We start from the raw sequence: 72,089 nt of genomic DNA, 5'->3' as shown, positions 1-72,089 counted from the left end.
CGACTTGCATCTAGGGTTTGTCACTTGTCTGTTCTTGGCTACTCCAGTGTGATTTCGAGATAAATCATGCTGTATTTGTTAGGATCTTTGGGATCATAGACAGGTTCTTTCATCTCTATATGAGTTTCTTCTGATACCCTAATTTCTGCCTATATCTCCTAGATCTCTACAGATTTAGAACGATTTGAGTTTGTTTCTTTAGTGTTTTACACTGTCCTTAGAGCTCTTTTACAAGAATCGTTGATTCCAAGTGCTTTTCACCTTCTTCTAAAATTAAGGTTTCAGAACTTCTTTTAAAACTTTGTTTAAATTGATTCTTTATGTTTAAACTTCTATTTCTTGCATATTTTGACTGATTCTGTGATTTCACTACCTCTTCAACTTACCTATGTTGAAAGCCCTAATTTTCTAGATTTCTTCGTTTGGTTCTGTGTATTAGCATGACTGATCGTCTCATGTTTGAGTTTCTGTGACTATCTAGCCTCGAATATGTTCCTACTGAGTTTTTAGCCTAACTTATATCAACTCTATGTGCTTGTGTTCATCTTGGCTGGTCAAGACTTGCGTCTTTTCTTGCTATGTTTGGTTACTCCTATCTCACTCTATTTATATGCTGAACACTTACTCGTGACTCTCTCTTTTGATTGATTCTGTATTCTCTATTTCATGGCTTGATTGGAAGATCTTCCTTTAAACCTTCGATTTTCACCCTTCTATTCAATTAATTGATTCACCTACCTTTTCTGTTGTGGTACTTTATTCTTACTGACTATCTCCTTAATTAGAATTTTCTAAACTTAGCCCTAATTGTTTACCCTATACTCACTAAATTTGAAATCTTTCCTTATTGCTTGTACATTGATTTTCTTTCCTTATTTGTTACTTGTTCTTACGGTTTAAACTGATTCCCTTAACTTTAGGGAGTACTTGTCCTGATTTTGCTCTACTTAGTTCTGAGTTCCATATTTACTATATTATTGTGATTCTTGCCTTATTTTACCTAGTTTCGAACTACTATATATACATACTCTCTCATTAACACAAATACACGAACATTTCTGGTTCAAAAGGCTCTATCACACTCAAAAAACTTTCTGCTATCTCTTTGGTTACTTGCTATTATTCTGCGTTAGCCGGCTGCAAGCCAAGGCTAACTATTGTGCTTTCCTATTCCTCATTTTGTGTTTACTATCCCCTTACTGGTATGTCCTGATTTTAATTCAAGTCCCAAAACAATATGCTTCTTCTATTACTTCAATTTGTCATGTTTTAATATGCTTCTATTTATGGTTTTGTTGTTCAACCTGCAATTGACATGTCTAATTCACTATCTTCTTTGCTGCATGCTATATACCACCTTAGGATCCCCTTATAGTATGTCCCAATGTGGCTATGTTTCTCTGATCCCAGGCATGCACCTTCCTGTATGAAGTAATTGGCTATCCTAAGCCTGTTGATTCTGTATTAACCTTAAGGTTCATGCTATACTTTAAAAGCCTTAACCCCTTTTAAGGCTCTTCTAATTCTGTACCTATGTGCATCTGTGCTTACTATATGCCCTATGCTTACCCCAAATCCCCATTATCCCTAAGTGGATGTGTGCACATGTTTGACTCCATGTATTGTTGCTAATGAATTTCTTCTGGTTCTGTGTTTGGTTTGATTAATTATTATTCACCTTACTTTTTTTAATTTGTCTTATAACTCCTTATGTGTCTTGCAAAACCATTTCAAGCAAATGTCTTTTTAATACTGTTTTCCTACTGACACCTTTCAAACTGAGTCAAACACTCACTCTACTCGTAAGTCACTAGGTTCTGCCCCCTCCAGTGTGTATACTGCTTTGGGATCCTCTTAAGAACCCTATGAACTTTGGCACACTGAGGCTGGCCCTTCCATACTGCACTTACTCAATTTGGTTACCAAGTGTAGGTGTGAGCACTACCAGGGATCCCGGAGATCCTTAGGGAACTCTGACGCACCTAGACAATGATATTGTCTATGAAATTGGCATTTGAGGCTATTAGAATTTTTGGAAAATCACTTGGGCCTGCTTCAGGATCCCTATAGTGTAACTTCTTCTTTTCCTTTTTATCTATTTATGTAGTTCATTCAGATGGTCTGTAACATTTTGTAAACGAATATTGTGGTAACTAGTGAAAAAGGTGGGTAGTTACATATCTGCGGGATAATACGGGTAGAAACCATGCCTATAGGACTTTATATTTTTTGCTATGTTTGCATTATCATGTTATAAATCATTCTTATAGGTCTCAACTAGTTCTAATAATAGAAATCATGTTTGTAGATCTTAAAATAAACTTCACAAGCAGATATCATGCCTATATGACATGATCTAATCCAACTTCTGTTATAACAAATATTTATATGTGCTTTCATTTGTTATCATGCCTACCAGTTTCTAACATCAGTTTTTTAAGGACAATTAGATATCATGCCCATAGGGAACAACACCAGAAATTCTGCCCAAATCAGTTTAGTTTAAATAAATCAATCCAATTCACGATTAGTTCACTTCGAAACTAGTTTAATTAGTGGTTTGTTTTCCCTGAAATGAATTCTTTCAAAAACTGCCTTAATCTATCATTAGACATCATGCCTATAGGGATTCAGGAGTCTATTTTAAAATCTACCATGTTTTACTATATAAACGTAGTTATCACTATTCCGCGTGTAGGCAAGTCTATAGGGCATTTTCAAAATCCTGCAACTCTGAAACTGATTCGGTTACTTATTGTTCTGATTTAACAGGATTAAAATCAGTAGGCAAACTGATAGGGCCATTACTTCTGAGTTTATAGAATAAACTACGTATCTTCTGTGTCTTGATATTGCCTTAGATATCATGCCTTAGGATAGTGTTTAACAAAAGGCCCTTATTTGTGCTTGAGTCGTGCTGCTTATGTGCATTTTTTGTGGAGGTAAACTTGAGCCTCTAATTTCTTCTTTCATGTGTTATGTGCTAAGGTCTTATTTGTTCTTGCCTGCCGCCTTAGTATTTTCTCCTTTTAAACCTTAGGGGTCTAGAACTACCTATAGGTAGAGGTCCTAAATTCCTCCAGGACCATTAAGAAGAGACGAGTAACAGCACACAATAGAGATCGCTAACCAACACTCACTTTAATGACCACTAAGGGGGTGGGAAGGGTAGATATGGTGACTACGCGCTAATGTCACGTGTAGCCCCTCATTGAGGAGTGTTTACCGGACATTGTATGGGGTGATCCTATAGGCTAACCAACCTAGGACTCCTCCTTTTATAAAATTCCTTTGTTTAAAATTTTGTTTTATATGAATACAACTTGTTCAAAATCTTTGTCTTATTATTTGAGTTATACAACGTGTTTTACTTACAAACTATTTGATTCAACTATTTATTTGTTAATGGACTAATTCATAAATATAAGTTCGGCCGGGACCTACAATTGTGGACCACGAGGGATTCTTAACACCTTCCCCTCGAAGTCATTTCGAGCCCTTACGCTAATCTCTGGTAATGCAAACCAATCCAAGAGTTAATCGCTCTGGGTGCCCTAACGCACCATAACCCGTTAGGTGGCGACTCTTCAAATACCCCATTCCCAAAAGGAAAGGAGTTATTACCCTCATGAATGTCGAAACCCAGACTTTCTCCGCAGAGGGAAAAGGGGGCGCGATAGCATGGCGACTCTGCTAGGGATACCTTTAGGCTCTTACCATAACGAACTTATCTTTTACGAATTAGTCTAGGAATGCTTCATCTCGTACCATTCTCCCTTATTTGAATTTAACCGCCATTTTCTTTTAAGCATTTATGGTTCTTTATTCCTGAAACTGACTTGTCTCTTTGTTTTCTTTTCCTGTAACTGTCTTTTAATTATTTAAATATTGTATTTATTCCTTATGTGCAAATACTTGACTACATGTTATTAATTACTGCATAAATCATGCTCAGCATCATATTCCACTAGTGCGTATCAAATCATATAGCAATGCTTTAATAGGTGGTTGCGCTCTTCCTATTTACTACCCTTAAATTCGGAAAGGCTTAGTTGCGGTAAAACCAATTAATCAGCGGTGTAGTCGACATTTCCATGCCTTCCCCCTCGAGTTGTCCACTTGACAGTACCAGTCTAAAAGCCCCAAGAAACCTTACTCTGGTTAAAATTGTGCATGCATCATGATCAAACCTAGTCGGATCAGTTATGTTGTCCACATAATGATCCTTTAAGAGAAGCCTTATCCAAAGTCCATTGGGTTTTCCATAATCCCAGCGGACACAACCATGTTCTGTGCATTAATTTGGAGAACTAAATGCCGATATGTTGATCATAAATGTATAAACAATCGAGTCTGGTGGGGGTAAGGTCTAACCCTTTTGTTTTGCAAAACATAAGGCACAAGGTCCCCAGATTCGGTATGGTTAGAAATATCCCACCATTGCTGCTAGATTGGTGGAAGTAACTTTCCTCAAGAGACAAGAAACATGTGAGAAAGTACCTGGGTAACCTTCCTTCCTTGCTAGACATTGAGCCAAACAACAAACTGATCAAGGCTGCTACTTTATTCTGGGATAGTGAAAGGTTTGTGTTTTGTTTCGGCAACATAGAAATGACACCACTTCTAGAGGAAATTGGAGGGCTTGCAGCATTGACTTGGGATAGTCCCAATCTGTTGGTACCAGAAAACCGTACGGGCAGGGGATTTTTTAAGATGATGGGGATGAAGAAGAATGTCGAACTAGTGTGCTTGAAGGAATCCTACATACCTTTCGAATACTTGTACGAGAGGTATGGCCATAAAAAGTCTTTCTGTACTTACCACGGTGAGATCTCCCTCACTTCTATGGGTCACATCCACTGTAGAGTGTTTGTATTCATTGTGTGCTTCCTAAGCCTGATAGTGTTCGCAATGAAAAAGGGAAGAATCCATACTAGGTTGGCCATGGTTGCCAAAACTTTGATGTAAGGGATTAATGGACAAACATACACCATAGTCCCCATGATCATAGCCGACATCTATAGGGATCTGGAGGTCTGTCAAAGAGGGGTCAAGCATTTCGAGGGTGTTAACTTGTTGCTGCAGTTATGGTTGTTAGAGCATTACCAAAAGGGTCGCTATCGCCACGAATTTCCGCGAAGGGCTTGGAACGACCATATTGACTTCCATAACCCCAAGCAGATGACTTACATTACGGATAGATTTGCTCAGCCGGACAGTGCCAAAGAATGGGTAAAGTTTTTCGACAATCTGATCGAGGAACATGTGCAATGGATGGTTGAATGGTTCCTAACGGATGAATTTATTCTCAGATCCAGGGATGCTCCGTACTTGGTGTTGATCAGGTTGAGAGGGATATATCCATATGTCCCTGTGCGAGTTATGAGGCAAGCAGACAGAAAATAGGTTGTACCAAGGGTTTTCAAAATGAGTCATTTTAGGGCAGACTTTCAAGACAACGACGTCCCTCACAAGTGACAAGCTCAACACATGTGGCACTGCAAAATCATTGTGGAGAAGAACACCGTCGAACCAAACAGGTATCATACAGGATGCGGGCCTCTCTACCTAGCATGGTTGGAGGACAATCTGAAAGGAATTGTGACACCAGGGGTCCGTCGAGGGAACAGAATCATAGATGAGGAAGCTGAATCTAAAGTCAAATACAATAGGCTGCGCAAGAGGATCCACGACTCTGAGAATGAGTACCAGGAAATACATGAGAGGAATGTGAGGTTGATCGAGGAATGGAAAGAAATGGCAGTCACTTTCAATAGGAAACTGGAATATTTGGAGCGAGGAATAGTGGACCTGGAAGGCAAAGTCATAAAAAGGATTGAAAATTGCCAGAACACTGAAGGAGGACATCTGTCCAGAGCCTACTTGCTGTTGGGGCTGTGCAAGCTGGGGGACCTATATGATGGAGTTCAGAAGATCGAATCTTGGGAAGGTCCTTCTGGGACTAAATAGGCTAGATTTATTTGCTTTTTCCTAAAATGTAATAAGGCCAAGTGCTAGTAGCGACTTATTTTATTATTATCTTAGTGTTGATTTGGGATTTGTCTATTTTTATATTATGAAATGAAGCATTTATTGGCATTAAATGTTCTCCAAGTTTATTTGTCGCTAGGCCTACCTCGGGCATAACGAGGTTCCCAAATTAGGATTCGAATTTATATTTCCGAAATATGTGTTTAAATACCGCAAACATTGCAGGATCCTCACTGACTTGTTACCTTTTTGTTTTTGATTATTTTTATTGTTATTCCCATCCCCTTAGGTTGGTTCACTCATACTGGCCTCATCAGTGTATCACACCAGATCTAGAGGCCCTCCACCTCCTCCTCCTCCAAGCAACACAAAAGGTAGAGGAAAAGCAAAAATGGACGACTTGAGTGGGATCCAAAAGGAGAATATTGAGAACACAGAGAGTTCAGATGAACGTAGTACTCCAGCCCCAAATGATCTGGTTTTGAGACTAGAAAAAAAAGATACTGGAACTACAAGGAGAACTTGACCAGGTTCGTAACTTGGCAAACCTGTCACTTACCCTGAATGTCCCTGACATCAACCAACAGAACACTAAGAACCCAGCACCTCCTCAAAGAACACAAAACCAACACCTACAAAATCCTCCCGCAACAAATCAATACGCAACTCCACCCTAGAATCCCAACCCATTACCAGCTCCACCGCAACAATACCATCAACCAATTCATTACCCTCCAACCACCACTTACCACACTCCCCAAAACACGCCACCACTCATTCCCTATCCCCAAAACTCCACCAATGACCATCACTATACCCAAGTTCCTAGCACCCATCTATGCAACCCTATATGTGTGGAAACTATACCTCATTCTACCCAACCAATCTCCTGTGCACTGAAATCCTCCGAGAAGGACTTGCTCATTAAAAACATGGCTGAAGAACTCAAGAAGTTAACAAGCCGAGTTCAAGGTGTTGAAGGCGACATAGGAATGGAAGGATTAAACTATGAAAACCTGTTCATACAGCCAGATGTGGAATTGCCAAAGGGGTTCAAACCTCCCAAGTTCGAAATGTTCGATGGCACAGGTGATCCCAAGGTTCATCTAAGGACCTATTGTGACAAGCTTTTTGGGGTCGGGAAAGATGAAAATATCCAAATGAAGCTCTTTATGAGGAGCCTTATTGAGGACGCTTTTTCTTGGTATATTAGCCAAAATCCCAAGAAATGGTCCAATTCGGTAAGCATGGTGTGGATCTCATGGACCTGTTCAGGTTCAACATAGAGAATGCACCGGATGTCTTCTACATTCAGAATCTTAAGAAGAAACCTACTGAGACTTTCCGTGAGTGTGCTACTCGTTGGAGGTCGGAAGCAGCCAAGGTCAGGCCATCTTTGGATGAAGAACAATTGAACAAGTTCTTCGTCAGAGCACAGGATCCTCAATACTATGAAAGGTTGATGGTTATTGAAAATCACAAATTCTCTAACATCATCAAACTTGGAGAAAGAATTGAAGAAGGAATCAAAGGTGGGATGGTAACGAATTTCGAGGCACTGCAAGATACAAATAAAACATTACAATTAGGCGGCATATCAAAGGAGAAAGAGGTTGGAACAGTAATGGTGGCTCAGGCCCCAAAATCTCCATTTATCTATCAAACACCTGCACACATATATCAAACACCTCCATATCAAAAACCTCCACCCACATATCAAACACCTCCACCCACATATCAAACACCTCCACCCACATACCAAGCATCATCACCTACATATCAACCTTCATCTCCTAGAATTTCCCAACCAGCCTCGGTCCATCACACCTACAACTCCCAACCGTCTCACTTCCAATCACTGCCAGCTCGCCAAAACTATCCAAGACCATGACCCAACTTCGACCGCAAGCCACCCAAACAATACACCGCCATTGCTGAGCCCATCGACCAACTGTATAAAAGGTTAAAAGTTGCGGGTTACGTCACTCCTGTCCCCGCTGTGGTATTAGAAAATCCATACCAATGGGTCAATCCGAACAAAACTTGTGTGTACCATTCCGACATGAAAAGGCACACCACTGCTGAGTGCCAAACATTGAAGGATAAGATCCAGACACTAATTGACAATAAGGTCATACATGCAAAGGAAGCCGCACCTAATGTCTGCAACAATCCCCTCCCTGATCACAGAGGTGATGGTGTACATGTGATAGAGACAAATGAAGAATGGGGCCCTGATGGGTCGATTGGGCTTATTCGAGAAGGCGATGACTTTAAAGTTGCAGTCACACTTACTCCTATTGTGGTATAGACTCAGTCCCCAATCGAGGTTGAGGTAACTGCATCAGCTCCATTCGAGGTAGAGGTGGCTCCGCCCGCAGCCACCCCCACTCTATTTGAGGTAGAAATTGTCACACATTTCACTGTGACAATATCAACCACACCTCTGTTCAATTCAAAAGTAATACCCTGGGATTATGTTGTCGAGGCTCGTCGAAAAGGGAAGCCCAAGGTAGAGGAATTTGACGCTGCACAAGGAATGACTAGAACCAAAATAGTCTATACACCGGAACACCTAGGAGGTTCAAGTAAGGAGGCCACTACTAGGTAGCCTATCATTGCGACCAAACCAGATGACCTGTGGAGGAAAGTACAGGCAAAGGAGTACTTTATTGTTGACCATCTGAACAAAATTCCTGCTCAGATATCTATCCTGTCACTATTGCAAAATTCAGAGGCACACAAGAACATTTTGATGAAAGTATTGAGCGAGGCTTATGTACCCAATAACATCACCAGTGGAGAAATGGCCAACATGGTCGGGCAAGTACTGGAGAGCCATAAGATTATCTTCCACGAAGATGAACTACCGCCTGAGGGTTTGAATCACAATCGAGTATTGCATATCACAGTGCAATTTGAAGACAGGTTCATTGCCAGAGTCTTGGTTGATGGAGGTTCTAGCCTAAATATTTGTCCGCTGGATACTCCGAAAAGGTTGGACAAAGGTTTCTATGAAATACGGTTAGAAAACATGAATGTGAAAGCTTTTGATGGGTCCTAGAGGGCCACGATCGGGGAAATCAACCTTTGCTTGCAGATGGGGCCAACTTGGTTCGACGTTGAGTTTCAGGTGCTTGACATACTAGCCTCATATAATCTTCTGTTGGGCCGGCCATGTATCCATGCCGCTGGAGACATGCCTTCCACATTACATCAAGCCATGAAGTTTGAATGGAATCGTGAGGAGGTGATTATTCACAGAGATGGGAGTAACCCCATTTACACTAGTCAAACTATCCCGTCCATTGGACATAGAAGAAGGCTCGGAGGGGAAACCTATCATCACATTGAACGGGTCAATGCCGTCGAGAAGGATAAGTGGTGGAGTAACAAAATAGAAAGCATACTAGTATGGTCCAGATATGAACCCGGCAAAGGGTTGGGAAAGCACCTCCAAGGTATCACTAAACCAATACAACTGAAAAATCATGGTACCACCTTTGGGCTCAGATACCAATACACATGGAAAGAGTACAATGATTGGTCGCCTCCATGGCGTGGACCGTATTAGCTTCTTGAGCAGACAGTGCCACGCTTAGAACAAGCTTTTCACCAAGCAGATACAATATGGGGGATTGCAGAAGGGGAAGCACTAGCTAGGTTGAAGAATTTGTTCTTGGAGGATGAAGACATGGACTGCAGTGCCATAATTGAGGAGGAGGAGGAGGAAGAAGGCCTCACTATTCAAACTGTGGAGAAGGGAGCTGTTCTCAGGAACTGGACCGCCACACCGTCCCGAGCCCGTCGAGTCCCTGGGTAGCTTGGCAGAATTTAATTCTATACCATTCTAGGCATTGAAGATTTCCTGTAATTTTGTTTTAAGTTTTACTTGTTTCAAAATAAATGCTCGATTCATCGAGCCATACTTTGTCTGGACAATTTTTTGTGTTTTAATCAAATGCATTTGCTCTTTATTATTCACTACTATTTTTATATTTTTCCTTTCTACATCGTTATTATTACTTTTCCTGATGAACCAGTGATTGTGACATGTAATGAGGCAACGCAACATGAGAATGGTGATTCAAAGGAAGAAGATGAGATACCCGAGGAAATTGTTAGAGAGGCTGAAAATTTTGAGAATAAACCTAAGTCCAATCTGGACGAGACCGAAACAGTAAATTTGGGAGACGCCGAGACCGTCAAGGAGACTCGCGTCAGAATTCACTTGTCACCAACAGATGAGGAAAAGTATATTAGTTTCCGAAAAGAGTATGAGGACATTTTTGCCTGGTCATATGATGACATGACCGGTTTGAGCATTTCCATAGAGGCTCACAAGTTTCCTACTAATCCCATGTGTCCGCCAGTAAAACAGAAACTTAGAAAGTTCAAACTAGACATGAGTTTGAAAATCAAAGAGGAAGTTACCAAACATATCAAAACCAAATTTCTCACGGTGGTTGAATATCCAACCTGGTTAGCTAACATTGTGCCAGTTCCGAAGAAGGATGGGAAGGTCAGTGTATGTGTTGACTATCGGGATTTAAACAGAACAAGTCTCAAGGACAACTTCCTGCCGCCAAATATACACGTCTTGATCGATAATTGCGCCAAGCATGAACTCCAATCCTTTGTAGATTGCTTCGTGGGTTATCACTAGATTTGGATGGATGAAAAAAATGCAGAGAAGACAGCTTTCATCACAGCGTGGGGTGTATACTATTACAAGATGATGCCATTCGGCCTGAAGAATGCTGGGGCCACTTACATGAGAGCCATGACAACTATCTTCCATGACATGATCCACAAAGAAATAGAGGTTTATGTGGATGAAGTCATTATCAAATCCAAGAGGGCCGCAGATCACGTAGAGGACCTGAGAAAGTTCTTTGACAGGCTTAGGAGGTACAATTTGAAACTAAATCCCGCAAAATGTGCATTCGGGGTTCCCGTAGGAAAATTACTGGGTTTCATCGTCAGTTGTCGAGGGATCGAGCTGGATTCGTCCAAAGTCAAAGCTATTCAGGAGTTACCACCACCTAAGAGCAAAAAGGATATGATTAGCTTCCTTGGACGTCTCAACTATATCAGTCGCTTTATAGCACAGTCCACATTCATATGTGAACCCATCTTCAAGATGTTGAGGAAGGATGCTGAAACAAGCTGGACATAGGATTGTCAGAAAGCTTTTGATAAGATCAAGGAATACCTGTCCACACCACCATTTCTGGTCCTGCCAGAACTAGGACGAGCTTTGCTACTCTATCTATCTATATTAGATGGAGCCTTCAGATGTGTTTTGGGACAACATGACAAGACAAGAAGAAAGGAGCAGGCCATATATTACTTGAGTAAGAAATTCACACCTTACGAAGCACGGTACTCTCTGCTTGAACGCACTTGTTGTGCTTTGACCTGGACAGCTTAGAAATTGAGGCATTACTTCTGTGCCTACACTACATACCTCACATCCAGGATGGATCCCTTGAAGTATATATTCCAGAAACCCATGCCTATTGGGAAGTTGGTTAAATGGTAGATACTATTAAGTGAGTTCGATATCGTCTATGTAACTCAAAAGGCGGTCAAGAGACAAGCATTGGCAGATCATCTTGCTGAAAATCTAGTAGGAGGAGAATACGAACTTTTGAAAACGTATTTTCTTGATGAAGAAGTATTGTTCGTAGGAGAAGACATTACCAAAGCATACGATGGGTGGAGGATGTTCTTGGATGGAGCCGCAAATTTTAAATGAGCAAGCATTGGAGCAGTTTTGATGTCAAAAATGGGTCAACATTATCCGGTATCTGCCAAACTCAGATTTCCTTACACCAACAACATGGCAGAATATGAAGCCTGCATACTAGGGCTTAACATGGCAGTCGATATGAACATTCAGGAGCTGCTGGTGATCGGTGATTTAGATTTTCTTGTGCACCAGGTACAAGGAGAATGGGCCACCAAGATTTCCAATGCACCATGTGCAAGAATTGGGAAAGAGGTTGACGAAGATAGAATTTCGACATGTGCCCAAAATTCAAAATGAGTTTGCCGATGCATTTGCCACCTTGTCATCTATAATACAAAATCCAGATAAGAATTATATTGATCCCATTCCAGTGAGGATCCATAATCAGCCGGCATATTGTGTTCATATTGAAGAAGAAACGGATGGAAAGCCTTGGTTCCATGACATCAAGGAATACTTATCAAAAGAAGAATACCCAGAGCATGCAAATCACATCCAGAAATGCACACTTCGGATATTGTCAAACCACTTCTTCCACAGCGGAGGAAACTTGTACAGAAGAACTCCTGATTTGGGTTTACTAAGGTGCGTTAACGCGAAGGAAGCTTCTAAGCTATTTGAGGATGTACATGCCGGGACCTATGGCCCACACATGAATGGTTTTGTCTTGGCTAAGAAGATACTTGGAGCCGGTTACTTTTGGATGACCATGGAGACAAATTACATACAACATGTCCGCAAATGCTTTCAATGTCAAGTGCATGCCGATATGATAAAAGTGTCGCCAAACGAGCTCAATGCAACAAGCTCACCTTGGACATTCGCCGCATGGGGAATGAATGTTATTGGTCTAATTGAGCCCACTGCTTAAAACAGACACAGGTTCATTCTGGTAGCCATTGATTGCTTTATGAAATGGGTAGAAGCTGTATCTTACAAAGCTATAACCAAGAAAGTCATCGCAGATTTTGTCAAGGATCGTATTGTTTGCCGATTCGGGGTTCCCCAGTCCATTATTACTGATAATGCCGCCAATCTCAATAGTGACCTGATGAAAGTTATGTGTGAAGCTTTCAAAATCAAGGACAATAATTCAACAACTTACAAAACATAGATGAATGGAGCCGTAGAAGCCGCCAACAAAAACATTAAGAAGATACTAAGGAAAATGGTAGAGAACCACAAAAAATGGTATGCGAAGTTACCTTTTTGCTCTATTGGGGTACTGCACTACAATTCGCACATCAACCGAGGCAACTCACTACATGTTGGTTTATGGTACAGAGGTTTCCATCCCAGCCGAGGTGGAGATTCCTTCTTTAAGAATCATACAAGAAGTTGAACTCAGCGATGCAGAGTGGATGAAGAGTCACTATGAACAATTGGCCCTTATCGATAGAAAGAGGATGAACGCAATATGTCACGGCCAACTTTACCAGAGCTGAATGACCATGGCTTTCAACAAAAGGGTAAAACCAAGACAGTTCGCACCAGGGCAGCTGGTATTGAAGAAAGTCTTCCCACATCAAGATGAAGCCAAAGGGAAATTCTGTCCCAACTGGCAAGGTTCGTACATGGTTCACAGGGTACTGACAGGAGGAGCACTTATACTTGCAGAAATGGATGGAGAAATTTAGCCAAAGCCGATCAATTCAAACGTAGTCAAGAGATACTATGCATAGATTATCTACATTTTTTCATATGATGTAATTGAACTACACTTGACCTGATTCCGTTTAAGAGGGGATACGTAGGCAGCCTTATGGGTTCGGTCATATCATAATAAATTTTCCATTTTCCCCAAGATAAAAAACTAGGGCAGAATTTTAAGGAGGACTCTCAAAATTCTGGAGCAAGTCCAGCCAACACCAACATATGTCAGGCGGTCAGAAATTGGTTAAGAAACTGGGGCAAAATTTTGAGGAGGACCCTCAAAATTCCAATATAAGAGAGCTGCAATGCCTTTGAGATGTGTTACAGTCACTAGTTCATTTAAAATTACTTGATATATCAATATGTTTCTAAAATAACTCTATTTTTATTAATGATTGCATATTTTCTGAAAACTCTATTTCAATAACAGTCAAGTGTTACCTAGGGGAACTCAAAAGGTCTTTCAGAATAGAGCAAAGCAAGGTCGGTAGACGAAGCATGAACCAACCTCCCCTCAACAAAACTTACAACTTTTCTTTGAGCGCAGGCACATTTGACAGAACGATAGCATTCGCAAACATGTATACACAAAGATATCACTATCAGTCAGGCCATCATACACCGAATATATCTCGACTAATACATATACAACTCTCATTTGCTACTTGCTCCCTGCATGAGGCTAATCCCTGCCTCCCTACTTGCATGAGTCTAATCCTTGACTCCACTTACATGAGGCTAATTCCTACCTCCCTACTTGTATGAGTCTAATCCTTGACTCCACTTGCATGAGGCTAATCCATGCCTCCTTACTTGCATGAGGCTAATCCCTGCCTCCACTTGTATGAGGCTAATCCTTGCCTCCACTTGCATGAGGCTAATCCCTACCTCCCTATTTGCATGAGTCTAATCCTTGACTCCATACTTGCATGAGGATAATCCCTGTCTCCCTATTACATGAGTCTAATCCCTGACTCCATACTTGCATGAGGCTAATCCCTGCCTCCCTATTTGCATGAGTCTAATCCCTGACTCCATACTTGCATGAGGCTAATCCCTGCCTCCCCATTTGCATGAGTCTAATCCCTGCCTCCCTAGTTGCATAAGTCTAATCCTTGACTCCACTTGCATGAGGCTAATCCCTACCTCCCTATTTGCATGAGGCTAATCTCTGCCTCCACTTGCATGAGGCTAATCCTTGCCTCCACTTGCATGAGGCTAATCCCTGCCTCCCTATTTGCATGAGTTTAATCCCTAACTCCACATTTGCATGAGGCTAATCCCTGCCTCCCTATTTGCATGAGTCTAATCCTTGACTCCATACTTGCATGAGGCTAATCCTTGCCTCCCTATTTGCATGAGTCTAATCCTTGATTCCATACCTGCACGAGGCTAATCTCTGTCTCCCTATTTGCATGAGTCTAATCCTTGACTCCATACTTGCATGAGGCTAATCCCTGCCTCCCTACTTACATGAGGGTAATCCTTTCCTCCATATTCGCATGGGACTAAGCAATATCCCTTTTTGCACAGATATTGCTCTATTTTACTATCTATTTGTCTTCCAATCGGGCTAAGCTCTTCCCTCAATTTCGCAAGACTAAACCTTGTCTTGTTAACATCATATTATTGCATATCATGGGCTGAAATATTGTCAATCTATCCGAAGGCATCATAGTCTAAAGGCATCATCCTCATAGCTGGAAGACATCATGCCATGGCCTGAGGATCTCTCAAACTTGCATATCCTTATTCAAAGGCGTCATGGTTCGGAGGCACCATCTTCATGACCCGAGAATAAAATTTTATGGCCTGTGAATCCCTCACTAAATAATTCATGGCCCAGGACATTATGGTCCAAGGACATCATCTTTAATTGTCCAAAGACAACCTTCATGGTCCAAAGGGAATTTGCATTATGTTTAAATTTTCGCAAACACATGTTTGTAGCATCTTTTATCTACAGGTAACCAGTAAGAAACCGCTATCCTAGTAGGAGCGATCTCGCTCCAGTTCCCTCCAACTGTCCCGAGCCTTAACCACTCACCGTAGTCGCTTCCACAGCGCGTGTCCGTTCTTGTAGTAATTTCATCGGCATATTCCGCAGATGAATCCAAAACTACACATGACCTGATTCCCTTAAAACCAGGGATATGTAGGCAACTCGAAGACCGGAGTGAGACCTCTATCTTTCAAAACATCCCACCCGGTCAAAATTGGTCATCATTTCTTTATCCGAAAACTCTTTCATCCTTCCCGGGTAAAGAGGGGCAGCTATTGATACCCAATTTTTCCCTATATATTTTTAATATGCATAAATACTTTCAAAATAGATATTATATATATATATATATATATATACATATATAAGCATGCACAAGGTTTTTATAATTTTTCTATAATTTTAAAGATTTTAAATTGATTTATTTCCTCCCCTTTCACTCATAAAATCCCCAATAATTATCCCTCAAATTATTGTTAGGGTGATTTAGTCGTTTAAATTCTATATTTATACCAAAATATTATTAAAATATTTTTAGTGCATTTTTATAATTGCATTTTATATTTTTAAAACTATTTTGCATATAATTGCAATATTAGCCCTATTAATGTATAATTATATTTATATGCATAAAATCGAACTTCTATATTTTTAAAATGTTGAATATCTATTTTAAATCATTTTAGTACATGAAGTTATTTTATAGAAATTATTTACATTTATTATAAATTATATAGGGATAAATTAGCTAATTAAAATATAGCCAGATTGCATTTCAATTTTAGCCTCAATTTTAACCCAACCCCAGCCCAATTCCTAATCAAATTACCTAACCCGAACCCTAAACCCACTTACCCGACCGAGAACCAATTAAATCATGGACGTTGATCTAAGAGATCAATGGCTCGTATTAACTATTGCCTTTTTAACTCCAAACGACCCCTAACCCTAACTCATTCTCTCAAACCCGCCGCCTCTGTATTCTCTCATCTCCTCTCCTCTATCAATAACTCAACCAAACCCTAGCCCTTCAGCCGCTAACCTCCCATCTTCGGTCTTCTCCGGTGATCTCTCATCGACCCCTAAGCCTCCAATGGCTTCTCTCATGCCATGCTTGCCTTCTCCAAGGTCTTCAAGGGCCTAGGGCCACACCAACTTGCATCTAGGGTTCCTTATTTGTCTACTCTTGGCTACTCCAGTGTGATTTCGAGCAAAATCACATTGTATTTGTTACGATCCTTGGGATTCTAGATAGGTTCTTTCATCTCTATATGAGTTTCTTCTGAAACCCTAAGTTCTACCTATATTTCCTAGATCTATACAGATTTAGAACGATTTGAGTTTGTTTCTTTAATGTTTTACACTATCCTTGGAACTTTTTTACAAGAATCGTTGATTCCAAGTGCTTTTCACCTTCTTCTAAAAATAGGGTTTCAGAACTTCTTTTAAAACTTTGTTTAAACTGATTCTTTATGTTTAAACTTCTATTTCTTGCATATTTTGACTGATTTTGTGATTTTACTACCTCTTCAACTCGCCTATGTTGAAAGCCCTAATTTTCTAGATTTCTTCATTTGGTTCTGTGTATTAACATGACTGATCGTCTCCTGTTTACGTTTCTGTGACTATCTTGCCTCGAATATATTCCTACTGAGTTTTTAGCCTAACCTATATCACCTCTATGTGCTTGTGTTTGTCTTTACTGGTCAAGACTTGCCTCTTTGCTTGCTATGTTTGGTTACTCCTATGTCACTCTATTTATATGCTGAAAACTTACTCGTGCCTCTCTCTTTGATTGATTCTGGATTCTCGGTTTCATGGCTTGATTGGAAGACCTTCCTTTAAACCTTCGATTTTCACCCTTTTATTCAATTAATTGATTCGCCTACCTTGTCTGTTGTGGTACTTTATTCTTACTGACTATCTCCTTAATTAGAGTTTTCTGAACTTAGCCCTAATTGTTTACCCTATACTTACTAAATTTGAAATCTTTCCTTATTGGTCATACATTGATTTTCTTTCCTTATTTGTTACTTGTTCTTACCGTTTGAACTTATTCCCTTAACTTAAGGGAGTACTTGTCCTGATTTTGCTCTAATTGGTTCTGAGTTCTATAATTACTATGCTGCTATGATTCTTGCCTTATTTTACCTAATTTTTGAACTACTATATATACATACTCTCTCATTAACACAAAGGCATGAACATTTCTGGTTCAAAAAGCTCTCTCATACTCAAAAAGCTTTCTGTTATCTTTTTGGTTACTTGTTATTATTCTAAATTAGCTGGCTGCAAGCCAAGGCTAACTATTGTGCTTTCCTATTCCTCATTTTGTTTTTACTATCCCCTTACTAGTATGTCCTAATTTTAATTCAAGTCCCAAAAACAATATGCTTCTTCTATTACTTCAATTTGTCATGTTTCTAATATGCTTCTATCTATAGTTTTGTTGTTCAACCTGCAATTGACATGTCTACTTCACTATCTTCTTTGCTTCATGCTACATACCCCCTTAGGATCCCCTTCTAGTATATTCCAATATGACTATGTTCCTTTGATCCCTAGCATGCACCTTCCTGTATGAAGTAATTGGCTATCCTAAGCCTGTTGATTTTGTATTAACCCTAAGGTTCATGCTATACTTTAAAAGCCTTGACCCCTTTTAAGGCTCTTCTGATTCTGTACCTATGTGCATCTGTGCTTACTATATGCTTACCCCAAATCCCCATTACGTCTAAGTGGATATGTGCACCTGTTTGACTCCATGTATTGTTGCTAATGAATTTCTTCGGGTTTAGTGTTTGGTTTGATTGATTGTTAGTCACCTTACTTTTTTTAATTTGTCTTATAACTCCTATGTGTCTTGCAAAACTATTTCAAGCAAATGTGTTTTTAATACTGTTTTCCTACTGAAACCTTTCAAACTGAGTCAAGCACTCTCACTCTACTCCTAAGTCACTAGGTTTTGCCCCTCCAGTGTATATACTGCTTTGGGATCCTTTTGAAAACCCTCTGAACTCTGGCACACTAAGGCTGGCCCTTTCACACTATACTTACTCAATTTGGTTACCAAGTCTAGGTGTACACTGTCGGGATCCTTGAGATCCTTAGGGAACTCTGACTCACCTAGACAATGATATTGTCTATGAAATTGGCATTTGAGGCTATTGGAGGTTTTGGAAAATCATATGGTCTCGGATTGAAGAGCATGTAATAATATTATAGATTGGTGTATTTCAGTTAAAATACCTGATGTAGCAAAGCCTTGGGTAAAAATGCCTGCTTTAGGCTCCCTATAGTGTAACTTCTTCTTTTTCTTTTTATCCATTTATGTAATTTATTCAAATGGTCTGTAATAATTTGTAAATGAATATTGGGGTAACTAGGGAAAAAGGTGAGTAGTTACATATATGTGGGGTAATACCGGTAGAAACCATGCCTATAGGACTTTATATTTTTTGCTATGTTTGCCTTACCATGTTAGAAATCATGCCTATAGGTCTCAACTGGTTCCAATAATAGAAATCATGTTTGTAGATCTTAAAATCAACTTCACAAGTAGATACCATGCCTATAGGACATGATCCAATCAAACTTCTGTTATAACGGATATTTATATGTGCTTTCATTTGTTATCATGCCTACTAGTTTCTAACATCAGTTTATTTAAGAACAATTAGAAATCATGCCATAGGGAAAAACACCATAAATTCTTCCCATAGATTTAAACCAGTTTAGTTTAAATATTACTCAATCCAGTTCACAATTAGTTCACTTCGAAACTAGTTTAATTAGTGGTTTTTTTTCCCTGAAATGAATTCTTTCAAAAACTACCTTAATCTATCATTAGGCATCATGCCTATAGGTAAAATCTGCCCTATTTTACTATATAAAACGTAGTTATCACTATTCCGCGTGTAGGCAAGCCTATATGGCGTTTTCAAAATCCTGCAACTCTAAAACTGATTCTGTTACTTAATGTTCTGATTTAACAGCATTAAAATCAGTAGGCAAACTGATAGGGCCATTACTTCTGAGTTTATAGAATAAACTGCCTATCTTCTGTGTCTTGATATTCACTTAGACATTATGCCTTAGGATATTGTTTTAAAAAAGGCCCTTATTTGTGCTTGAGTCGTGTTGCTTATGTGCATTGTTTGTGGAGGTAAACTTGAGCCTCTAAATGCTTCTTTCCTGTCTTATGTGCTAAGGTCCTATTTGTTCTTGCCTGTCGCCTTAGTATTTTCTCCTTTTAAACCTTAAGGGTCTAGAACTACCTATAGGTAGAGGTCCTAAATTCCTCCAGGACCATTATGAAGGGACGGGTAACAGCATGTATTAGAGATCGCTAACCAACACTCGATTGAATAACCACTAAGGGGGTGGGAAGGGTAGATATGGGATATGATGACTATGCGCTAATGTCACGTGTAGCCCCTTATTGAGGAGTGTTTACTGGACATTGTGAGGGGTGATCCTATAGTCTAACCAACCTAGAACTCCTCCTTTTCCAAAATTCCTTTGTTTAAAACTTTGTTTTATATGCATACAACTTGTACAAAATCTTTGTCTTATTATTTGAGTTATACAACGTGCTTTACTTACAAACTTTTTGATTCAACTATTTATTTGTTAATGGACTAATTCATAAATATAAGTTTGGTGGGGACCCACAGTTGTGGACCACGAGGGGTGCCTAACACCTTCCCCTCGAGGTCATTTCGAGTCCTTATCGTAATCTCTGGTAATGCAAACCAATCCAAGAGTTAATTACTTTGGGTGCCCTAACGCACTATAACCCTATAGGTGGAGACTCTTCAAATACCAAATTCCCAAAAGGAAAGGAGTTATTACCCCTCATGAATGTCGAAACCCAGACTTTCTCCGCAGAGGGAAAAAGAGGGCGCGACATTCGCAAAAGTGGTTTGTTAAATTGTCTGGAGAGTTTTGAATCCACAATTAGGTGTCTCTTTACTTTAACGCCCATCCTTGTCAAATTTGCATGTCTACCGCTTTTGGCCACATAGGCCGTTTTGCAGAATAGGGCTATTTTCGCAAAAGTGATTCAATTAACCCATGTCTTAGAGTCCTAGGTACACAACAAGGTGTCCTCGCTGTTCAAGGTCCATTCTTTTGAATTTGCAATGCTTAGATTACAACAAGGTGTCCCCAATTTCAAGGTCACATGATCTACAAAATCAGTTATTTCTGCAAAGTAATTTTTCCATGTCTTAGATCACCGCTGTTGAGTTTGCACTTCTAGCCGCCTTTGGCCACGTAGGCTATTTTGCACAATCATGTCTTGCATGTATCCAATAGGGAGTGTTATTGTATCACATAGTGTTCTAAATCCTTAACTCTATTTGGTTTTAGTTTGCTTATACATGTGTGGATCTACATACCGGAGTTTGAGCATGACAAATACCCCAGGACCATCTTGTCAGGACCGTTGCATCTAGGAGTTACTTAGAGTCCTAGTGGTTTATTTTGTTGTCATTTATGTTGTCCGCGTTATTTCAGGGTTGTAATATGGATATTGTCTTGTGATTCAAACCCTTCTATTCTTTTATTTTGCCTAGTTTCTCTAGTCGTAGTAACTCATTTAGTGTTGTCTAGGTTTGTTCCAGGATTGTAACCCCAGTTTATTTTGCTTGTTTTGTTGTTCAAACCCTTTCACCGTCTAACTAATGCAATTTTCTGTTTTTTATTATTTCTAGTCATTTTTTGTTTAGTTTTCTTCTCCTTTTATAGTTCTTTTCATGTTGGCTCTAGTGACATGACATGCACGCATAATTCTAGGCCTGGTCTTAAAAGTTAGTTTAATCATGAAGCAATGAAACAATTTTGAAGATGATAGGGATACTTAAGGGAAATAAGTACAGATTTGGACATTTTGAGATCATTTGAAGCCCGAACTGTGTAAAACTAGGGCAAATAATTTGAGAAGTTAATAGGATGACAAGAATTCATTAAAGAAGAATGCATCCCAGACAATTTGAAGGGAGAAACTTTGAGTTCAAGTGCATCTCAAGTAACAAGATACAGCCAAGGAAGTTTGCTTTGAACAGACGGATGGTATCCATTATGAAGAAGAAATTACCCAACGAGAGTTCTGTACTTGACAAGGCATTAAATAAAAGTAGAAGGCATATCAGTGATATCTATGCCGAAGCTGCAAAAGAAATGTTGTGCATGATCTTATTTTTCATTCTTAAGTTGCATGTGTTGTACTTGGCGTTTTCAGGGATTGGGAGACCATCTTTCAGCTACCCAAACACTTATACCATTCGAATACCCTTTTGAGCATGTACTGGTTTCTTTGACCTCCCCACTTTTGGAATCAAGTTAGAGTCATAAAAAAAAAGTTCATGTCCCCATAGGTTTATTTTAGAAAGTTCATTCCAAAAGAAAATTTCAAAAAAAAAAGAAAATAAAGATAAAGAAAAAAAAAGGAAAAGAAAAAAAAGGAAAAGAAAAAGAAGGAAAAAGAAAAAAAGAAAAAGAAAAAGGAAAATAGTAATAAAGTAGTCTTTTGAACTACGATCGACCTGATTCTTGTAACCACAAGATACGTAGGCAACCTTAAGGTTCGGTCACACAAAATAAAATATTTCATAATCCGATGAAGTCAAGAGTGGGGCAGTCTTTCTTAGAAATTCCATATCAAAAAGAAAAAAAAAATCAAATTTCCTTGTTTTAGAAATTGGGCAAAGTTTTTAGAATGGATTCCAAAAGTTATAAATAAATTAACCCTGTTGTCTTAGTTATTTTGAGCCTTTATCATTTCTTTCTAAACGTGTCCAAAAGCTACATTACAGTCCAAAAAAGACCTCCCAGATAATCTTTGAGAGTGCCGAGCTAAACATGCTAGTAGCATATGATGTTTGTACTATGGTCAATGCTTTGTCATCTACAGAATCAGAGGAAAAAAAGAGCAAAATGAGAAAGTCTTATCGGTGAAAACCTTCACAGGCACTATAAAGCAACAATAACTTGAGAGAAAAAACAAAATGAGAGAGACTTGATGGTGAAAACTCTTTGGATACTATAAGTCGAATAAGGGCCGAGAACAGATAGGATAATCGGAGCATGGAAGCCCAGTTTCACGGCTCAGAGGTACAACAAGAGTGGAATATTAGACTTGCTTGACAGATTATGCCACTTAATCCAAAAGTGCATGTCATGGTCATTAGAGATGGTATCTACATCTCATAAGTTTCTACTTTGTAATTTTCTTGTTAGATATCATCTCTTTCTGTTGCCCCCTACTCAATTCCTTTTGTTTTGTTTACTTCCTCTTCATGATTCAGTTTGGTCAGAACAAGTGAGAAATGACATCAAAATTTGCTACCATCTTTGCAATTGCACAAAACGGAATCTGTCTACCACATCAAAGTGGCATAAGTCAGGAAAGAACAGTATGTGCACTGAGTCGGTAACAATCAACGTGCTTTGGGATTCATGTAAAATGCAATGGTTCGATAAATGTCAATTCATGAGCAAAATGCAACATATAGAGGGTATTGAGTTTGAATGATTCAGAGGTATTTTCTGTGATAAGGGTGACAGAGAAAGTAGTTAGTCAATAAACAAGCAAGGTCTTTCGAGTCGAAATCAAAGTTATCATGGGAAGTGAAAGAGCAATCGCCCTCAAAGTCAAGGCCACAAACCAACTACTATGTTTAAACTCACAAGTTTTCTTTGTTTGAAAAAGGGACGGAGACTATGTCCAGATCAAAGCTTGGAAGCTTGAATTTTTCAAGTGTCGTGCCCAAATTTTGTCAGCACAAAGGCGGTTTGATAAGGGGAAAGAAACTTTGTTCGATCTGCAGGAACCCTCCATGAGGAAAGCATGGTTCAATGACAAGGAATTTTGTTCGTTCTGCAGAGATCCTCAAGGAAGAGAGCATGGCTCAGGTAAGTTCATTCTCGGCTATTCAGGACTCTCCTGGATAATGGGATTTAGTTTCAAGTTCTCCGGACCCTCCTGGATAATGAGATTTAGTTAAGTTTTAAGACCTTCATAGATAATAAGATTTAGCGTAAGTTCTACCTTTAAGAAATAGAATTTAGTTTTGAAGTTTTCACTCTTAAGATGAGATTTAATTTTAAATTTTCAGGGCCCTCTTGGATAATGGGATCTAGCTTTTAAATTCTTAGAGCTCTTTTAGATAACATGATTCGATTAACACTCACAGATGTTCCCGGTACCGAACTAGGGCAAAAACATTTGTTTTGTTTTGTCTGTTTTGTTGTAATGGCAGGCGCCCACCTGCAAAATAAGGAAATACATTTTAAGTTTTGGCAGCAGCCGACCACCTGGAGAACAAGGGAATTCAGTTCAAGTATCGGCAGCAGGCGCCCACCTTGAGAACAAGGGATTTCAGTTCAAGTATCGGCAGCAGGCACCCACTTGGAGAACAAGAGAATTCATTTCAAGTATCAGCAGCAGGCACTCACCTATAGAATAAGGGAATTTATTTCAAGTATCGGCAGTAGGCCCACTTGGAGAACAAGGGAATTCAATTCATTTATCGGCATTAAGCTCCCACCTGGAGAACAAGGGAATTCATTTCAAGTATCGGCAGCAGGTGCCCACCAGGAGAACAAAGGAATTCATTTCAAGTATCGGCAACAGGTACCCACCTGGAGAACAAGGGAATTCAGTTCAAGTATAGGCAGTAGGCACCCACCTGGAGACCAAGGGAATTCATTTCAAGTATTGGCAGCAGGCGCCCAGCCGGAGAACAAGGGAATTCAGTTCAAGTATCGGCAGTAAGCGCCCATTTGGAGAACAAGGGAATTCATTTCAAGTATTAACAGCAGGCGCCCTACTTGGAGAATAAGGGAATTTAGTTCAAGTATCGGCAGCAAGCACCCACTTGGAGAACAAGGGAATTCAGTTCAAGTATCGGCAGCAGGCGCCCACCTGGAGAACAAGAAAATTCAGTTCAAGTATCGGCAGCAGGCGCCCACCTGGAGAACAAGGGAATTCAGTTCAAGTATCGACAACTGGCGCCCACCTGGAGAACAAAGGAATTCAGTTCAAGTATCGGCAGCAGACGCCCACCTGGAGAATAAGGGAATTCAGTTCAAGTATTGGCAGCATGCGCCCACCTGGAGAACAAGGGAATTTAGTTCAAGTATTGGTAGCAGGAGCCCACCTGGAGAACAAGGGAATTCATTTCAAGTATCGGTTATAGGCGCCTACCTGGAGAACAAGGAAATTCAGTTCAAGTATCGGCAGCAGGCGCCCACCTGGAGAACAAGGGAAGTCATTTTGGAATACAATTCAAGTTAGAAGTAGCAGAAGCTCGCGATAAGAAGGCGAATCAATAGTCCGAGATGACCAATAGAAGCAATATCAATCCGGAAATAAAAGAAAGGAAAAGAAGTGAATCCAAAATGCAGAAGCAGAAAAAGATGTGAATTGCTCAAGACGTGGTCGAAGTCACGAGCGCTACATGTCCGGTATTGATCCAAAAAAGCTAAAGAAGAATGAACTAGCACCTGCAGCTAGCCAGTGTCAAGGTTCAAATCTAAAATCTGCATGAAGAATCATTCACGACTCAAGATCAAGCTTCAGAAGACTTATAGATAGGAATCTTGTAACTCATAGTTGACAGACTTAGTTAGTCTTTTTAATTTTTGATTTTGATGTAATAATAGGACCGCGGACCGTAACCTCGACGGAACGGCACCTCAATCGGCTCTCCATCTCGGTATACTCCATCACTGTTCCTACTTATGAACTACACGTGGCCTGATTCCTTTATATCCAAGGATATGTAGGCAGCTCAGATACCAGGGCTCGATCACACTCTCCTTTCTCTTAGTTTTTGGTCTCTCTAAACAAGGGTCGGGTCAAAAACCTGTCTCGTCGTTCTTTGTCTGAAAAATCTTCGCGTTTCTAGTCAAAGTAGGGCAGCTGTAGACATATAATTTTTGACCCTCCCCAAGATTTTACACATTTTAGCTTAAATATTTAGTTTAGGTTTAGTATCGCTATTCTAAATAGTTTTGACTCTTTTACTGTATTTTATCACAAAAAATGAAAATTATAAAAAAAAAATAGTTTCATTAATGTTTTGTATTCATACTATTTTACTAGAGTTTTTATTTTTATATAATCTTGAAAAATACCAAAAACAGTTTCATTTTAGGTTTATCTTTAATAGTTTATTTCAATTAATTAGGAGTGATTTTACATTTTTATAGGTGTTTTATACTATTGTACAGAAGAATTGGATTTGGGTCAATAGTTTATGAATTTTAAGTTTTAGCTCAATTTCAATCCAATAATACATAGACCCAACCCAAAATCCAAAAGTCATCTTAGCAAATTAACCTAAAAGTCCAAACCTAACAACCTTAGACCTAGACACAACCAAAAACCACTAGAAAAACTAAGGCATCACCCTTTATTTTTGGGGATTTTGGGACTAACCTAGACAAAAAACAAAAGAACCCCTCATCATCTTCTTTATCTGGTTAACCACAAGAGCAAAAACCCTAGAAAAGAATAACAGCCTTTACCCTCACAAAACCAACGAAGCTTCTTTTTCTTCCAAGGAACCTAGACCCTAACCAAGCACCCTCCTCACAAAAGCAGCCGCAAGACAAACGAGGAGTTGTTCCCTATGATTTTGAGACATGAACAACCTGAGCATCGAGGACCCTAGGCGACCCCTCCCGCCGTTCTTTTTCACCTCGCAGAACTCACCTGAGATCGACGCCAAACAACTACCCACTAGACCCCTTTCAACGCTGCTGCCATCTCCAGAAACCGCCACCCCCGCCTCACTGTCGCCGAGCTCCCTCACCACCACAAACACACCTACAAATATCGAAAATATAGAACAACAATGTATGTCATCAATGAGTTCGAGTTGAGTCCGTTTGAGTCGTCGATTCCGGTTTGGAGTGTCGTTAGCAGCAAAGTCCTTACTTGGAGCTCGTCGAAGGTTCTCGGCAAGGATTTTGTTTTGTGTCAAGTCTCTGTTTTTATTTCGGACCATCGCCTAATTTCTTGTACTCATGAGAAATATTCATTACTTAAGGTGCATCTCCTTTTTATACAGAATGGTTTAACAATATCTTAGCTTTGTTTTGGTTTCTTTAGTTGAATATTTATTGGGTTTGGATTGTTTGTTCCTATGTTCAGGAAATATGCTAGTTTGAATGAGATTCTTGATTTGAGTGTTATTTTTTATCTCTGTGATTTGGCCTCTAAGCTCGTTTAGATGTTTCTATTATGCGCTGAGGTTTTATAATTATTAATTGTTGCAAATTAGTATGCTTTCCACTTATAGTTTATTGCTGGCATTATCATTAAAATGTAGCTAATGATCATAATACTTAATATAAAAGCAAGTAAAAGCTCTATCCTCTTTTACCTAATAGAACACAAATTTGTTCGTTTAGTTCTTGATGTGGTATAAGGCTTGTGAACCTTAGTGCACTAGTTTATTCAATGTTCAAGTGCTCTTTTACCTGCAGATACAATGTAGTTGTGTAGGTCTAAGCGATAATGATGGGAAACTGAATAACTTCCCATATGTTGTTTTCTCTCAATCGTGGCATCACTATAAAGGTTACAATATACGTATTCAAAATGAAGTTACAATATCCGAAACTGAGGCTGCTTGAATGCCTCTGTTTATCTCTGTGTTGACCTTTTTTTTTATATATCATGTTATTTCAAATGACACAATTGCTTTTCTTTAATATGTATGCACTTGTATATAAATAGCTTATCTTTGATATTGTAATTGTGCATTAATTTAGTTCATATTTGGTATAAGATAAAAACACAACTAATGATGATCAAACATCGTAGCTTGCTTTAGGCGTGATTAATAATAATTCGTCGTAGCTATGGGTACGGTTCCCATGACATGGTTACGATATATAATTTTCAAATTCAGGTGCACATTTCATGTGACCCGACTTCAATTTTCGTTAAATAAATTAAACATGTCGTGAACCGCATGTGCATTTCATGTAGCATAATTTATGATGTGTTTTATTTTCAAAAAAAAAAAAGCAAACAAGTGTATGACAATTATGAATTTTCTTAAAAAAATATTAAAAGTGGTTAGAAGGTTAAAAATGCACAATAGGTATAAAACATATGATTAGTCAGATAATTAGGCCAATAATAATAGTTGAGTGACCGTGCTAAAACCACGGAACTCCAGAATGCATAACGACTTCTCCTGGGTTAACAGAATTCCTTACCGGATTTTTGTGTTCGCAGACCATAAATAAGAGTCAAACTTCCTCGATTCGAGATTTTAAACCAGTGACTTAGGACACCATAAATTATCCCAAATGGAGACTCTGAATTTGAATAAATAATCCCGTTTCGATTTTGTCACTTTAATTGAAAAAAATTCCCCTATACCTCTTTCGAGGTAGAAAAGGGAGGTGTGACACACGGCATCATCCTTCGTGTTTTATCACTCTTCTTCACCATATGAATTATGTAAATATGCACAACATCACCCTTCGTGCTTTATCGCTCTTCCTCACCATATGCATAAATACAAATGTGCACAACATCACCCTTCGTGCTTTATCACTATTCCTCACCATAAGCAACTACAAAAATAATAACAATCTGGCAAAGGCATCACAATCAAATAACTTCGTTTTATCATTTAATTTTATAACATAAATCTCAACTTGAGCCAATACTCAACCAATATCCAAAACCAGGAAAAAAACATAGTAAGACTTGTTTAACATGAGTATTAACTAGTTTCAGCAGGAACAATACGTATAAAGGGACACACCGGTCACAAGTATAAGACTCACTCACATGCTATGACCCGACAACAACGTATAGATACTCGTTACCACACCTATACGTCGTATTTAACAACTAAACAAGTAGCAAATAAGGCAACAACACCTAATACCTCAAGCTAAGGTTAGCCACAATATTTACCTCCATTCCATCCAAACTCAAGCCTCAAATTCCTCTTTTCCCTTAGTTTCCACTTTCAATCCGCTTGTACCTATGCATAATTAACTTATTAATATCAATTAATGCTAAAGAAACCAATTATAATGCATGATTATAGATTTTCCAATATTTTTCCCAAAAAGTGAAAAACCGGCCCCGGGCCCGCTTGGTCAAAACTCGAAGTTCGGACCAAAACCCGATTACCCATTCACCCCGAGTTCGGATATATAATTGGTTTTGGAATTCGACCTCAATTTGAGCTCTAAAAACCCAAATTTTGAAATTCATAAATTCTACCCAAAAATACCGAATTTCCCACGAAAATCCCTAAATTTTGTGATGTAATCTTGTTAAAGATGAAATAGATTGAAAGAAATGAACTGGAAATCGTTTACATATGATTTGGGGAAGAACTACTCTCTAGAAAATTGCCTCTTGAAGCTTAGGGTTTGAAAATTTGAGAAATAAGTTCAAAATCTCGTCTAAGTTATGTTTTGAATAGTTGTAGATGTCGCATTTGCGACTAGAGCTTCGCAAATGCGAAGCTCGCAGTTGCAAAAGGGCTATCGCAATTGCGAAGCCTTCACAATTCCTGTTGCCTTTGCAAATGCGAGGAAAGTGTCGCATTTGCGATCACAGACCTCGCATTTGCGAACAAATGATCGCATTTGCGATCCGTTCCCCACCCAGACTCCCTTCGCATTTGCGAAGTTTTGTTCGCATTTGCGAACTATGCTAGCATAGCCTTCTAATCGCATTTGCTATGAAAGGCTCGCAAATGCAGACCCTGCAGGACTCGCAATTACGATGCCTGATCTCACAATTGTGAGATCAGAGGCCTGCAACAACTGAAGCATGCTAGCAATATTTTCCTAAGTCCAAGACACTCTATGGCCTATCGAAAGCTCAACCGAGCCCTCGGGGCTCCAAACCAAACATGCACGCAAGTCTAAAAATATCATACGAACTTGCTCGTACAATCAAATTGACAACATAACATCTTAAACAACGAATTTAACACCAAAACTCATGAAATCCTTAAGAAATTAAAATTTCTATTTTTCACAACCGGACGTCCGAATTACGTCAAATCAGTCCCGTTTCTCACTAAATTTTACAGATATGACTTAAATACAATATTAAACTTGTACCGGGCTCCGAAACTAAAATACGGGCCCGATACTAACGAGATTATACATTATTCCATTTCTAAAAATTCTTATATTTTTTAACAAACAATTTTCTTCAAAAATTCATTTCTCGGGCTAGGGACCTCGCAATTCAATTCCGAGCGTATGCCCAAGTCCCATATTTTACTACACGTCCGGACTACGCACGCAAATCGAGGATAAAGAAAATGAGGTTTTCAAGGCCTAGGAACCCCGAATTGGGTCTTAACACACGAGATGACCTTTTAGGTCATCACAAAATCGTTTGAGGTCGTTTGGTACAATAATGGATAGTTAAAAATATCCTACGAGGTAAGATATCTCACGGAAGTACCTATTCTATTTTTTACATGGGATAACTAAGTGAGAAATTGATAACTTACTACTTCTTAGGTCGGCTATTAGAGTTTAGCCGTATTTAAAATTGTCATTGCAAAATAGGCACTTATTAATACGAAAATACAAGTCTGGACAAAAAATATCCTTATCTAAAATACGGATCAACTCTAGGAACGATTACTGGACTTTGAATATTTGTAATTTCAAAATCCAGTAATTGTTCCTAGACTTTAATAATCTGAAGCAATAGTTCTTAATTATTGAAGTATAGTGTGAATTCAAAATGCATGAATCGTTCCTAGATTTCACTAGTAAAGGTTCAAAATGAGTAATTTTTCCTGGATTTTGTATTTAAAGGTTAAAAATTACTGAAATACAATGTGAATTTAAAAATTATAAATCATTCCTGGATTTTGCACTAGAAAAAGGCCTAAAATAGTAATTTTTCCTGGATTTTGTAGTTAAAAATTTAAAATTGTTGAAGTATAATGTGAATTCAAAAATCATGAATCTTTCCTGGATTTGCACTAAAAGTTCAAAAACTAGTAATTTTTCCTCGATTTTATATTTAAAGGTTAAAAATTGTTGAAGTGTAATGTGAATTCAAAAATCATGATTTATTCCTTAATTTTATACTAGTAAATGTAAAGGTTCAAAATCCAGCAATTTTTCCTGAAATTTGTATTTAATGGTTAAAAATTGCTGAAGTATAATATGAATAAAAAAATCCTGAATTATTTCTAAAATTTTCTGGATTTTGCACTAGTAAAGATTTAAAAACAAGAAATCGTTCATGAATTTTGAATTTTATAATAGTAAAACTTCAAAATTGCTGAATTTTGAAAATTCTACAATAATTTACTAGGGTTCCACACTAGGGTCCCACTTGTTAAAGCTTCGAACTCCCGTACCAAATACTAGAGAGAGCATTTTGTGGTTTAGTTGGGGAAAAATGTCTGGCTACTTTATCATTACAATACAAAAAGTGGCCAAGCCCTAATAGGAAGGCTGAAAAGTGATTACGCTGACTAATTAAGTTGATAACTAATCCCACGATTTATCCCAAGACCTATAAATACAATCCCAACTTTTATCATATAATTATTATCCTTAATTATCCCCGTACCAAACGATCCTTAGTTCTTGAATAAATATACACTAAGCTTTCAATGCTAACAAAACTAAATTGGAAAATAACTACCATTAGAAAAAGCTAAATAACTCTTTTTTCTTCGTTTTTTCTTCTTCTAAATTATAAGCACTTAAGCCCATAGTTATATACATGCGTCAGTGTAAGCATGTTTCACATCACCTGATCACCTTTATTCATTGTAGCAGGTAATTATCTTATTTTGTAAGATTCAAAATATTGTTGGGATTGAAATAATCAGATGTCACGCATAAGCTAATAAAATAAATCTTGAACAACGATAAATCAGGAAATAAAAGAGAAAAATACTAAAAAAGACACAAATATTTAACGTGGTTCGATCAATTGGCCTACGTCCACAAGCTAAGATAGCAATCTACTATATTAAAGAAAGCACAAAATTATAGAGAAAACAACCTCATAAATAGGCAAACACAAGTAACACGATAACACTTGTCCTGAAAATTCTCCTCATAGGTTATAGATGCTGCTCAATAAGAAAGAAATATCAAGGAAATTTGTAAAAGTCAAAAGCTTTTTATCCAAGAAAATAACAAGCAAAATAACTGTTTTGGGAAGAAAAATTAATTATGGTAAATATCTGTTTTTTACACTCATTATTTTGGGACTTTTCCCCGACTCTCCTCCCATGTGCGGAGAGCAGAGGGAGAGAAGGTTCTGTTGAGAATATGAGCCATCAGGCATGGGCAGAAGATCATTCAGGTAGTACTGTACCGACAAAAATGGTATCGTTGCGCTGAAGCTATCATTGATTTTCAAGTTAATTTCCTTTCTCATAAGAAGAATCTGCTGCTGCGGCTTGCCACTCACATACAAATTTTGCCTTACACGCCACTCCATCAACTCTTTGCGTTTACATTATTTGATTAAACAATTCCATAAATGGTTACCGACGTTTATACTCCAGTTATGTCATTTTAATAAATTTTTGTATTACTTAGGTTAAAATTTCTCTTTTCTAAAAATGAGTCTATTATTTTTAGTTATGATTGATTACATGCCTTTATAATACACGATGACCGAACGACGCTATTTGTATAATATCACTAACGTACTAATTGATTTAACTTTTCATTCATCAATTTATTTGTGCATAGTACGATGAATGAAATAAATATAATGAAGATCTTATGTTTCAATCACTTGATCTAGACAATGACATTTTGTGCAAAATAATATAGTTACTTGTAATGTGGTCAAAACTAATCAATCTCACGTGATCTAGACTATGATATTTTGTGCAATTAATATACTTTTACTTGTTATGTTGTAATACTAATAACTCTCACGTTGCATTCTTTGTATCATCTCTACGAACTTGGACAAGTTTGAAATGTGCATGTACAGTTAGTTCTGTGTAACTGTGTAAGCATTGTCAATATGTTTTCTGCTGAGATGCATGAGAAAGCTGCAAATATTGGGTGGATTATGAGGTCAAATAACCCCCAAGGTTCAATGGCGGTTTAAGATACTGACAATGGCTCTTTTACTTAGATTCTTGATTGTATGGTCATTTTATGGGGTGAACGTGGGTAATTTTCAGAGAGATTTTGTTCTGTTGAAGGTGAATAGTTCAGGAAAGTTTAGTCCTACCTTTAAAGATTTCAGCTTTGCCAATATTTCTCTTAGACCCCATTCTGTAAATACTCATCAGAATCTGAACCAAGATTTTGCCCGAGAAACTTTACCTCCTAAAGTTGAACCTCAACAGATTATTTTGACTGAGAATCAAGGTAATGCCCCTGATTTCAGTCTTGAAATAGTGACAAATGTGTCACATAAGGAACCAGAATTGGTAGAGGTTTCAAGGCCGAGAGTTCATAGGTGGATTTCAGCTGAATTAGAGGCAAACTATTCATCAAATGTTCTTACTAGTTGGTTGGCTCCTGGAGGTGAGCCATGTAGGGAATCAAGAACTGTGGATGTAAAGATTCCAGCTTTGGATGGTCGCGAAAACGTTGAATTGTCAACAGGTGATATTCATGAGTTTGTTTTCCATGCATTGGATGATTCCGGTAAATCTCATTGTTTGGGTGGTGATTATTTTGAGACTGATCTTGCTGGTGAAACATGGAGGGAATGGTACTTACCAGTTTTCCCTGCAAGTCCATCCTAATTTTGCTGGGGATTACAATCTTACGGTTATTCTACTATTTCGACATTATGAAGGCTTGAAGTTTTCGCCTGAAAGATTTGCATATGACAAGGTTCTCCGTGTGATCCCAGTCAAGTTCTCCAAATCCTCTGTTGAATTACCTGAATATCTCAATGCAAGAAGTCAGATCTTGTTAGAGATGCGTGGTCTGGTCGATGGACTCGTCATGCTAAGAATAATAGCTGTCCAATTAGCAATGACGGGCGATACAGATGTCAAAAACCAAATTTCCCATGCCAAAAACCATGGTGTGATGGACCCTTTGTTGAAGTTTGGCAAATTCTTTGTCCCACATCGGTGGGCTTTTGAGTTTGGGGGGGATTTTCCCCCTATAAAAGAAGGCCTAATGTTTAGGATTTAAACACACCTCTTATTTGCCTTCTCATCTGTTTAAGGCATTTGTATCTTCTCTCTTTAGTATTATTTCACTTGTATTTTTGGAGTGAAATAAAATATTGGTTGTGTCCGAGGAGTAGGCAAAGTTGGTCGAACCTCGTAAATTCTGGTGTTCCTTTTATTATTGCTTTATTGTCTTATTTATTATTTGGTGGCTGTTATAATTTTTGGTATAGTAGTTGTGACTCATTCACACTATATACATTTGGCTTCCGCAACAATTGGTATCAGAGCCAAGATACTGTCAAAGTATGCTCTGTGGTTGCAGCATAGTCTGATCTTCCACATCAGAAAAGATTTATCTTGGTAACTGAGTCAAGGTTCTGTCTCAGTATGCTATGTGGTTGCAGCTTAGTCTGATCTTCTACATCAGAAAGGAAATAATCTTGATTTGTGTCGTCAGCTATTAAATAATATTTGTGTCAAATATGGGAGACAATAAACAAGAAGAATCTACATCAAGTGTCAACAATACGTCATCATTGGCATCTTCGCTTATGACAAGAATTGTGTCAAATGCGAAATTTGCGGTAGAAATTTTTGACGGGTCCGGGCATTTTGGGATGTGGCAAGGCGAGGTTCTAGATGTCCTTTTTCAACAAGGGCTAGATCTTGCCATTGAAGAAAAGAGACCAGATGTTATTGGAGAAGAAGATTGAAAAATTATCAACCGTGTTGCTTGCGGTACCATTTGATCCTTCCTTGCTAGAGAGCAGAAATATCCATACACAAAGGAAACTTCTGCAAGTAAATTATGGAAAGCACTGGAGGATAAATTTTTGAAGAAAAATAGTCAAAATAAATTGTACATGAAGAAGAGACTGTTTCACTTCACCTATGTTCCTAGTACCACGATGAATGGACATATCACCAGTTTCAATAAGTTGGTCACAGATTTGCAAAATATGGATACAACTTATGATGATGGTGACTTGGCCTTGATGTTGTTGGCGTCACTTCCTGATGAGTACGAGCACCTTGAAACTACTCTACTCCATGGAAATGACGAAGTTTCTCTCAGAGAAGTTTGTTCGGCTTTGTACAGCTATGAACAAAGAAAGCGAGAAAAATAGAAGGGCGGAGAAGGAGAAGCACTGTTTTTGAGGGGTCGTCCTCGAAATCAAACGAGGACAAAGAAGGGAAGATCCAAGTCAAGATCCAGACCAAGCAAAGATGAATGTGCCTTTTGTCGAGAAAAAGGGCACTAGAAGAAAGACTGTCCGAAATTGAAGAATAAGGCCAAACATAACAATGGAAAGGCCATTATGGATTCAAATGTAGCTGATTGTGATGATTCAGACTTCTCATTAGTTACAACAGAGTCATCAACATCATCAGACATATGGTTGATGGACTCGACTTGTAGCTATCATATGTGTCCCAACAGGGACTGGTTTGTGGAATTTCAAGAAGGAGAATATGGAGTCATCCACACAGCGGATAACAGCCCTCTTACCTCATATGGAATTGGTTCGATACGATTAAGGAACCATGATGGAATGATCAGAACATTAACAGATGTTCGATTTGTACCGGATTTGAAGAAGAATCTCATCTCTGTAGGAGCCCTAGAATCAAAAAGGTTCAAAATCATTGCAGAAAATGGAGTGATGAGAGTATGCTCCGGTACACTAGTGGTAATGAAGGCTAATCGGAAGAATAATAATATGTACCGCTATCGTGGCAGTACAGTTATTGGGACAGCGACAGTGACATCCAGTGACGACAAAGAGGCAGAAGCAACCAAGCTATGGCACATGCGCTTGGGATATGCTAGAGGAAAATCCTTGAAAACTCTATCAGATCAAGGATTGTTAAAAGGAGTAAAGGCTTACAACTTGGAGTTTTGTGAGCATTGTGTCAAAGGGAAACAGACAAGGGTTAAATTTGGTACAGCGATCCATAATACTAAAGGCATTTTGGATTATGTACACTCTGATGTTTGGGGTCCTTCCAAAACACCTTCATTGGGTGGGAAGCACTATTTTGTAACCTTTGTTGATGATTTTTCCCGAAGAGTGTGGGTGTATACAATGAAAAGCAAAGATGAAGTGTTGGGAATTTTTCTCAAATGGAAGACGATGGTGGAGAATCAAACAGGCAGGAGGATCAAGTGTATTCGCACAGACAATGGAGGTGAATACAAAAATGATCATTTCAATAAGGTCTGTGAAAATGATGGTATCATCCGACACTTCACTGTTAGACATACACCACAACAGAATGGAGTGGCAGAACGTATGAACCGGACCTTGCTGGAGAAGGTACGGTGTATGTTGTCCAATGCTGGCTTGGGCAAAGAATTTTGGGCTGAGGCAGTTACATATGCATGCCGCCTCATTAATCGCTTACCATCTGCTGTTGTTGATGGCAAGACACCATTTGAAAAATGGTATGGAAAGTCTGCTGTAGATTATAACTCTTTGCACGTGTTTGGCTCAACTGCATATTATCATGTGATAGAGTCAAAATTGGATCCAAGGGCAAAGAAGGCTATTTTTATGGGAATTACTTCTGGAGTCAAAGGATATCGCTTATGATGTCCTATGACAAAGAAAGTAATATTCAGTAGGGATGTTATCTTTGATGAATCTGCTATGGTAAATAAGGTAACAGAAGATACCAAACAAAATGAAGGTGCTTCTAAGCAGGTGGAGTTTGAGGGAAAATTTATTTTTCCTACACAAAAAGCAGAAGAGGAAACAAATGAAGATTACCCTCTGGAAGGAGATCCAGTAGAGGAGATTCCAACTCAGGAACCTCAACAACAACTTGAATCAATAGCAACCAGCAGGCCAAAAAGAACAATAATGAAACATGTTCGTCTCATAGAAACGGTTGCTTGTGCAACCTCAATTGTAGCTGATGATGTTCCTGCCACTTATAAAGACGCAGTCCAAAGTTCAGAAGAAGATAAGTGGAGGATTGCCATGAATGATGAAATACAGTCCCTTCATCAGAATCATACATGGAGATTGGCCAATCTCCCGAAGGGAAAGAAAGCAATTGGGTGCATATGGGTATTTGCAAAGAAGGAAGGATTTCCTAACCAAGTAGATGTTCGCTACAAAGCAAGATTGGTGGCCAAAGGATATGCTCAAAAAGAGGGAATTGATTACAATGAAGTGTTTTCTCCAGTTGTAAAACATTCTTCCATTAGAATTATGTTGGCTTTGGTAGCACAATTGGATTTGGAACTAGTTCAGATGGATGTAAAAACTGCATTTTTACATGGAAACTTGGAGGAGGAAATCTACATGACTCAGCCAGAAGGATTCAAAGTTGCTGGAAAAGAAAATATGGTGTGCAAACTTGAAAAATCGTTGTACGGATTGAAACAATCTTCTAGACAATGGTACAAGCGATTTGACGAGTTTATGTTGCGGCAAGGGTACAAGAGAAGCAAATACGATCATTGTGTGTATTTGCACAAGCTTAAAGATGGTTCCTTTGTATATCTTCTCCTATATGTTGATGATATGTTGATAGCTTCCAAGAGAATTCGGAAGAAATTGATAAGTTGAAGATTCAACTGAAGAAGGAGTTCGAGATGAAGGATTTGAGTGAGGCAAAGAAAATTCTTGGCATGGAGATAATAAGAGATAGACGTTCAAAGAAACTCTGTTTATCTCAGAAAGAATATTTGAAGAGAGTACTTCAACGTTTTGGCATAGATGACAAGACTAAGCCAGTTAGTACTCCACTTGCTTCCCATTTTAAGCTAAGTACTACTATGTCGCCAATGGATGAAGTTGAACGAGAGTATATGTCAAAGGTACCATACACAAATGTTGTTGGTAGCTTGATGTATGCAATGGTTTGCACAAGGCCTGACATTTCACAAGCTGTTGGAGTTATTAGCAGATATATGCACAATCTAGGAAAGGAGCATTGGCAAGCTGTGAAGTGGATTCTACGGTATATTCATAATACTGTAGATGTCGGGTTAGTTTTTGAGCAAGAAGACAATCAGTCTGTAGTTGGATATTGTGACTCAGATTTTGCGGGTGATCTGGACAAACGAATATCAACTACTGGTTATGTGTTTACTTTTGCAAAGGCACCAGTTAGTTGGAAGTCTACTTTGCAGTCAACAGTTGCTTTGTCTACAACTGAGGCAGAGTACATGGCTATTACAGAGGCTGTGAAGGAGGCAATTTGGCTTCAAGAATTGCTAAAGGAGCTTGGTGTTGAACAAAAAGGTATCACAATTTTTTGTGATAGTCAAAGTGTTATTCAATTAGCGAAGAACCAAGTTTATCATGCAAGGACGAAGCATATTGATGTTCGGTATCATTTCGTACGAGAAATCATAGAAGAAGGAGGAGTCACGGTGAAGAAAATTCATACTACGGAGAATCCTGCTGATATGCTGACAAAGGTGGTGACTGCGATCAAGTTTCAACATTGTTTGGATTTGATCAACACTGTTGAACACTGAAGATTGAAGATTTAGACACAATCAAAAATTTGAAATTTGTTATTGAGAGAAAATTGAAGATGTGGAATTTTGCCAAGGTGGAGATTTGTTGAAGTTTGGCAAATTCTTTGTCCACATCGGTGGGCTTTTGAGTTTGGGGGGATTTTCCCCCTATAAAAGAAGGTCTAATGTTTAGGATTTAAACACACCTCTCATTTGCCTTCTCATCTTTCTAAGGAATTTGTATCTTCTCTCTTTAGTATTATTTCACTTGTATTTTTGGAGTGGAATAAAATATTGGTTGTGTCCGAGGAGTAGGCAAAGTTGGCCGAACCTCGTAAATTCTGGTGTTCCTTTTATTATTGCTTTATTGTCTTATTTATTATTTGGTGCCTGTCATAATTTTTGGTATAGTAATTGTGACTCATTCACACTATATACATTTGGCTTCCGCAACACCCTTGGGGTTGTTGGAGAGCAATGGTTGTGTATATTCAACACATTGTTCATTCAAGATGTTCTCAAGTGAAGAAGCCTGGAACTGTTTGAAGGATCGCTGGATTTTCTGGTGGGGTGATTCGAATCACTGTGATACAGTGAGAAACATCCTTAATTTCATTTTAGATGTGAATGATATGAAGGATGTCGCAAGAAGAGTTGATATGAACATTAGCAACCTGAGGAATCCATCACAAACAGTTCGATTTACTAACATTTAAAACGGGCATCCTAACGAGACAGGCAAGTATCGAGGCTTGAATTCGTTGGCAGATGCTGATTATAGAGAACTTCTGAAAGGGTACTTTTCTGGAAATGTTGTTCCAGACACTATAATCATGAATTCGGGCTTACACGATGGAGTGTTTTGGTCTAGCCTTAGGCATTTCATTAAAGGCGCCGACTATGCTGCATCATTCTGGGCTGAGATATTTGATGGGATGAGGCAGAGAGGGTTGACACCACCAGAAGTCATATATAGGACCACAGTCACCACAGGCGGATACGCTAGAAGATTGGCATTCAATCCAAATAAAATGGAGGCCTTCAATGGGGTAGTCTTGGATAAGTTGAGGGCATACGGTTTAGTTGATCGCGTAATTGATGATTTTGACATGACTTATCCGTGGCACTATGACAATCGATGCAATGACGGGGTGCATTATGGCCGTGCTCCTGCCAAGCTGAAGTGGAGGGATGGCCAGATTGGACACCAGTACTTTGTGGACCTCATGCTTGGTCATGTACTGCTTAATGCATTATGTGGACGATAGAAGGTGGCTAGTGGTGATGGTAAACGGCGCATTGTCTCTGGTTTCAAGCGTTTGGATGGTGCATTTCAAGCTGGGCTGATAGATTTTTGCGAGAGGAAAAAGGGGTGAGAGTAGGGTGAAAGAAGTTTGGTGCTATTTTTGATCTGTCTATCTGTAGTTTACTGTCATTATGTTTTCTGAAACTACTTCCACGTTGTAGTCATATCCAGGTCTAGTGCCAATACTAAAGGTTGTATAGGGGAATATTAAAGAATAGTGTTGTATATTATACTATTCATTTTTGAGCTTCTTGTAGTCCCATTTGCTTGGACTATTGTAGATCTGAGAATTACTATTACCATTTATTTCATTTACAAGCCAACTTGCTACATTAGTTTTTTGCAAGTAGATCACATTTTATTAAGTCAAAAGCTAGACGAAAAATATCTTGTGTGAAATAACAAGAGAACCTTCTCTAAGAGTGACATTCACTTTGAGAAATAAATAAATCAAAATCCCAATTCTTTTATCCCCTGCTTCATTGAAACTTGATGATTTCGGTTTAACTAATCTTGGGATTTGTTATATCACACCACTATATTACTTTTATATCACATTTAATATGAAACAACGATCACGAGGTTAGCTAATTCGAGGATAAATCAACCAGATGACCATGATATCAATCTCCAAAATCTTCTTTCCAGAATGTCAATCTCCAAAATTATTCTCTCTAAAGCTCTTTCTCTCAAAAGTACTTTAAGATGGTCAAAGTTAAAATTTAAAATAAAAGTTTATTTCAAACTTATCCACCGTAAAAAAAAAAACTAACACAACACTTTTGCTTAAGCATTGACTGCATTGTATTTGTAATAGAAAATTCATTAAATATGTATAATATATAATTGTGAACCCAATAACTAAGATAAGTTATCAATCCCGTGATAAATTCAGAACCCATAAATTTCAAATCCTGATTCAGCCTCCGTTTGTACACCATATATTCCAGTTTTAATCCTACAAACAAACATCTACCATAAAAAGTATATCCATTAAATAATAATAATAATAATAATAATAATAATAATAATCATTATTTAATCCTCGTAGTATAATCCCACATCATAATCCCAGTAAAACTTATTTGCAAACCAAACGATCCCTTAAATTTTTAATATAAGAACATATACAAATTTTTCTTTTTCTTTTACACCGAGAAACTATCCAAGCTAGAAACTAGACAAACAAATGTAGCAAACTAACAAATCAAAAGTACATGTCAAATATTTCTTTCCGGAATAAATATACATGACAGCACAACCTTGTACAATAAAAATGTTCAGATCCAAGAATCCACAAAATTACTCCAATAAAAGAAAGATAAATTTTCAATTCCCATTACTAATTTCCAATCTTGCGAAGAATCAATTCCAAAATTCATGACAAAAGAATGGAAAGAAATGATATGCTCTTCTAGCCTACCATTCGCTAGCTAAAGACAAATAATATTGTACTTTCCTCAATCTGCAGTGTACATGTAACTGATAGGATACATAGAAATAAAGAATGTAAAGGCAAAATAATTCATTCAAGTTGCAGGATCAACCCGTTTAGTTCCATGGATCATCCCACCCGCTCGGACCTTCTCGCTTGACGAAGCTCATTATGGCTTCAACAGCTTCAGCAACTCTGTTAGATAGAGAATGGTTCCCATGTTCAATTTCAACTTTTTCAGCACCACCCATTGCTCTACACAATCTGCACCAAGTTACAAAATGCGTTGACAAGAACTATGGTCCAGTAATCATGAGGATAAATGTATGAGAAAACACATAAAAAAGCATTACTGCACTGAGATCATCACAAACTGTATAAGGTTTTGTGCTTGCCTATCAACCAACGCTTTCTTGTCAACATAATCTGGAACGTACTCGTCACCCATGGAAAATATAACCTGCAGAGAATAGGTGAGAATCAGAACCTGCCATTTTGTCCTTGTAAGCAGATTGAAATTTCTAGGTCTAAGTGGAAAATGTCAAGAGGGACATTTTATCCAGGAAATTCACCATGAAATTCACCATGTCTGTTTCTTTCTTTTGCCATGTAACACTTAAAAAAGTAACATAAATTGCTCGGACCTAAACTAAAGTTTTTCTACATAGTAAACTAAAAGGAAAATTAGCTTTCGAGAATTGAAGGGACTTTGGTCTCAACCTGACAAGGAGTGTTAGACATGTGCCCCCGTCTTTGCTTCAGCTGGTCATCACTAAAGTCATAACTGAACAAGTCGTCCTCGCCATTGTATGTGCAAAGTGAGTGATCTGTCAAAAATATCATTATTAGGAAGGCAACCATGTGTAGAAAAGAGTAAGCAAAGACTTGAGATTCCAAACAGGAAATCCAACTTCTTGTTCAGACCTCTATCATATCTATGATGGCCTTCTTTTCTGGTATCGTATATGCCAGAGAATCCACTTATGCCTCAGTGGAAGAACTCCGCTAAAAGTTTCTGAAGGACCTCTTCATTGTGAGGCATTTTCCACGTCATCCTCAATATCTTGCCTTATTATAAAATTCCAGTTGAACGAATAGCAGGAAAAGGTGTCTTATTGCAATTAATTCACGGTTTTTATTTGATAATTATTGTCCATTATCATAACTTCGTAATTGTAATAAACTAACTTGGAGCATGCTTTTTAATGCATATAGAAGACCTCCTTTTTTCTTTTTTTCGTTTCCACTATGCTGTAACTATGCTTTTCCTGAGCCTAAGGTCTATCGGAAATCGCCTCTCTACCTCCACAAGGTAGGGATAAGGTCTGCGTACATACTACCTTCCGCAGACCCCACTCGTGAGATTACACTGGGTTTTTTGTTGTTGTTGTAGTTGACCTCCTTTAAATTAAGATTCAGTAGAAACCATGATCATGAAGTGGTAGAGTGCAGTATATGGGAAAGTAACTGGACTACATCATCGTCCTTACCTAAAGGCAGCAATTGGGGCATCTGGATTCACTACTAGAAATCCGGAAAAAAGCGACCAAAATTTAGCGACCAAAATTGGTCTGTGGGAAAAAGCGACCAAAGTTGGTCGCTACTTGGTTGCTATATTAGTCAAAATGTTGACTGGACTGGTCAGACTTTCTTGATCAAACATTTACTGAGATTAGTGACCAATGTTGGTCGCTAAAGTGGGACCCACCTACAAAATTTTAATAATTATATTATTATTTTAAAAAAATTATAAAATATAAATATATATAATATAAAAATGGCGACCAACGTTGGTCGCTACTTAAAGGGTAGGCAGATACCGACCAACTTTGGTCGCTTAAATGGGGCCCAGTTATACAATTTTAATAATTATATTATTAATTTAAATATTATATGAAATATAATTAAATCTGATTTAAATATAGCGACCAACTTTGGTCGCTAAACTAAATTCTTGAATAAATAGCGACCAAAGTTGGTCTCTATTCAGGTCAACAATGGTCAAAATTAAAAATCACTTTTGTATTTACTATCTAAATAATATAAATATAAGCCGTTAATACTTTTGTAATACAAGGGATGAATAGTACTATGAATCGTGCGTGTCTCTCTCTCTCTCTCTCTCTCTCTCTCTATATATATATATATATATAAAATATATACTTACGCTATATTATGCACTGAGTATAAGTCTATTAGGTAATATTATATCGAATATAGCTTACATATATAATATATATACTTACGCTATACTATGCACTAAGTATAAGTGTATTAGGTAATACTGTATCGAATATAGCTTATATATATATATATATATATATATATATACTTACGCTATACTATGCACTGCGTATAAGTGTATTAGGTAATACTGTATCGAATATAGCTTATATATATATATATATTTATATATATATAATATATATACTTACCCTATACTATGCACTGAGTATAAGTGTATTAAGTAGTACTGTATCGAATATAGCTTATATATATATATATATATACTTACGCTATACTATGCACTAAGTATAAGTGTATTAGGTAGTATTATATCGAATATAGCTTATATATATAATATATATATACTTACGCTATACTATGCATTGAGTATAAGTGTATTAGGTCATACTGTATCGAATATAGCTTATATATATATATATATATATATATATATATATATATATACGCTATACTATGCACTGCGTATAAGTGTATTAGGTCATACTGTATCGAATATAGCTTATATATATAATATATATAATATATATATACTTACACTATACTATGCACTAAGTATAAGTGTATTAGGTAATACTGTATCGAATATAGCTTATATATATACTATATATACTTACGCTATACTATGCACTAAGTATAAGTGTATTAGGTAGTATTATATCGAATATAACTTATATATATATAATATATATACTTACGCTATACTATGCACTGAGTATAAGTGTATTAGGTCATACTGTATAGAATATAGCTTATATATATATATATATATATAATATATATACTTACGTTATACTATGCACTAAGTATAAGTGTATTAGGTAATACTGTATCGAATATAGCTTATGTATATAATATATATATATATATACTTACGTTATACTATGCACTAAGTATAAGTGTATTAGGTAGTATTATATCGAATATAGCTTATATATATATAGCTTAAATTGAATTAAAATCCTAAATTTATACTATATATATATAATTTTAAATTGAATTAAGAGTAATATAATTTTTTTAGAAATAGCGACCAACTTTGGTCGCTATTTCTAAAAATTCAAAACTGATTTACCTACCAAAATAGCGACCAACTGTGGTCGCTATTTTTAATTCCAGAGTGTCAAAACCGGGATCCCCTCCCATTCTTTCTAAAAATTTCCCAAAATCTCTCTTTTCTCTCTCACACTCAACCCCCCCTTCCAACTCCCAGCACCAGATGCCCCACCCACGCCACCAACGACCACCGCCCAGCTGCCGTCGCCCCGTCGCGTCGCCTCTACCGCTGTTGCGTCTCTCTCCTTCTCCACCTCCTAAAAATTCTAGGTTATAATTACAATTTATATCTTTTGTGTAAGCTTATAATGTTTTGTTTATTAGCTATAAATTAGTTTCAAATGACTAGTATTTCAATTGATTATTTAACATTGTATTTTATAGAAACCTAGGGTTTAGGTTGTATTTATCATTATTTAACATTTTATAAAAATCTAGGGTTTATAGAAATCTAGGATATAAATTGAAACTTTTAGGATATGAGTTGAATTTTTAGGATATGAATTGAAACTTTTAGGATATGAGTTGAATTTTTGGGATATAAATAGAAATTTTAGGATATGAGTTGAACTTTTGTGGATATGAATTGAACCTTTAGGATATAAATTGAACTTTTAGTTTATGTTTAAACTCGTAGGATAAGAATTGATGAACTTTTAGTTTTTAGGTTTTGTTCTTGTGAATTGAACTTGTACGATATAAATTGAAGCTTTTATGCATGACTTGAACTTTTTACGATATGAGTTGAAACTTTTAGGATATGAGTTGAACTTTTAGTAAATAAATTGAACCTTTAGGATATGACTTGAAGTTTTAGTTTATGTTTAAACTCGAAAGATATGAATATAACTTTTAGTTTTTAGGTTTTGTTCTTGTGAATTGAACTTGTAGGATATAAATTGAAGCTTTTAGGATATGAGTTAAATTTTTAGGATATGAATTGAAACTTTTAGGATATGAGTTGAACCTTTAGCATATGTATTGAACCTTTAGGATATGACTTGAACTTTTAGTTTATGTTTAAACTCGTTGGATATGAATATAACTTTTAGTTTTTAGGTTTTGTTCTTGTGAATTGAACTTGTAGGATATAAATTGAAACTTTTAGGATATGAGTTGAATTTTTAGGATATAAATAGAAATTTTAGGATATGAGTTGAACTTTTGTGGATATGAATTGAACCTTTAGGATATAAATTGAACTTTTAGTTTATATTTAAACTCGTAGGATAAGAATTGATGAACTTTTAGTTTTTAGGTTTTGTTCTTGTGAATTGAACTTGTACGATATAAATTGAAGCTTTTATGTATGACTTGAACTTTTTAGGATATGAATTGAAACTTTTAGGATATAAGTTGAACTTTTGGGAAATAAATTGAACCTTTAGGATATGTATTGAACCTTTAGGATATGTATTGAACCTTTAGGATATGACTTGAACTTTTAGTTTATGTTTAAACTCGTAGGATATGAATATAACTTTTAGTTTTTTGGTTTTGTTCTTGTGAATTGAATTTTTAGGATATTATTGAAATTTTTAGGATATGAGTTGAATTTTTAGGATATAAATAGAAATTTTAGGATATGACTTGAACTTTTGTGGATATAAATTGAACCTTTAGGATATAAATTGAACTTTGAGTATATGTTTAAACTCGTAGGATAAGAATTGATGAACTTTTAGTTTTTAGGTTTTGTTCTTGTGAATTGAACTTGTACGATATAAATTGAAGCTTTTATGTATGACTTGAACTTTTTACGATATGAGTTAAAACTTTTAGGATATGAGTTGAACTTTTAGAAATAAATTGAACCTTTAGGATATGTATTGAACCTTTAGGATATGACTTGAAGTTTTAGTTTATGCTTAAACTCGTAAGATATGAATATAACTTTTAGTTTTTAGGTTTTGTTCTTGTGAATTGAACTTGTAGGATATAAATTGAAGATTTTATGTATGACTTGAACTTTTTAGGATATGAATTGAAACTTTTAGGATATGAGTTGAACTTTTAGGAAATAAATTGAACCTTTAGCATATGTATTGAACCTTTAGGATATGACTTGAACTTTTAGTTTATGTTTAAACTCGTAGGATATGAATATAACTTTTAGTTTTTAGGTTTTGTTCTTGTGAATTGAATTTTTAGGATATGAATTGAAACTTTTAGAATATGAGTTGAATTTTTAGGATATAAATAGAAATTTTAGGATATGACTTGAACTTTTGTGGATATGAATTAAACCTTTAGGATATAAATTGAACTTTTAGTTTATGTTTAAACTCGTAGGATAAGAATTGATGAACTTTTAGTTTTTAGGTTTTGTTCTTGTAAATTGAACTTGTACGATATAAATTGAAGCTTTTATGTATGACTTGAACTTTTTACGATACGAGTTGAAACTTTTAGGATATGAGTTGAACTTTTAGGAAATAAATTGAACCTTTAGGATATGACTTGAAGTTTTAGTTTATGTTTAAACTCGTAAGATATGAATATAACTTTTAGTTTTTAGGTTTTGTTCTTGTGAATTGAACTTGTAGGATATAAATTGAAGCTTTTATGTATGACTTGAACTTTTTAGGATATGAATTAAAACTTTTAGGATATGAGTTGAACTTTTAGGAAATAAATTGAACCTTTAGCATATGTATTGAACCTTTAGGATATGACTTGAAGTTTTAGTTTATGTTTAAACTCGTAGGATATGAATATAACTTTTAGTTTTTAGGTTTTGTTCTTGTGAATTGAACTTGTAGGATATAAATTGAAACTTTTAGGATATGAGTTGAATTTTTAGGATATAAATAGAATTTTTAGGATATGACTTGAACTTTTGTGGATATGAATTAAACCTTTAGGATATAAATTGAACTTTTAGTTTATGTTTAAACTCGTAGGATAAGAATTGATGAACTTTTAGTTTTTAGGTTTTGTTCTTGTGAATTGAACTTGTACGATATAAATTGAAATTTTACGATATGACTTGAACTTTTTACGATATGAGTTGAACCTTTAGGATATGACTTGAACTTTTGTGGATATGAATTGAAGGTTTAGGATATGAATTGAACTTTTAGTTTATGTTTTGGAATTTAGATTGCCGGAGGATTATTAGAAGAGGTTGATGACGTTATTAGACATGCAATAGAACTTCCACCAAGAAAATAACTAAGACACAGTACCTGGCAAAGTGTGCCTTTAATTGTTCTTCTCATTAGCGACAATGATGATGAGAAGACAATGACATGTGTTTCAAATAGTGATGGTGTAGGTAGGAATTTAGTATTTTCTAAGTAGATAAAAGAAGAGCTTATAGAGTAATTCTGTACTTCATTTTCCATGAGGAAAAGAAGTTTAATTGAGAGTGACAAGGTTGATGAAGACGGAATGTGTTCCGTTGGTCATGGCAGTTCCCATAGAATGGGGATCATAAGACTCTATGATGACAGAGATTATAGGAAGTTTTGTTCTAAATTTTCTTTCAAGTCTGATCCGTACAAGCTTAATGTGATATTGGTGATATTTCTTCGGATTCAGACAATGATTTGACCGACAAAAGTATGGAAATGCTCTTAAAAAGAATTAAAGGTAAAAACTTTTCAGCATCCTTCTCTACCAAGAAAAACATTTTACCTTTAATTCTTTTTAAGAGCATTTCCATACTTTTGTCGGTCAAATCATTGTCTGAATCCGAAAAAATATCACCAATATCATATTAAGCTTGTACGGATCAGACTTGGAAGAAAGTTTAGAACAAAACTTCCTATAATCTTTGTCATCATAGAGTCTTATGATCCCCGCTTTATGGGAACTGCCATGACCAACGGAAAACATTCCGTCTTCATCAACGTTGTCACTATCAATCAAACTTCTTTTCCTCTTGGAAAGTGAAATAGAGAATTCCTCTATAACCTCTTTTATCTACTTAGGAAATGTTAAATCCTACCTATACCATCACTATTTTGAAACACATGTCGTTGCCTTCTCATTATCATTGTAGCTATAGATATCAACAATTGATCAAAGACACACCCTGTCAGGTACTGTATCCAAGTTCATCCCGAGTAATAGTACCACGAGGATAATCACCAAAGCCACCAGACAGCTTTATGATGCCAATGAAGCAAGATGAGCTATTCAATGAAACTCGTATTGTAAAGAAGAAGAAAGAGACTGATTCAGAAAGGAGGGTCGAGCCTCGACTATATACATGTAAGTTTTTTACTTTTCATTAAGTATTTTGATTTACTTTTATATAAATTTTGAAATACTAATTCAATATATATAATTTTTCATATAGGTTCGCTTCACATGCAGCTGACGTGGGGGAATTCATACGCAGTCAACCACCTAATGAATCGGGCGAGGCAATCCAACTTTCGGACGAGGATGCTGAAAGAACACTCCTTGAGTACTTTATATACTTTGAACTAGACAAAAAAATTTAGTCCTATTGTGTTAGTTCTTTTTAGTTCGAATGGGATTGTAATAAGCGTTAACTTAGTTTTGTTAGCTTAATGTGTTAGTTCTATTGATTGTTGCTTTTAATTGTTGTTGTTGTTGTTGCTGGCATAAAATGCCTGTTTAGGATGTTTGGTAAGCTGACAGGTGGTGTAGCTGCCAAAACAGGCAGTTTCTGCCAAAAATATACCAAGAAAAGCGACCAACTTTGGTCTCTATTTGGTCGCATTTCACTATAAAAAAAATAATTTTCTGGGCAATAGCGACCAACCTTGGTCGCTACCTGCCCAGATTTCTATTAAAAAAAATACAATTTCTGGAAATATAGTGACCAATGTTGGTCGCTTATCTTTAAAAAAAAAATTAAATTCTTGAATTTAGCTACCAACTTTGGTCTCTATTGTCTAGATTTTAAAATATAATATTTGGATTAGAGACCAAAGTTGGTCGCTTTCTAATGATTAATGATAAATTAAAAACAACGTATTTCATATGTAGAGACCAACTTTGGTCGCCAAATTTATATTATTAAATTAATATAGCGGCCAAAGTTGGTCATTAAAGTCAAAATCAGAATATTTAGTCCTTTTACCTTAGAGACCAAAGTTGGTCGCTAATTAGCGACCAACTTTGGTCCCTAAACTAAAGGGACCAGCAATATTGCGACCAGGCATGTTTGGTCGCTTTTTGGTCGCTTTTAGGCCTATAAGCGACCAACTTTGGTCGTTTTTTGTGGTCTCTTTTTACCGGATTTCTAGTAGTGATTTGCCTACCTTGGCATTAACTCTGATTCACGACCTTCACTTATCATGTTTGAGGCCAAGTCAATCATAGAAGCAGTATCAGGAAGAGTGGCTTTGTATTCTCGATCGCTAACTGGAGCCTGAAAAGCCAAAAGAACATTATGGTTGATGCTGAAAGCAGCACATCACCCAGATTACATAAAGTTCGCTGCATAAAGTGGCTATGAGAACACAGATACTATTCCAAACGCTGTCTCCATATTCACCACGCTTAAGACCGATCCCTCAAGATAAGATTACACTGCCAGCTTGATTCCCTCTCAGAAGAAAAGCACCTGAACTCTCATAATTGAATTTCTGTAAACGCCAGTCACTGACCGCAACAATTATATTTTCCTCCTTCCCATCTCACCATTATTTTCATCAACCCCCCCCCCCCCCCCCACCCCCACCCACACACACAGCAACTGCAAAACTCAAACAGCATATGACTTTGAAGACTGCCTTAGCTCCATTCGAACTAAATGTAGGTCATTTACCAGTAACTGCAAGAGTCACATATCAGGTATGAAGTAATAAAGATAGCAAGAGGCAAAATCTTGTCCATTTTACAAATTTCTCCTCACTAAAGAAAGACAGAGATTTGGATAAACCATTAGAGCTCAAAGGAACATATCCATTGCATGTGCTATCATGAGCATTGAGGTACAGTAAGCTAGCACATTCAGCTAAAATGGTAGGAAGCATGTACTGAATTTATTTGTACCAAAAGAGGCAACTTAAACTACAATTTTTAAGCAGGTATTACCTGCAATATGGCTGCACGTATACTGCTCTGGAGCATGCAGCATTTGTGCGCATGTAATACACAATATCCTGTATACAAATAGAGAAAATCAGCTTCCTCTATCCTCATGTTTCGTGCATAATGATATTACATGCTTTTTGGGGTAGCATCAAATGTTCGATTCGTCGATTCAAAGAAACAAATACCTACCTGACAGCCAGTGCTGTGCCCGAGTAGTACCACCCCTTCAGAATCTTCCTTGTTTATCAAGTAACTTATCAACTGATCAAGCTACGTTGCGTCCTTTAGAAGTTCACTGAGGTAGAAGGAAGTTAAGCTCACAAACACAAGCAAAAAGAGGAATAGCTCAAACAAGCAGATCCAAAGGTTTATGCACCCAAAACAGGAAACATTATTGAGTGTGGTAAATATATAAACGCAATATTTTGAATGCACAGGTGTTAGGACGTCAAACATAGACATAATAACATGCTTTTTTGAAAACCAAATGAAGACTAAAACAGGAAAATAATCATTAATACAAAAGCAGATCTGGGACGTGACAATTTCACAAGATGAGGCTTGACATTTGAGTAAAATATATTGGGGAATGCAAGGTTTAACGTTTTATAAGTATATATATGACACCATAAATTGGTACAAAATCATTATTTTTTATAATGATGGTGTCCGGGTCAGCTTGTACACCTCGACTATTCCACTGGGTGCCTGCTACCTCCCACCAGCACAGGTACCAGGTAACTCTGCTTACCAAGGTTTAGGCAGATAGAAAGAAATCACCTAGTGATTTTTGCCTCCGATGGGATTTGAACCTGAAACCTCGTGGTTCTCTTCCCACTTCATTGACCAATAAGCCACACCCTTGGGTGCTAGGTATAGAATCATATGTAAGCCTTGTGCTGTTGTAGATCATTCCTCTTTCTTTCCTTTTTTTTTTTTTTTTTGTGGTGGGGAATGGGATAGAGGTTTGTTCTCATACCATTTATCCCAACTTCGTGTTCCCCCTCTTCAAAGAGGGGCTAATTTATAGTTTATGATCTATTGTTCAAAAAATTGCCATTGACCAACATGCTGAATTTAATCATTTGAAGGAGAATAACATCTTTTGGTCAAGTTCCATGCACTTCTGAATGAGAGTATATAGAAGAACTGGCAGCAACCTTTCCAGTTATATGACTAGTATAGGAAAGTGAGGGTGATAGCCATGTTCAAGCACTAATTTAGATGAAGATGGAGCTGTATGGGGGTTCAAAACAATGTTCCTCAAACCTTAACAACTACAAACACCATTCCAACATTTTCAATTCATTAAAAACTTCTGAAGGTAAAGATCCCAAAGCAACTGCCTTAAAATCATGTGAAGCAAATCTTAGCTTAAGTTCCATGTCCGAGAGATCTAGGAGTTATTATGTGATCTATTCCTTTTTCTCAACACAATTCCTCTTTGATTTCCAGGCTTGCAAACAGAGTAAATTGTCTCTAGTCCAGCTCCTTTTATATCCTTCTGACCTTAAAACTATGTCAAGCCCTTACCCATCATAAATCCTTTATGATTAAGGAACTTCTAACAAGTTTCGGTATCAAACCTTCTGAAAAACAAACCACGAGCAAATTTGCACTGAATTATGATGTCTTCCGGCTGTCCAAGACATCCTTGAAATTGACAACTTAAGCTTTTCCGGAACAGGATTGCAAAATTTAAGCTTTTCCTTCTTTAAAAGTCTTTATTGTTTTCAGGAGAAGGCATATATAAGAACATGTTTCTATGGACCTGCGTGAATGCATGATACTTTGTTCATCGGACTGCCCTTTATTTTTCTTCTTTCTATGGACTAAATGAGTTGAGAGAGATTGTAACTTTTACCTTTCACAGTACATGATCAATGATGGAATAACCTAATAAGCATGTCAAGATCTCGAACAAAATATATTGACATGGAAATATTGACTACAATACACCCTCTCTTGCTGATACCTCAGATCTAGTACAAGAATCTACATATCAATGAGAACAGTTTGAATATACATGGAAAGAGGAGGAAGAGATTTTTACTTGTCTCAAGCTTGACGTTCCATATCCACTATAAGATGATGAAAGTAGAAACTGAACCAATGAGCATTTTTCTTTATCCAAAGCAATAGCCAGAGGCTCTAAGTAACTGCAATAACGGAGATCATCAAGTTTAATAACCACAAAAGACAAAAGAAGTAGGAAGGGCTATCAAGAGTATATTTGATGATTTTGCTGCTTGACGTGGGAGAGCTTTGTGGATTTAACGTCATTAACTTTCATTCTCTTTATTTTTGGTTCCTTTATCTTCTTTTTTGTGTGTGCGTTCAGCCTTGTAGAAAGGACTCCAACTCTTGTTCGAACCAATATAAGCATACAGATAAAATAATGTGTTATGTGTATTGCAGAAGAACAGTCACTATTAACTATAACTCAGACTAACCCCCCCCCCCATCCCCACCCCCCCAAAAAAAAGAAGACAATGGCAGAACCACATTAAAAGGAAAAGTCAAAAAGACCAGGGGCAAGTAGCAGCAGATTTAAATACAGTTTTGGGGAATAGGTTGCAGAAAAAGATATTTCAAGGTAATTTTCTTTAAATTTAAAATGTTATCACTGAGGACCTTAGTCCAATATTTTCGTGATTATGGAAAATGCAAAATCTTCGATAAGTCATTTGAATTGAGCCAAGTCAAATAAGGAACAGTTCGAAAAGAAAATCATTTTTTCTTTCTTTGATAAGCCAGTTTGAAAAGAAAGACCTTATCTTCAATATATTTTGAACACCCTTAATCCAGACCATGAACAAAAAAGTGAAAAAAGAAAACAAAAACATGGAGAAGGGAATGAGAAAAGAGGAAGAGAGGGCAGATGGGTGAGAGGGAAGTTTAAACCAATGTATTAAGATACATACTCAGTAGCTAAAAATCCATCCGTTAGTCCACCTATGAAAATGGCCTGTTGTTTATAATCACCCGTTTTAAAAGCAACCTGCAAGAAACTGAAGGCATCACGTTAGAGAATTGAGTACATAAGAGTAAATGGCATTGGAAGTCCTTGAAGTTTTTGATTCTATAATTACTTCCTTAAATTGAAACTTTTTCCATCTGTTCCCTACACATTGTCTTTTAGCAAGCTGCCAAGCTTTAGGGGAGAAGGGGAATGAGCAGAATGTTTCTCCACTGTGCATTCTTCAATTTGACAGGCAATAGAAGGACAGAGACCTCTAACTTATTGAGAAAAAGGATTGGAGGAGAAAAATAGCAACGCAAGGCAGTTTGGTTCTGTATTGTGTGTTTGATCATTTTAGCTTTAATTCTTGATTGGTCATACTCTTCCCTCGAGTTATGATCTGTGTCCCCATATAAAAAACATGTTCCAGTCAAGATAATGTTTGATGGAAATAGCATTCCACTGGCTAGAAGGACCAGTTATGAGCACAAATAAATGTTGAAGGATTAACGTGAGCAAATCCAGACTGCTTTAGAGAGAGTGTTTGAAAAAGTGAGCGACGCTAGGCGACGCCACATCGCTTTTCTGACCCGGAAGCGAATGGATTTACAAAAGCGAGCGCGTTTATACTTGAATCGAGAAGCAAAGAAAAAAAAGTGAGCACTTCATTTAAATGGGTCAATTTAAAAAAAGGATTGGGTCTTTTTTTTTAATTATACAAAACATAGACCCCAACCCAAAGCGAAGACATTTCTTCTTCTTCTTCCATCGAGCAGACTGCTGCTAGGGTTCGCCGCTCCAGCCTCCAGGTAATTTTTCTTCCTTCTTTATTTTTCTCTTCTTTCTTCCCGTCGAGGCGTTCAACCTTTGTTTATTAATTTTTGTGTGTATCTCAATTTATAAACTTAATTATTATATTTTGAAATGTTGCTTCTTTGATGATTTCAGTATATTAAATTTAATTTATTTTTTTATTTTTATTTTATTTTTTTGCATTTGAAATGTTACTGATTTCAGTTATTAAATTTAATATAATTAAGGTGTTGCTGATTTCAGCTATAATATATATGTTATATTTTCAATTTATATCTTTATATTTGATTTTTTATATCTTAATAGGGATTAAAAATGTCTCAAAGTTCGAAAGAGAAAGATTCGGCTTGACAATATGGCGATAAAGTTAATGAGAAGAATAACAAATGTAATATACAAGCTTTGTAACAAGATTATCACGGAAAAAATTTATCGCTTTAAATTCCATCTTATTGGCGGCGATAGAAACGTCACAAGTTGTCGAAAATGCTCGCCGAAGGTGAGGGAGGAAATAAAGAATTTTGATAAGAAGAAGGAGCTAAAACATCGAATGAGTCATCAACCATTTATGACCAATCTTGATGATGATATGGAAGAAGGTGAAGCCGCTAATTGGTCACTACCAAGTTCCAACAAAACGGGGAAGAGATGCAATCTTTGAAAGCCATGGATCGACGAGTACGAGTAGGACTAAAGGTCTTATAGATTGTTATTTTCCAAAGAAGACAGAAGCAAAGAGCGGTGGAAAAGATTTGCAAAAATTTGCGAAGGACATTTTAAGGGATCGTGCACTTAAAGCTTTGCACGATGGGTCTATGATGCAGGCTCTCATTCATTTGCGTTAGCTGTACTGACATTTTTGAAGACTTTATTGAGGTCGTTGGTCAATATGGACCTGGAATGAAGCCCCCCACTTATCATGAAATCAGAGATCTTTATCTAAATAAGGAAGTGGAGGAGACCAATAAAATTGTAGAGGAACATAAAGTTATGTGGAACAAGTATGAATGCTCCATTATGATGGATAAATGGACGACAAGAACTGGAAAAATGATTATTAATGTGTTGGTGAATCCTCCCAAGGGAAGTTTTTTTCTTGAGTCAAAAGATGCTAGCGATGCGTCCGTTGACCACATCAAAATGTCCGCCTTGTTTCAGAACACCATTGAAAAGATTGGCCCAAGCAATATTATTCAAGTTGTCACCGATAATGCGAGTGAAAATATAAAGTGGGTGGTGGTGCAAAAAAAAGAATAATGTGTGCAGCTTCTTTCCCCGTGCTTCCTTTGCAAATTTACTCTTGTTCCATTCTTCTGAAATGAACAACTTTCTCAAATTGGCTTTTTGCAAATGCATACTATGCAAAGTCAGGAAAGTAGTGGCAAATCTTGTCTTGCCCTGTTTCACCAAAATTTTTTGTTTGGTGAATCTTCTCATCATATTCAATAACAAGGACCGCTGAGCTATATAATAATGCACCCTAACGCCCCTGTCAACAGCTGTAGAGAAGGGTGTTTCCTTGAAAATGTTCCCGACAATAAGTAGATACAATGAGCCGCACATAGAGTCCAGTAGATATTCGTGTAGGCTCCTTGCACCACCCCACTCGCTTTAATATTTTCACACGCATTATCACTGACCACTTGAACAACATTGCTTATGCCAATCTTTTCAATGGTGTTCTGAAACAAGGAGAACATTTTGATGTGATCAGTGGGCCCGCCACTAGCATCAATAGACTCAAGAAACAAACTTCCCTTGGGAGAATTCACCAACACATTAATAATCATTTTCCCAGTTCTTGCCGTCCACTTATCCATCATAATGGAGCATCCATACTTAATCCATACAACTTTATGTCCCTCCACAATTTTATTAGTCTACTCCATTTCCTTATTTAGATAAGAACCTCTGATTTCATGATAAGCGGGGGGCTTCATTCCATGTCCATATTGACCAACGACCTCAATAAAGTCTCCAAAAATGTCAGTATAGTTGAAACAATTGAAGGGGAGCTCTGCATCATAGACCCCATTGTGCAAAGGCTTTAACTGCACGATCCTTTAAAATGTCCTTGGAAATTTTTTGTAAGTCTTTTCCACCTCTCTTTGCTTCTGGCTTCTTTGGGAAATAACAATCTATAGGACCTTTAGTCCTACTCGTACCCGTTGATCCATGGCTTGAAGAGAGTGCATCTTTTCCCCATTTTGTTGGAAGTGACAAATCAACAACTTCACCTTCTTCCATATCATCATCATCATCATCATCAAGATTGGTCACAAATGGTTGATGACTCATTTGATGTTTTAGCTCCTTTTTCACAACAAAATTCTTTATTTCCTCCCTCGCCTCCGGCGGGCATTTCAGACAGCTTGTGACGTTTCTATCGCCACCAGTAAGATGGAATTTAAAGAGATAAATTCCCCTTGTTGTAATCTTGTTACAAAACTTACATATAACATTTGCACTATTCTTCTCATTAACTTTATCGAAATATCGCCAAGCCGGGTCTTTCTCTTTCAAACTTTGGGACATTTTTAATCCCTATTAAGATATAAGAAAAACAAACATAATGAAACAAACTGAAAATATAACATATATATAACTAAAATCAGCAACACCTCAATTAAATTAAATTTAATAACTGAAATTAGTAATATTTCAAAGAAAAAGGAAAAAAAATATAATAGTTAAGTTTAATATACTGAAATCAGCAAAGAAACAACATTTCAAAATATAGTAATTAAGTTTATAAACTCAAATGCACACAAAAATTAATAAACAAAGGCTAAATAACAAGAATAAAAGCAAAAAAAAGACTGTTGCCTGCCCTAGCAATGGGCAGCAGTCGATGCCTCGACAGAAATAAGAAGAAAGAAGAGAGAAAAAAAGGAGAAGAAAAAAGTAGAAGAAGAAAGAAGACAAAAAGAAGGAAGAAAAATTGCCTAAAGGCTAGAGCAGCGAACCCTAGCAGCAGCAGCAGTCGATGCTAGATGGAAGAAAAAGAAAAAGAAATGTCGTCACTTTGGATTGGGGTCTATGTGTTGTATAATATAAAAAAGATCCAATTGAAAAAAAATTGACCCATTTAAATGAAGCGATCCCTTTTTTCACTTCGCTTCTCTGCGTTGCTTCTCGCTTCAAGTATAGAAGTGCTCGCTTTTGTAAATCGATTCGCTTTAGGGTCAGAAAAGCGATGGGTCGTCGCCTCATGTCGCTTCTCGCTTAAAGCGACAAAGCGCTCACTTTTTCAAAGTTCAAACACTGAGAACCCGTTCAACAACCAATATTGACAATAACAAGATAGAAATTGATGACCTGATTGTAACAACCTTTCTCTATGCATGGATGTGCAAGCAAAAAAGTAAATAACAAAAAACCCACTATCCGTAGAAGTAACTCAAGATGTCTTCACAAAGCAAATACAGTAATGAAAAGACACTCGTGCACAAATGTCAGATTTAGACACTTCTTAGCTCAATTGCCGAATGATATTCAAGTAAACAAATTCTGTTATTAAATGTTCAGCTTAACACAATGTTAATTGGCCCCACAATTAACATGCAATGCTTCTGGTCTTTGTGCCCGTGGGTATCATCTGTTTTGATTGAATGGGTCTCACTAGTTTGACTACTAAAAAGCGCATCGGAAGGTAAGAATTTTCTTTTCGTTTCTTCTCCTTGTTCACATCTGATGTAGGACACATTGAGTCTCTATTCTCCAAGGAAGCTTATGATAGTAGTCCATATACTCTTCTTCAAACTGGAGTAATACTTTTCTCCTAATAATACGCCTCACTTGGAGATCATCAAACTCCCCCTGACAACACTCCCCTCTCTCTCTTTCTCTCTTTGCAACACAGTGCAGTTCTTTTTTTGTTATATGTCATTACAATTCAACTCTCGGGGGTTGACCTGGTGGCAATTGACTTGAGTCTTGGGGTATGCTCCCTTTCAAGGTCTCAAGTTCGAAACTCACTGGGTGCAAACAATTTCTGAGGGCCATCGAACTAGGTAAAACCTGAATTAATCGTAGTGTACTTGCGGGAAACTCCTTGTCGAGGACGTGTGTACCCCCGGGATTAGTCGGGCCTCATAGAGACTCGGACACCTGGTGCAAATCAAAAAAAAATATGTCATTGCAACTCTACCACTTGTTGGCCTGAAGTTTTAGTTTCTAAATGGCAACTACCATTAACATACCTGCAAGATGTATTAGAAATATGAATGTGAAGATGGATGTGCATCCATAAAACATTAAACAAAAGAATAAATAATCACATAATGAATACAAGTAGCACATGTAAAGGATAAATGAGAGAAGGTTGTCTGAGATAGTTAGGCCATGTCATAGGTAGAACTCCAAATACACCGGTCCATGACCATGATTGTAAAACCATGATGATTATTGTGTTAAAAGGAGTCAATGTAGACCAAAAATCGTGTGGAGAGAAGTTGTTTCGAAATCTGTGGAGTTACTGATGAATAAAACACAACTAATGCACAAGATAAATTTGGAGTCACTACCAACTAGTTAGAATTAAGGCTTAATCAATTGGTATACTTCCATTCGGTCTGATGTTTTCCAAGATTCTTCTAGTTTATTTAGAGATTTACATACCAGTATAAAACATCGAGAATTCCTAGCATAAGAGAACCTAATTTGTCATTACATTAAATAACGGTGGTGTTTAGGCCAGCTCGCGTACTCCATACCTGCTACTTCACACCGGAGATGTATCTTGTAGCTCTGTCCATCAAAGTTTAGACATATGAGAAGAAATCACCTAATTTTTTTTGTTCTATTAGAATTTAAACTCTAGTCTCTCATAGTTCATTCTAGCTTTATTGACCATTAGCTCAACCCTTTGGCGGTAGAAACCTAAGGCTTTATTGGGTGTGAGGATGAAATGGGTTCAAATGGAGCAAAATGGATATTGAGAATGCATATTGTATCATCTTGTGTTTAGTATTACAAAAAGACATCGCTCTGTCGCTTAAAGCGACGAAGCAATGCAATCTAGAGAATTGTGCGCTTCAAATAATGATGCGCAAAATGATCCTAACAAGAAGAGTTTGGTTCTTTAAGTTGCAAATCCGAGGAGTTGGATTTATATCGGCATTACTGTTTGTTGGACAGTGAAATTAGTTATTGTAATTACAATTTGCATATTGTAGTACAAAATTCTTATATGTTTGATAATTTTTTATTTCTTTTCGCCTTTAAAGAACACTGGGTGTTAATGTATAACTTCCATCTTGCCCTTTACGATTCTAGCCATTATATCTTTCGGCCAAATGGGTATTCAATGTTTTCCCACTAAAAGGCACCTCGGTATATAAGGATTTTTAATTTCTTATAGACTTAATGATGAGCTCCTCGTGCAATCTAATATATGATATGCTACGTCTACCCTCAAAAGGGGCTCGCACTTGTGGTCAACACCCTCCGATTTACCAATGGATTGTATCTCATTTAATCAACAAAATGATAGGTGAATCTGCAAAAGAAAGCAGCAAATCTTGTGGAAAATAGAGAACTTTTTTTTGGATTTGCACAGGGTGTCCGAGTCTCTAAGAGCCCCGACTAATCCCGGGGGTGCACAGACCCTCGGCAAGGAGTTTCCTGCAAGTGCACCACGGTTAATTCAGGTTTTACCCAGTCTGGCCCTCAGAAATTATTTGCACCTAGTGAATTTCGAACTTGAGACCTTGAAAGGGAACAAACCCAAGGCTCAAGTCAATTGCCACCAGGCCAACCCGGAGAACTTTGAAAACTCAAAAACGGACCTGAATTGCCTTGGGACCATACTTAAACATTACACCACGGAACTGCCTTTTCCCAGTAATAGGGCCAGCACCGGAGACACTGTCAGCACCGCGGGCTGCGGCGGCCGGATTTTTATTAGACATCTTGACACTAGCTGAACGGCCACGAACTATGCCGGAAAACCAAGAAGACGAGGAAGAAGATGAAAAAGAAGCAGAAGTTGACAGATCCGTTGATTAAGCAAAAGGGTCAGATTTCAACAAAAATAATTTCATTATTAGATGTTTGGATTTGGTAAAAAAGTCTTCATTCATCGAAGGTTTTACAATGATATAGGAACAGAGACAACTGACTCTGACACTACTGATTTTTGAAATTATTAATTAAAAATGGAAAAATGTTTAATTACTAGTACATATTATAAAATAAAAGTAATGCAGTAAAATGTAAATAAGAAGAGATAGAAAGAAGGGACTAGTGTTTTCTTCTTTTACTTTGGTGTCTTTTTCCATTGCAATTACATGACCTTTTATAGGCATAAAAAGTAAAGATGATGGACATAAAGTAGGAAATTTAATCTTTAAGTTATTCACAACATGAGCATCCAATGTAGCATCCAAAGTAGTATCTAATGTACAAATTATTCATAACACTCCCCATTGGATGTCCACGTAAGATAATGTACCTCATTAAAAACTTACAAAAAAAATATTGGGATGTACATAGTTATTTATAATATGCATTGCTTGCTGCCTCATTAAAAACCTTACCAGGAAAATCCAGTGGGACAAAATCTTGGTTAAGGAAAAGAGTGCAGCGCGTAGTTACTCCTCCTGATGAAAAATCACTTAATGTCTCGAAGACGACGCATTCCAATCTTATATATCAGCTTTTCAAATATTGAGGTTGGTAATGCTTTAGTGAAGAAATCAGCCAAATTATCGCTTGAACGAACTTGTTGTACATCTATTTCACCATTCTTCTGAAGATCATGAGTGAAAAAGAATTTCGGTGAAATGTGTTTTGTTCTATCTCCTTTGATATATCCTCCTTTCAATTGAGCTATGCATGCAACATTGTCTTCATACAATATTGTTGGAATATTCTCTTTCGAAGAAAGACCACATGTTTGTTGAATGTGTTGAGTTATAGATCTTAACCAAACGCATTCTCGACTTGCTTCGTGAATGACTATTATCTCTGCATGATTTGAAGAAGTAGCAACCATAGTTTGTTTTGTCGAACGCCATGATATGGTTGTACCTCCACTTGTAAATAAATAGTCTGTCTGAGATCGACCTTTGTGTGGATCAGACAAATATCCTGCATCTGCATAACCAATCAATGATGGCTTGGATTCATTTGAATAAAATAAACCCATATCAATGGTCCCTTGGAGGTATCTGAATATATGTTTAATACCATTCCAGTGTCTTTGTGTTGACGAAGTACTAAATCTTGCCAATAATCTTACTGAGAAAGCTATATCTGGTCGGGAATTATTGGCAAGATACATTAATGCCCCAATTGCACTAAGATATGGTACTTCGGCACCAAGAAGCTCTTCATCATTTTCATGAGGTCGGAATGGATCTTTCTTTATATCAAGTGATCTCACAACCATCGGGGTACTCAATGGATGTGCTTTATCCATATAGAATCGCTTTAAAATCTTTTCGGTGTATGTTGATTGATGGACAAATATTCCATCTTTCATATACTCAATTTGTAGACCAAGATAAAATTTTGTCTTTCCAAGATCTTTCATTTCAAATTCTTTCTTCAAACAGTCTATTGTTTTTGAAAGCTCCCCAGGAGTTCCAATGATATTTAAATCATCAACATACACAGCGATTATAACAAATTCAGATCCAGACCTTTTTATAAAGACACAAGGACAAATTAGATCATTCTTGTACCCTTCTTTCAACAAGTATTCACTCAGGCGATTGTACCACATACGACCTGATTGTTTCAATCTGTATAAAGATTTCTGAAGCTTTATTGAACAAGTTTCTCGAAAACTTTTATATGCTTCTGGCACTTTAAATCCCTCAGGTACTTTCATAAAAAATTCGTTGTCTAATGATCCATACAAATAGGCTGTAACAACATCCATTAGATGCATATCAAGTTTTTCTTACACTGCCATATTTATGAGATACCTGAAGGTGATAGCATCCACTACAAGAGAATATGTCTCCATATAATCAATTCCAGGCCTTTGGAAAAACCCTTGTGCCACAAGTCGCGCTTTATATCTAACGACTTCATTTTTATCATTTCATTTTCGCATAAAAACCCATTTATACCCTACTGGCTTTATGCCTTCAGGTGTTCGAACTATGAGTCCGAAAACTTCACGTTTTCCAAGTGAAGTTAACTCTGCCTGGATAGCGTATTTCCATTTTGGCCAATCATTTCTTTGTCTACATTCATTGACTGATTTTGGTTCAAGATCCTCATCTTGTTGCATTATTTCAACAACAACATTATAAGCAAAAATGTTATCGATAACAATATTATTTCGGTTCCATCTTTTCCCGGTTGAGACATAACTTATTGATATCTCTTCATTTTCATTATTTTCAGGTACCTGGACCTCTCCTAAGGTTTTATCATTTGTTACATCTTGGGGCTCTTCTTGAGCCACTACCTCTATGTTATGTTCACTTTGATCACTTGCTCCTTTTCTTCTTCGAGAATTTTTATCTTTAGAACCGATTGGTCTACCACGTTTCAAGTATGACTTAGACTAATTTGCTTTAATTAATTGTCCTGCCGGGATATCAACTCGAATTGGAGCATTAACAGCTGGAATATGTGACTTAGTCACCCTTGGTAGGTCAGTGAATGCATCTGACAATTGATTTGCAATATTTTGTAAATGAATAATCTTTTGAACCTCTTGTTCACATTGATTTGTTCGAGGATCTAAATGAGACAGTGATAATGCATTCCAATCTATCTTCTTTTTCAGCTGCTTATTTTCTCCCCCTAATGTTAGATATACTGATTCATCAAAATGGCAATCAGAAAATCTTGCCGTAAATAAATCTCCAGTCATCGGCTCTAGATATTTTATAATAGAAGGAGATTCATATCCAACATATATCCCCAACCTTCTTTGAGGACCCATCTTTGTGTGTTGTGGTGGAGCAATTGGAACATATATCGCACAACCAAAGATCCTAAGATGGGAAATATTTGGCTCCTGACCAAAAGCCAATTGCAATGGGGAGACTTTATGATAACTTGTGTGCCTTATCCGCACAAGTGCTGCTGCGTGCAAAATAGCATGACCCCATACTGAAATGGGAAGTTTTGTTCTCATAAGCATTGGTCTAGCAATTAATTGGAGGCGTTTGATCAATGATTCTGCTAGATCATTTTGTGTATGAACATGAGCAACCGGATGCTCAATTGTTATCCCAGTTGAAATACAATAATCATTAAAGGCTTGAGATGTAAACTCACCAGCATTATCAAGACGAATTGTCTTAATTGCATAATCTGGAAATTGTGCTCTTAGCTTTATTATTTGAGCCAACAATCTCGCAAATGCCATATTGCGAGTTGATAGTAAGCACACATGTGACCATCTTGTAGATGCATCTACCAAAACCATATAATATTTGAATGGTCCACATGGAGGGTGAATGGGCCCACATATATCACCCTGTATACGTTCCAGAAATGCAGGGGATTCCATCCTAACTTTAATAGTTGATGGTCTAATAATTAATTTTCCTTGAGAACATGCAGCACAAGAGAATTCCTTAAATTGAAGAATCTTCTGATTCTTCATTGCATGTCCATGTGAATTCTCAATTATTTTACGCATCATATTAGAACCAGGATGGCCCAACTGGTCATGCCAAATAATAAAATTATCTTGATTAGTAAACTTCTCGTTTACTATGACATGTGTTTCAATCCTGCTAATACTTGTGTAGTATAAGCCGGATGAAAGAGCAGGTAACATTTCAAGCACATATTTCTTACCAGACATTATTATAGTAATATAAAGATATTCAATCTTTTCATCATTTGTAGTCTCAATATGATAGCCATTTTGGCGAATATCTTTGAAACTTAATAAGTTTCTTTGAGATTTACTACAATATAGTGCTTCATCAATAGCCAAATTTGTTCCTCCTGGTAGTAATAAATTGGCTCTTACAGAACCTTCAATTAATCTTGTACTACCGGATATTGTATTAACATTCGCTTCTTTCATTACCAAATAAGAGAAATATCTCTTATCTTTTAAAATAGTGTGTGTTGTAGCACTATCCAGAAGACATATATCATCTTTATTAATCTTGAGTCCAACTAAAGACTGGGGAATTTTCATATTCTTCATAAAAAATCAAATAATACATCATAAGAAATATGAAAGACAAGCGAAAAAATATATTAAGAAATACATTAGGAATGTAGAAACTAGCAACACATGATGCATTAGGAAAATACACTCAAGAAAAATAAACTAGTTGCAAACATAAAAATAATAACTTTTATAGCTTCATTCCCCAGTAAGATGATTAGTTCTTCAGTCAATATCCTCAAAGAAGTCTCCAACTTCTAAATGAGTAATATTTGTTAGGCCTTCAAAATCATCATCTTTATATGCAAGATGTGCCTTAGAATCATATTTATTTGAGGGACCTGCTTCATCATCATTATTTTGAAAGGTCAAGTGTGCCTCCACATTATTTTATTTTTTCTTGAGGGAGGCTTGATAAAGTTTGACAAAATGTTCTGGCGTACGACAAATGCGTGCCCAATGACCTCTCATACCACATCGGTGACACATACTAGCTTTACCTTTTGAATGATTAATTTGAGAACCCTTATTGTTCTCCAATTTATTTCCACCATAATGACGATAATTGTTTCGCCCTCTTCCACGTCCACGTTTACGACCATGTCCACGACCACGGTAATTATTTTGTTTTCTTTCAAACTTATCATATGTTGCTACAACATTCACTTCCGGAAATAGAGCTGACCCGGTGGGACGTGCTTCATGATTTTTCATTAATAGAGTATTATTCTTCTCAGCCACAAGTAGGCATGTGATTAACTCAGAATATTTCTTAAAACCTTTTTCACGGTATTGTTGTTATAGCACCACATTTGAAGCGTGAAAAGTAGAAAATATTTTTTCCAATAAGTCCTCATCTGTGATAGTGTCTCTACATAATTTTAATAGAGAACTTACTTTAAAGATAGCCGAATTATACTCACTTACGGTTTTAAAGTCTTGCAACCTTAAATGTATCCACTCATACCGAGCTTTCGGTAATACCGTAAGTTTTAGGTGGTCATATCGATCCTTTAAATTAATCCATAATTCAAGTGGATTTTTTACGGTTAAATATTCAGTTTTTAACCCTTCATGTAGATGATGACGAAGAAAAATCATGGACTTCGCTTTATCCTGATTTGATGTTTCATTTCCTTGTATAATAGTATTTCCAAGACCTTTAGCATCAAGGTGAATTTCAGCATCAAGAACCCATGATAAATAGTTCCTTCCGGTGATGTCAAGTGCCACAAATTCAAGTTTTGATAAATTTGACATAGTGAAAACTATTATAAAAGATGAATAAGTTAGAGAAATAATTATAATAATAAACAATTAATGAAAACAAAACGATTAAGGTAAAAGAAATGAAAATAGAGCTATATCATGTTAACAATCTACTATTTCATTTTATTCTTGCCATAAAGTAGAAATTACATACTTGTTTCATTTCACTTTATATTATTGATATATATGTGTTAATAGAATTGAACGTGACTAACATTATTTATATGTTCTAATAAATATAAAGTAATTAAAAAATTATTGCTTGTCAATTCATTTCTCACAGTTCTTCAAAATGCCTTAAAGATATGTTTTGATCCAGAGAGTCTATGACATTAGTGCATAGCTAGTTTGATGACTTTGAGGTCCTCTAAGAGTTGAGCACGGAAGGAAATAGTTATTTAATCACTGCAATGTACTTAAACTATTTAAGATGCCCAAGCGCACAAGTAATCTGCAAACAGTGAGCATATGATATGTACTGCCATAAATAAGATGATTATAATGATACATACCTTAATAAAATATGGCTCAACTTAGCGGGAGTTAAGAATAAAATTAGAGCTTCGTGCTGATAACGCGTTATAAAATAAAAGTAATGCAGTAAATGTAAATAAGAAGAGATAGAAAGAAGGGAGAAGTTTTTTCTTCTTTCACTTTGGTGTTTTTTTTCATTGCAATTACATGGCCTTTTATAGGCATAAAAAATAAAGATGATGGACATAAAGTAGGAAATTTAATCTTTAAGTTATTCACAACATGAGCATCCAATGTAGCATCCAATATAGTATCCAAAGTAGTATCCAATGTACAAATTATTCATAACGATACATGCTTTATTAAGCGAAGAGAGGAATAGTAGGAATATCACAATCAAAACTCCAACAATTATTTCTTTACCACCAAAAGAGATTAGATTTCGTTTATGTAATCTATTGATAATTGTAATATCAAAAAATTAGTCGAGAATTTACAAATAATATTTTTTATTAACAGTTCTTTCTCATATATAAATGTTGTCTCGTTTTTGACTGACTATATTTAGCTCTTTCTTATATTATATTTAATGATAATTATTTTGACTGATCGTTCAAATGTGTTATTGGTCTCTTTTTAATCTAATAATCGGCAAAATACCTTAACATTTCTTTAACTTGACACAGATTATTAATTACAGCTTAAACTATTCGTAATTTTAATTACCCTCTCAACTTGGTCTTTTTAGAGCCACTACCCATGAATGCTGATGTGGCAAAGAGTGTGGGTGCACTCGCCTGTCACGTAAATGTTTCTGTATATGTGACATTTTTTTTAAAGATAAAATATATTTTTATCTTTTTAAGTATGTTACTTTTTTGGATAATTTTTTTCGAATATAATTTATAATAAAACTTGGATATGCCTATATTATTTAGGCTAAATTTTTTTATTTGGCTAAATATTGTTGATACCCAATTTTTTCCTATATTTTTATATATGCACAAATACCTTCAAAATACATGTATATATAAGCATGCACAAGGTTTTTATAATTTTTCCCATAATTTTAAGGATTTAAATTGATTTATTTTCTCCCCTTTTATTCATAAAATCTCTAATAATTATTCTCCAAATTAGTGTTATGGTGATTTAGTCATTTAATTTCTATATTTATGCCAAAATATGGTTAATATAGTTTTATGTATTTTTATAATTGCATTTGTTATTTTTAAAACTAAATTGCATATAATTGCAATATTAAACCATTAATGTACAATTACATTTTATATGCATAAAATTGGTCTCCTATATTTTTAAAGTAATAAATATCTATTTTAAATCATTTTGGTACATAAAATCATTTTTTAAAAATTATTTATTATTTATTATAAATTATATAGAGGAAAAGTGGCTATAATATAGCCAGATTTGCTTTAAATTATAGCGTAAATTAAACACAACCCCAGCCCAATTTCACATTAAACTACCCGACCCAAACCCTAAACCCGCCTACCCGACCCAACACCCGTCAAATCCCGGTCGTTGATCTTTTAGATCTACAGCACTTATCCGTTCCTTCCTTTTTTTTTTTTTATCTCAAACGACCCCTAACCCTAGCCCATAACTCAGAGACCGCGGCCTCTGTATTCTCTCATCTCCTCTCTTCTCTCAATCACCCAACCTAATCCTAGCTCCTTTCAACTGCCGACCTTCTTCTCCGGTGACCACCCTTCAACTCATAAGCCTCAAATGGCTCTTCTATTGCCATGCTCATCTTCTCTAAGGCCTTCAAGGGCCTTGGGCCGCGCCGACTTATATCTAGGGTTTGCTATTTGGCTGTTCCTGGCTACTCCGGTGTGATTTCGAGCAAAAATTACACTGTATTTGTTACGATCTTTGGGTTTCTAAACAGGTTCTTTCATCTCTACTTGGGCTAATTTTTGCTTACATCTCCTAGATCTGTACAATTTTAAACGATTTGAGTCTGTTCCTTTGATGTTTTACACTGCTCTTGAATCTCTTTTACAAGAATCATCGATTTCAAGTTGTTTTCACATTCTTCTAAAGTTAGGGTTTTCGGAACTTCTTCTAAAACTTTGTTTAAACCGATTCTTTATGTTTAAACTTCTATCCCTTGCATATTTCGATTGATTCTATGATTTTACTTCTTTTTCAACTCGCCTATGTTAAAATCCCTAATTTTTCTAGATTTTCTTTGTTTGGTTCTGTGTGTTAACATGACTACTCGATTCTTGTTTAAGTTTCTGTGGTTACCTTGCCTCGAATATGTTCTTACCGAGTTCTTAGTTTAACTTATACCACCTCTATGTGATTATGTTTATCTTGATTGTTCAAGACTTGCCTCTTTCTATCAATACTGTTGAACCTGCATGTTTGTTATGTCTTGTTGCTCTTACTCTATTTATATGCTGAGTATTGAATCATGACTTCTTTTTTATTGATTTTGGATTCCTTATTTTATGGTTTGATTGAAAGATTTTTCTTTAAACCCTAAATTTCTACCCCGTCCATTCAAATTAACTGATTTACCTACCTTGTTTGCTGTGGTACTTTTTTCTTACTGAACTATTTCCTTAATGAGAGTTTTCTGAACTTAGCCCTATTTGTCTACCCTATACTTATTGAATTTGAATCTTTCTTTATTAGTCATACACTGATTTCTTTCCTTATTTATCACTTGTTCTTACCGTTTGAGTTAATTCCCTTAACTTAAGGGGAATACTTACCTTGATTTCCTGACTGACTGATTCTGAGTTCCACAATTACTGATGAACTTTGATTTTTACCTTATTTGCTGCTTTCAAACTATATATACTCACTCTCTTTCATTAAGTTGCAAGCCAAGGCTAACCATTGTGTTCTCCTACTCTTTCACTTTGCTTACTGTCTTCTTACTAGTATGTTCTAGTTTTAATTCAAAGTTCTAGCAACAATATGATTCTTTTATTGCTTCAGTTCATCATGTTTCTAGTTTGCTTCTATCTATGGTTTTGCTGTGAAATTTGTAGTTGATATGTTTACATTATTAGCATGTTATGTACTTCCCTTCTTTAGGAGCAGTGCATTACCCCTCTGTGTTGTTTCTGAGCATGTCTATACCAATTATCTCTACATGTTATGTGCTTACCATCATATGTTCTATGTACCCCCAAATCCCTGGACCCCTGTTTATGACTACTGAACTTGCTTTGGTTCTGTGACTCCTGGCTGTGTATGAACTTGTCTTAAAGATGTTGTGTTTGGACTTTTGTTCACTACTCCAATCTATTTTCAAACTGTCTCTGTTGTTTTACTAAATTATTTTCAAATAAGCTTCATTTTAATATAGTTTTTCCATTAAAACCTTTCAACTTGTGTCAAGCACTCTCACTCTACTCCTAAGTCAATAAATTTTGCCCCCTCCAGTATGTGTACTGCCTTGGGATCCTCTTGAAAACACTCTGAACTCTGGCATACTGAGGCTGGCCTTTCCACACTGCGCTTATTCAATTTTGGTTACCAAGTCTAGGTGTAAGCACTATCCGGGATCCTTGAGATCCTTAGGGAACTTTGATGCACCTAGACTATGACATTGTCTATGAAATTGAGGCATTTCAAGCTATTGGAGGCTTTGAAAATCTGGGTGTACGCGGCAAAATCAGAAGACTTGATTTTTTGCTATCAAGACATTTCAGAAGCTTTCCTCAAAACCCCGAGGGTGCGAGGCCTCGATCGAGTTCTCAGCCTCAGGGCTCGTCGAAGTCAGACTCGGAAGAAACAGGGTCCGAGGTCGGGATAAAAGGGGAAGCCCCCTAGGCACATGGCTACGCCTGACGGACCCAGCCTATCTAGAGCCTACTATGAGGCCCTGCATCAAGTCGTCCCATCTTTGTACTCTTGCAATTAATACACATGTACTTGTAGTCGAGTTCCCCTCCTATATAAAGGGTACTCTCCCTACCTTGTAGGGGACTGATGTTGCTCCACTTCTCCATAAAAGCAATAATCTCTCTCTCTCTCTCTCTCTCTCTCTCTCTCTCTTTCTCTCTTTCTTCTAAATTGTCTATCTTCATCGACCTCGAGGTCGCTTTAGCACTTTATCGCTTTCTCATTTGTTCTTCGTTACTTTGTTTAATATTGGTGATATAGAGCCTTGCTTAGACATATTATTACCTATTATCCCCTTCCCGACTACCCTCGATAGCTTGAGATAGGCTTGAACCTCGGCTCTGAGGTATCTACTGGCCAGCTTTGCGCCCGGGAAACAACCCCTTACCGGTTCGATTACTGCTTTGCTTAACTTGATTTTTATCATTTTACCTCATGCTTTAGCACTAACTGCTCTAAAAACTAGCTCGAGAATAGATCACATATTTTTAGAATCCCATTTACAAATTTAATTGTTGTTATCATTTTCACGGTAAACACTGGGTCTAATTGAAAGCTCCTTATAGAATATATTCTTATTTTCTTATTTTACTTATGTAATTCATTCATATGGTCTTTAATAACTTGTAAACAAATATTGGGGTAATTGGTGAAAGGGATGGGTAGCTACATGTTTATGGGGTAATACGGGTAGAAATCATGCTTATAGGACTTTACATTTTAATCTGATTGCCTTACCGAGTAGAAATCATGCTTATAGGACTTTACATCTTGTCATGTTTATATCACCATGCTAGAAACCATGCCTATAGGTTTCAAATATTTCCACAATAGAAATCATGTTTGCAAGTCTTAAAATCATCTTAACAAATAGATGTCATGCCTATAGGATGTAATTGAACCCAGATTATGTTATAACAAGTGTTTAGGTATGTTTCCATGCCTACAAGTCTTTAAAATCAGTATTAAACTTAGATATTATGCCTATAGGGAACAATATCAAATCCTGCCTATAGATCTCGCCAAAGTTTAGTTTAAATAACTCAATCCGGTTAACATTGAGTTCACTTCTGAATTGGCTTAATTAAGTAGTTTATATTTCCTGAAACAAGTTCTTTAAAACTGCCTCAATCTATCATTAGACATCATGCCTATAGGTATTAAAGAGTCAGTTTCAAAACCTGCTTTGTTTCACTATATAAAATGTAGTCATCAGTATTCCGTGTATAGGCAAGCCTGTAGGGCGTTTTCAAAATTTGCAACTCTGAAATTGTTTCTATTGTGTAATGTTTTTTCTGATCCTAACAGGCTTTAAGAAACCAATAGGTAACTACTAGGGTCATTACTCCTGAGTTTACAAAAAATAAATTGCTTGTCTTCTGCATAGACATCCTGCCTTAGGATACTGTTTAATAAAGAGTCCTTAATTGTACTTGAGTCATGCTGTTTATGTGCCTTGTTTGAGGAGGAAATTTTGAGCCTCTAAGTGCTCCCTTTTCTCTTATGTGTTAAAAGTCCTAATTGTTTTGCCTGTCGCCATAGAATTTTCACCTTTAAAATCTTAGGGGTCTGTCTAGAATCACCTATAAATCCCTCCAGGACTATTAAGAAGGGACGGGTAACAACACGCAACAGAGACCACTGACCAAACATTCGCTTTGCATGACCACTAAGGGGATATGAAGGGTAGATATGAGATATGATGACTACACACTAATGTCACGTGTAGCCCCTCGTCGAGGAGTGTTTACTAGACATTGTGTGCGGTGATCCTATAGGCTAACCAACCTAGGACTCCTCCTTTACCAAAATTCCTTTTCTATTTTAAAACCTTTGTTTACAACTTGTTCAAAAATCTTTATCCTATTACTTGAGTTACCCAACGTGCTTTACTTGCAACCTGTTTGATTCAACTGTTTATTTATATGGACTAATTTATGAATGTAAGTTTGGCCGGGACCCACAGTTGTGGACCAAGAGGGGTGCCTAACACCTTCCCCTTAAGGTTATTTCGAGCCCTTACCTTAAATCCCTAGTAATACAAACCAATCTAAGAGTTAATCACTCTAGGTGCCCTAACGCACCATAACTCGTTAGATGGCGACTCTTCAAATACCCAATTTCCAAAAAGAAAATGAGTTATCACACCCTATGGAATGTCGAAACCCGGACCTCTCTCTATGAGGAGGGAAAAAAGGGGGCGCGACAGCATGGTGACTCTGCTGGGGATTTCTTTTAGGCTCTTACCATAAAGAACTTGTCTTTTACAAATTAGTCCAAGCATGCTTATCCCATACCCTTCTCCTTTATTTGAATTTAACTGCCATTTTTATTTTAAGCATTTATGGTTCTTTATTCGTGAAACTGACTTGTCTATTTGTTTTCTTTTCCTGTAATTGTCATTCAATTATTTAAATATTGTATTTATCTTTCTTCCTACGTGAAAATACTTGATTACATATTATTAATTACTGCATAAATCATGCTCCATATCATAT

At 36.7% G+C, this 72,089-nt stretch overlaps 2 pseudogenes; one reads left to right on the top strand and one right to left on the bottom strand.

The window, feature by feature from the left end:
* The first annotated feature begins 32,377 nt into the window (after nt 1-32,377).
* Nucleotides 32,378-39,307, top strand: LOC107760615 (uncharacterized; annotated as a pseudogene).
* A 1,341-nt stretch (nt 39,308-40,648) lies between these two features.
* Nucleotides 40,649-53,283, bottom strand: LOC107829146 (UPF0613 protein PB24D3.06c-like; annotated as a pseudogene).
* Between the last annotated feature and the right edge of the window lie 18,806 nt (nt 53,284-72,089).

Source organism: Nicotiana tabacum, chromosome 7 (genome assembly GCF_000715075.1).
Source record: "Nicotiana tabacum cultivar K326 chromosome 7, ASM71507v2, whole genome shotgun sequence".
Taxonomy (NCBI): domain Eukaryota; kingdom Viridiplantae; phylum Streptophyta; class Magnoliopsida; order Solanales; family Solanaceae; genus Nicotiana; species Nicotiana tabacum.
This window is presented reverse-complemented; position numbering and strand designations above follow the sequence as displayed.